Consider the following 72089-nt stretch of genomic DNA (forward strand, 5'->3'; position numbering starts at 1 on the left):
AATGCAACATCTCATTGATTGAGTCAGGAGTGATATAACAGGACAGTGCCATTTGGAGACATGACTGCTCTTTGAGTGGGCTCATAGTTAGCACAGCACAAGCGGATTATATCTAGAAATACATTAACTGATGGAAGATAATATATGGGCAGGTTGGACTCCCATATGCCATAGAGATCAGTCTTGTTTAGGTAGTTGTTTCTAATTTCACAAAATGTCTGCAGATGGTTTTTGATACCCATTAAGTCTTGTATTTGGAAGTCCCTATCAGCTAAGGGCAACCATTCCAGCTCCTTATGTGGTGCATTCAAGGGGGCAACATTGAGGGCCACTGGAGGTTCCATTTTCAATCTTCTGTGATTTTTTTTTATTTGGAATTTGGGCTTTCACAGCAACAGTAGGTAAAATATGAGTTTCTGGGGCTTTCTGCGCGAATTGCAGGTCGAATTGAGCTTGAACTTCAGCTAAATGGATGAGTTTGCAGAGGGAGACAAGTTCTGAGAAATTTCTCGGAAAAATGGGCCGAACAGAGGTTAAAATGCAGAGGTTCGGGGGCAGCACTGTGTTTTTAATTCGAAATTTGGTTCTACGGGCAACTTTTGGAGAAAAACTTGGAAAAACAGGGTTTGGGAGAATAATTTGGGTAAATACATGGTTTATGGATGCCTGGTGCACAATGTGGGTGGCAGACCGAGCTGAGGAACCGAGCAGCGGAGTTGATTTCCTTCGGTGGTGGACTGTGCAGCGAAAATGGTGTTTTGGACGTTGAAAATCATGCAAACACCGTGCAGAAGAAACAAAGTGAAATGGACAAAAATGACGTTTTAACAGCTTTTTGACAAAAATTTTGATTTTGGTGGGTTTTTGGCGTGCTTTGGTCGAGTGACATTAGCATGATGTCATGATTTTGTCGTATAGCGAGGGTACGGAGGCCGACTTGGCAGTGACATGGAGAACACGGCAGATGATACGGAGGCGGGGTGGCGGATGACATATCTGATGACGTGAGGGTGACGTTGGCGTGGAGGGGGCATATGCAGTAAGCGGTTTGGCTCCCGCACTGCCTTTGGTCCATAGTGGTATTTTCAGAGGGGGCAACGATCATGCCGGGCGACTGACACCTATCCTCTGTATGGCGGAAATATCGCCCATCCCCCGGACTCTATCATTTGACATATGATGGCTTGTGATATGCATGCGGGCTGTCCGATCTGGGGGATCGGATCCAACGGTTAGCGGCATAATAAACAGGCGGAGGGGTAATATATGGGGCCTGCCATAATATTTCATTGTTTTGTAAGGTTTTGTGGAGTATCACAATGTATTTCAATTTTGGGTTTGCGGGTTGGTTATTTAATCAACCAAGTGTTAATTAAATCCCAAGGTTATTCGTGCGTGGGAGGGTTATTATAAGGTTCCAAGTGAACCTATAATTCCCGAAATTCCATGTTTTATGGCTATAATTGCCGGGGCGGGGAATATTTAAGTATTTTGGGGTTTTTATGTAGTTTTACATAGTATGGGAAGGGAAATATACATAGGAGTTATATAAATAGAGTTAGGATGTTAATATGGTTTTATGAATGGGGAACGCTAAGTTTATAAGGTAAAAACTTAGGTTTTTTAGGGAAATGAAAGGATTTTTGTTTACACAAGAAATGTGGCTTGTTTTGGCTAAGTAAACATAGAGTTCCACTTAGTTTTTCTCATAAAATGAAATGAACTAGGACTATTGAGCAGATCCCAATGTCCTTGAGGGGATGTTAGTAGGTGTTCTTGGGGAAATGAGAGGGGAAGTTAGTCATGCTCCACCTAAACTACAACCACCTTGCTATGGTATTTGTGATATTCATTAGATAGATCATATTCAACAAGACAAAACTGATCACAAACCTGCTTCTGCAACATCCAACTGCCTACCCAGCCTAACACACCTAACATTTTTTTCTTCCTTTTGGTTGGGTGCATTTGAACTAGCAAACCCTTTCTCTTTAGTTTTCTTTCAGCTGTCCTCCTATCTAAGTCTGCCCTTATCTCTTCCAGGGGCTCAGATTTAGCTGTTGAGCTCCCTTTGCTTCTCTACCTAACTAATGATCTGCCATGCTTGAACTGTTGGAACAGATATTATTCTCTATCTCTACAACAAGAAATTTAAACATGGACTGGCCAAGATTGAGTTGTTTGGCCATCCATCAAGTGTGACAGAAGTCACTGATTGCACATTCTGAACTTGTTTGCAAAAAAATAGGATAGTAGTGGCATTTTGGACTAGCACACTTTCCTGGTCTTTTCTTTGGGGTTCATTTTCTTTCTTTCTTAACCAAATCATTCTTTTTGCCCTTTGATTTTTCTTTTTGGGCATACCCTCTTTACATTTTTTTTTTAATTGTTTGGTTTTCTGAAAATATAGAAGCTTTGCAGCATAGAAAGGATGATCATATTTGGAATTTCCACAGTCAATCATGAAATATGACACCTATTGGTATAGGAACCTAACAGGCCACATCATTATTGTGGATCATGTAATTACTTTTTTAAAATGTATTGTAAAGTGTAAGCCCTAAGGAAACATTCAAAATATGAATAGTCATGTAAAGTCGAAAATTCATAGGAAGTCAAACAGCCATGAGAGTAGTCAAAGAGTCACAAGGAAGGTGAAGCATCACCTCGTTGGTTATATATACACCCTCATTGTATGGGCAAAGGACTTTTCACCTTGGAAAATCCCCCAAGGCATTAGAGGGACAAACTAGTTCTTTTGGGGAGCAAGGAGTGGTTCTAATGCTCCATTATTGGATCTAGTGGTGTTAATTGTATACATGTGTCTTGGAAGTTTTACTTAATATCAGAAACCTCATCACCAACACGTTCTTTATGCATGGATTATGAATATTTGTAAGATTATTCCATGGATGTTTGTAATTCATATTAGCTTTCATTTGTGCTCAATTAGTTGAAATATATCAGTTATTTTAGTACTTATCATATTGAGAATGTGTTGTAATGGTTACTATTGTTGTCACATCCTTGTGGACTATTGCACTGCATATTAGATAGATCTTTCTTATTGATTGGTTGTAATGATCATCACATCTTTATGGACTATTCTATTGGATGTTAGGCAGACCCTTATTTGTTACGTGCATATCTACTAGGGTGGTACTATTACCTCTCTCTTAGATGCTCACATTCTCTTCTCCCTTCGTAGTAGAAAAGCCTTGACATACGTACAACCGAACACTCACTAAGCACACTCACTTGCTTTCTGAGGGAACACATGCATTCCTCTTTCTTGCTAACATTTAGATCAAAAGAAAATTTTTAAGAAGCTAGCAACCGGGCCATATTCTAGATGGGGCTCCTATCCCAAACAGTGTGAGGTCTAATTAGGACCACATATCAGAGAGACCCCCTGATGTTGGCGGGTCGAACACCTTCAACATTTATGGTGCTAGAAGGAATGCAGCTAGATTTTTATGGCTAATAACCTCACCCACCCAAATCCTACTTCTTCTCGTCAAAGCAGTAAAATTCTCAGCATCTCCCCTGCTCATATTCCTAAAGTTGGTGATTCTTCTCAACCTGGTCTCGGAAAGACTTACGGAATCTCTTACGACCAGATTTGGGCCATTTCCCTATCACTCGTAAATTTGCAAGACCTATCGGATTGATGCACATAGTACATAATCTTTCGTATTTCCCAAATAACATGACCACGCCTACTAGGATAGTGGTTTAAATAATTGAAGGTTTGGTTCTTGCCACCCTTGAAGAGTTGGTAGACACTGCAAAAAACACTAAGAAACTACAGCAGCCTCCATCCTTAACAGTGGTGACGATGACAATATTGTACTCTTAAACAATACTTTCCGCAGGTTAGGAAGTGAAGAAGAAGTAGAAGATCCATTAGATTCTGGAAAAGATGAGGAAAATGGTGATGAAGACATGGCATACCAAGATATAGATTGGATGACTCAAGGCACACTTTCATTATCGGGTGTGTTACACAATATGCTAAGGCACCCAGAGAAGTTGTTGACAAAATATGACCCTGAAAAAGCAGTGAAGGCGGAGGATCACTTGGACAACTTTTACATGCATCTGCAAATGCTTGAGGTAAGTTATGATGATGTTGCATGTAGAATTTTTTTGTGTACCTTAGATGGCAAAGCAGTAGTATGGTATCACAACCTTCCTCCAAACTCAATCTAGAATTGGGGCATTTTTATAAAACTATTTCTTAAGAAGTTTTCTGATGATAAAATCCCCGCCATGATTTTAAGAGAGTTGGGCAGGCATATGATGGAGAAGAAAGAGAAAGTGAAAGATTTCAATCAGAGGTTTAATCGTATATTGAATAGATTTCCCATAGACACAAAACCTCATGACTCCATCACCATTGATTACTACACATTTGCCTTACCAACAAGCATTGTGTAGTTCGTGAAAATAACTGTGAAGCCAACATTAGCTGAAAATTACGAAGAAGCAATCACAGTTGAAAAGGACTTGTGCGCAATTGGAGTCATCGCAAATGATGAACCAACAAAGGACTCCAAAGACATGGGTAAAAGGTCTCAGGCCTCCATAAGTAAGGCCAAGGAGAAAGAAGCAACCGATATTGAGAGCTTGAACTGCACCATCAAGTCTCTTTCCAATCAATTCGTAGAGTTAAAAAAATAAAATCAAGTGAGACAACCGTGAGAAGAAAACCCCCTAAATTCAGATTTCTGAGAAGGGTTGCCAACTCCGATAGTAATAGTAACTAGCCAGGCAAGTATGCACATAGATCGAACGTTGTGTTAAATGTTGAGAGTATGGGCATGGACCGATATTGTTCGTTTCATCAAGAGTATCATTCAGAAACAAAAAACAAAAAAACAAAAAAAAAACATCCCCACAATGGAAACATAATATGAATTCTCTTACTGGGCATTCTATTGATACAATACTTTCAGATTACTAGAATGATCCGGTGGAAGACAATGTTGCTGCCAAAGAAACTGTGAATGTCAGACATGTAGTGAATACATTCAGTTGTGTTTTCGCAGCTGAGAAGAAGAGTGTTGAAAAATAGCCACTACATGAGGCCCCAAATCAATAGTAGAACACTCGATAACAATTGAGAGGCCACGGGTTGGCCTCCACAAAATAGTTGACGAAGAAAATGTTGAAAGAGCATTTTCCAAGGAATATCACACCACCTATCAACTCGTCCCAGAACACTTAGAGCAAGTCTAACAATGCGGCTACAATGAAAATTACTTCCGTGAACAGCTTAAGTAAGCCCATCATTTCAGAAGTAGCAAATAAATGAACTTTTCTAGACACTTCAGCAATGACTCTCACACTGGATTACAACATAGTTGAATATATGAAGAAAGCGCACACGAATATCTCATTTTTTGAACTGACAAAGATCGTGAGCCAGCGAGAACTACTTGTCTGTGCACTCGAGAATTCTACCTCAGGTAATGGTGCTTCTTTGCAAAATGGGTCCGGTAAGTCCTTTAGTTCCCTGGAATTTGTACTTAATGCTTTAACATTGGATGCAAATACACTCTGGCTTCCATTTTCGTTAATGTTTGAAATTTTCAATTATAATGTGCACAATTTCTTGTCGATTATGGTGCATATGTAAATGCAATGCCTTTATCTATAGAAAATAAAATCAATGAAAAATGGGATACAACATATACATATATCATTCAGCTAGACAAGACTCTTGTCAGGGAACTCGGAAATGTGCTTATATGCTTATCATCCGACCAACGAGTTCACCAATGTATTAATATAGTAATTGTGGACATTCTAGAAGCATACGATGTATTATTGAGCACATATTGGTCCAACAAATTACAAGGGTATTTTTCTACGAACTAGTCACACTTATTTCATACAAGGGAAGAAACAACTAAATCTAGGTTAACTCAGAGCCTTACATGAAACATATTGTCACTCCCTTCGAAGGTAAAAATGAACTAGTTGCCTTTGCACATATTATCTTTGGAAATTTCTTCTTAGAAACTGACCCAAGGTGTTATCTCACTCAGCCATCCCCAGTACCACCTGACACACAGTTAGAACTCCTTCCTAGTCTAACTTGCAAAAATGAGGTCTGTACAATATGTAGTAATAATAGTAGTAGTGCTAGTGCAACACATGGTCCTTGTACATATGACGTTTGGACATTGTGTTTTGATGGTTCGAAGATGCAAGAGGGCTCTGGAGCTAGTTGTGTTTTAGTAGACCCGTGACAAAGAAAACATCTAATCTCTAGCCGCTTGGAATTAGAGTGCACGAACAACACCGCAGAATATGAAGCACTCATTTTGGGCTTACAAAGAGCCATTGACCTCAATGTTGGGATCCTCAAAGCAATAGGTGACTCAAAAATTGTTGTACAACAAGTACGCAAAACCATACACTGTGTGTCACCTTGTCTAAATAGTTATCAACAAGAGGTATGGAGTTTGATTTATCATTTCCAAGCTTTCAATATCATTTTTGTTCTTAGGATGCGTAATGCAACTGTGGATGCATTAGAAAATTTATTATGTGGAATTTTGCATCTACGGATAAATACAATTTCCCTAGGTGGGTAGCTACACCTACAACAACAGATTTAAAGAGTTTAACCTTTTTCTATAGAAGATAAATAAGACAAGGGACCTACTTGTTATCTTTCGCTTCCCTTTGTCTCCTTTGAATAGGTCTCGTCGCTCCTTCTCGAACTGAATTTGCTCAATAAGTATCTGCAATCATAAACAGAGGACAAAAACCAATCAAAGCAAGAGATCTATATACTATAATCAAATGGAATTGAAATCATTTACACATATAATCATCATACATAAAGACAAGAATATGGGAAAAGTTGTAAACAACATTATTAAGTAGAAGGAAGAGTTACAACCAAGAAGTCTGATCCCATGTCACTCATCCATCTTGAGTTCCATCCTTCATCACACCAAAATCACAACCCTCCGACAGTATAACAATACTTGCTTACAATCTCAAACCTCACACCAACAGTATCTCCTTACAAATTCTCAAAGTTCAGCCCCTGATCACTATGATGAGTGCTCAATTTATCAGGAAATGGAGGTGGTTTTGTCATAAATTTGGCATTGAATGGCTTTCTAATTTGGGATTTAGTTTCCATGGAGGAAGGGATGAGAGCATAGGAGGTTATTTGATTCATTCCCTATCCAATTTCGAGCTCATAGGAGAGGATAAGAGGTAGTAATCTTCTAGAATGGTCTAGAATGAAAGAATATTCCCAAAACCCTATGAAGATTTCGCTCAATCTCACCCAGTGCGGGTCAAAGTGGGCCCAGCTGCTCTACAGAGCAAGCTTGAATGGGCCTAAGTGCTCTGCAGTGCACTTACCCCTAACCAAGGCTATGCTGGTCCCTCAAGGAGTCATTTCAGGATGTCTTTAGGCCAGGAAACTCTCAGGAATGATGGCATTCAATGTGATGACTTATCTAGGGCATGTAGCAATAGAATTAGGGTTTGATGAGGCCTAAAATTATTGATCTGAATGATGGGAGAGATGTGCCCAAATAGACCTGTAACAGTTTCCCCCTAAAGCATGAAGTCAAAAATGATAATGTCGAGTGATATGCTTTACGATGTGATGAGGAGGTTCTGAAGCGGATGGTAACCTGCATCAATTACAATACATAATATCATGATATTTTGGATTTTTTCATGAATCGTTGAGGGAAGGCATACCCATGCTCAACATATAAACTTTCATTACATGTACATAGATAGTCATATACAAATATAGACCCATGATGGGATGACCATCAGTGTAAAGCCATCGTACAGATGATTTGGTACTTTCCTGAAATCGCAGCCTGGATGGATGAAACTAGATCCGGGGTCTTCTATCTCGTTCAATCATTCGCTCAAGTATGAGTCTAACCATGTGAATATGTGATATGAATTCGAACATGGGAAGACACTGTCTGATTACTAGCCAATGATGTGAGTCGTTAACAGATGCGACATAAATCACCGATAATGATAATGATCCTTAAGGTACTACAATACAGTCTGCATGGTGTGAATGGATGTTTTGACGTCGAACACCATACAAAGTCTTTCGGTCGAAGGCCAATGATGTCAACCTATCGCTGGAAGCGATAAACTTGCCATTGATGTATGCAAGCCCCAAGGTACTGAAATGGTGTTTCTAAGTCATCTTCTTGGATAATGAGATGATGTCGACAAGAAGCAACTCATTGTAGAAGGGCCTTGATGTATCCCACATCAACGACACAAAATGAGTGTAATTATTTTTGGAGATGGAATGTGATTAACAACACAAGGTTGAGGAACGGCAGTCATGAAATTGAAGGTTTATGAGCATTGCAAAGGATGAATTTAACTGAGTGACTTCTCTTGAACATGTCGGCGACACTGAATGAATTGGTAGCATTGACCCAAAATAAAAGTAATGGATGGTATGATAGACCATAGGTATGATAACCATCAAGCAGATAACCCAACCCAAGTAGTCATAGAGATGAAGTGAAAGTGTCATGTTCAAGAGCGACCTGCTGCCATAAAGTGGTTTACCCCTTTTCCCATTTTCCCCAGTCATTGCTGACCAGTACCTCTTTATTTTTTATCAAGCTTGAGGAGGATAACATATGCTTGTTGTATAATTCCACCCTTCGGGTGAATCCATCGCTATGTGATGTTTTAACGAGTCTAGCGAAGGTGAAACTCGGTCTTGTCATGATGGACAAGTTTGTCGCTATTTGATGTTTTAACGAGTTTAACGACAATGATAACTCGGTCCTTTTCATGTTTAGAGAGTTTGAAAAGGGACAAAAATAAAACTCCACAAGTTCTTTTTCGTAGATTTGTCTCTCAAGTCTGAAAAAGCGTAAAATAATACAAGAGAGAACCTATTGACCATGTTCAATCAACGTATATATTTTTCGTAAATAATCTATCTTAGTCCGGAAAAGGGTTAAACTTATACTGAGTAGATGTTGTTTCCAATCCATTAACGAGCTGAAGAAGACAAGCACTCGGCAATCTTTTCATATTTCGAGAGTCTGAAAAGACCTTAAGGAGGACTCCACTTAGAGGAACGAGTGGTGTCTAGGATAGCAATTGGTTCTGGTGATGTTGGAACTTCTCAAAACATCTTGATTTATGTGAAGGGGCTGGCTAATAAGACCACTCATTGCAACTATTCCTCAAAAATGGTAAAACAACCAAGTGAAAGCACATGATCAGCCAAGCAGATAATGACGATGGAAGGAGAAAAACCAAGGCTCATCTGACGGAAGAGGCGGATAGAATGGCAATCACAAGGGTTAAAATGGAGATGGTTTCATTTTTACACAAGCTTGAACCATAGGGAACTATGCTTGGATTCAGTTTCATGTTTACACAAGCTTGAAACGAAAAACTATGCTTGGATTCAGTTTCACGTTTACACAAGCTTGAAACGAAAAACTATGTTTGAGATTGGTTTACATGCCCCCAGCATGATGACTCGATTCTAGGTGCATGCCCCCAAAGCTTCATTGCATTCACCTAAGTAGACTACTCGTGGATATCAGGTAGATGGAACGAAGGTTCATTTACGAGATCAAGTGAAAGACTCGACTGGGAGTTTATGAGATCTACTCAAAGACTCGAATTGGAACTTTGATCCAGGGGACCTTGTTTCATTTTTTAATGAGCCTAACATAAGACAAGGAACTCTGCTCAGATTCCTTGTTTCATTTTTTAATGAGCTTGACACAAGACAAGGAACTCTGCTCTGGGACCTGTTTCATTTTTTAATGATGCTGACATAGTAAAATAACTATCCTCATATTCCTTGTTTCAATTTTTAATGATCTTGACACAAGACAAGGAAATGTGCTCATATTCCTTGTTTCATTTTTTAACGAGCTTGACACAAGACAAGGAACTATGCTTCTATTCCTTGATCACGACCCATAGGAGGTCATGACTTCCAATAGGTTCTCATCAGATGGGAGAACAATGCGCTGGAAGGGATACGTAGCAAGAAATTCATTAGAGAGATCGGGTTCCAATGCCCCCAATACATAATGCACAACATCACGGAATTGATCATTTGTTGATGTAGGCATGGAATAGGTTGCCACATAATTGACCCGTGGCAGGGAAGATACCATTGGGATAAAAGGACAATTTAGGGAAGATGGTTAACTAGAACCCATATTTGGACCGGGAAATGAAAGCTGGTCAACGGTGACAATTATACCTTCATGCAGGAAACACATCACTCCAAAGAGTTTTGAAACAATAGCTCCTACGTCATAAACATAGTCGTGCCTAAGAAGTAAATTATAATCTAAAGGGCTTGAGACTACCATCACATTGAGATAAACAATTTTTCCTCCCAAAGTTATAGGCAACTAAGGAAGGATCCCTAATGGTTGATTGGTTCCTCTATTAAAATCCAACAAATTATGGGTAACAAGCACAAGTGGTGGCGAACCTAGCACTTGCCAAGCAGTAGAAGAAAGGATACTCACAGATGCACCTTCATATTACAAAACTGTATTATGATCTGGAAAGGCACATAAGAAGGAAGACGGCATCTTGCCAGTCGATTCCAATCAAAGGAAGTGCCCAGACTACTTGGAGGGGGTACCATAAGAACAGGAGAATTACCCCCTTGAGTTACGAGAATGGGAGGATTTTCCTCCTCTATTGATAGAACAGGAGGGTTGCCTCCAAGCTCATTGGAATCTGAAGAAACAAAAAGAACCTGAGTGGTATCATACTCACTCTCTATGGGAAAGTTACGATTAACTGAAGGTGAAATCGGATCAACTGTTTCCTTGACCTGTGATTGGTTAGGTATAGACTCATGGAATTCACATTCAGAAGAGTGGGTTTGACCGACGGTTGATTTTGGTCAGTCACTTCATCAACTAGTGAAGGATTAAGGGAGAGTCTCCTATAACCAGATGGAGGTTGTTGCGGAGAAACAGGACGGTAATCCAACACTTGTTTGGCTTCATCCAGATAGGTACAAAGGTGAATGGGGTGATTCCCTTCACATAACGTACAAGGAAACTTAACTTTACCCTTCTTTCCATGAAGTTTACTACCATTAGTTGATGGTGTGTCACTAGCATGATCTCTAGAATTTGGTGACACAGGATGATGTGAACGAGAAGACCATTCTTCTAATATTTGAGGAATACTAGAACAATTTTGAAGAATATGGTCTCCCGTACAAAGTCTGCAAGGATATCGAAGTTTGTGAGGCTTATTGGACAGTTTCTCATCAAAAGTTGCATTCAAAGCCTGGTTTCTTGGTTGCCCCCCTGCTAAATTTCCTTCTTCTTCTTCTTCTTCCCTTTCTTCTTCTTCTTAGCCACCTAGTTACTAGTTTCAATACTTTCCCCAGGTGAAGAGGAAGAAGGGGAGGAAGAAACAACCAAGGAAGAAGGCAAAGGGTCAACTTTAGGATCAACTAGACATTGATTTTGTCCAGTTGGAGGAGTACTCGATTGCGGAGAAATCACAACATTTTGAACCAAGGAGGTTGAAAACAACCATACTGGCAAGCCAATGGTAAATCCTGGAAGGGACAATGTAGCCATATAAGGAGCACCAATATTTCTGAAAGGAGCAAAAGGACTAGGATTCCCATCAAAAGGAATTCCCTAATCGGTGGACTCCGGAGTTGTTGCCATATGTCTCAACCTAAGATCAACTAAGGAGTGAGTGTTGAGGATGTTATCCGCGGTCAATTAATTTTATTTTAATCAAAATAACATAACAAAAGAAAATAGGGATAGTCTAGGAAAAAGGATTACCAAGCAACTGTGAACTGCAGAATACCTCCCGGCGAACCGAGAAGTACGAGCAGGAAATCTCCCTAAATGTTGTGTTCAGTGTATCACAGTATACAAGGCGGCTGACTCAGTTACCTAAGGATGGATAGCAACCTAATGTAGTCCTCCTATATATACCCAAAAGTATGTGGAGGCCCAATCCATGTTAGCATTGTCTAATGTGAAACCGCATAATGAGAGCATTCCTTTATACTTTACGTACTGTAACACCACCCTATATACCCGAAGGTACGTGGACGAGCTACGATATACTCACATACGTGGAATGAGGTATCACACTCGGAATGTATTGCAGACAAGTTAGTGACAGTTGCTATGTTTTACGATGCCGGAACACGTCTCTAGCCTATAACCTCTAAATGTTTTGTGTTAGGTGACAATGCTCCATTAGGTTAATTGAGGTTAATTTTAAGCTGATCATGATTAAGAATTTGCCTTTCAAGGTTCACCACGTGATGTCTTTGAAATTCCTAAAATGCAACTAATATGATAAGCATTCTTTTCATTCAATTTGAACAATGAAAACCTTAGCTAGTAGGGATAGAGCAATCAGATTCTTTTAATCAAAGAACAAAGATCACATCTAATGCAATTTCCCTAAACTATTCCTATGAGCACACACAAAAAAATTTCAATGCACAATGCAAGTTTTTCTTTTCAATTCCCTTAATGTTGAAATGAAAAGGAAACTAATTCACATACAATCAATCAATCTTTTTTCAAGAACGAAGACTTTACGATAGTTCCTTTCGAAAGAAATGAAGACTTTTATGATACTTTATTTTGAAAAAGATTAATCATCTATAAACTAACTTTGACAATGAATTGATAGTGATAAAGAAATCATTTAAGAAACACTAAACAATCAAGGACAAAGTAGGGCTAGGAAAGGAACACTACAAGAAAAAAAGACATTGGTGAGGGGCGAAAAATGTCACCATAATCTCATTGGTGACAGTCAAAAGAACATTCGTCATCAAAAATTGAACGTCACCAAAGGTGGCATCGCTAAAAGTATAGGTGTTGTAGTGACATACAAATTCCATCACCAATAATGATTTATAATGACCGATAGTGACCGTCACCATTTCATATAGCAATGGTGACGGACCATAGCCTCTGTCACCAAAAACTGAGCGTCACCAAAGATGGCGCTGCCAAAAGTATAGGTGTTGTAGTGACATTCAAATTTCATCACCAATAATGATTTATAATGATGGATAGGGACCGTCACCATTACATATGTGCAATGGTGATGGACCATAACTTCAGTCACCAGAAATTGAACGTCACCAAAGGTGGCGTTCCTAAAAGTATAGCTGTTATGGTGACATTCAAGGTCCATCACAAATATTGATTATAATGACGGATAATTACCTTCACCATTTCATATGGACAATAATGATTTATTGTGATGGATCTTTAATGGTCGTCACTATTGGTGCATATATATGGTGATGTTCATTGATCGTCACCAAAAGTAGCATTGCCATAAGTATAGGTGTTGTGGTGACATTCAAGGTCCGTCGCGAATAATGACTATAATGACGAACAATGACCGTCACCATTTCATATCAACAACAACGATTTATGGTTACGGACCTTTGAGGGTAGTCACTATTGATGCGTATATATGGTGGGGTTCGTTGACCATCACCATTTCATATTTTGGGTGAGGGTCAAAAAATGTCACCAAAGCTCATTGGTGAGGGTCAAAAAATGTCACCAAAGCTCATTGGTGATGGTCAAAAGAGCCTCTGTCACCAAAAAATGATGTTGCCATTCCATATGGATGTCAGGGCATGATGGAATCAAACCACCAACCTCCTGCATGTAAAGCAAGTGCTCTTCCATTGAGCTAGCACCCTTTAAAGAAATATACTTTTAAAAATTAGAGCTTGAAACTTCATAAATTGTAAATTCTACAACCTTTCAATAAATTAAATTCTCGGCAATATTTTACTAAACAAGAAAAGCAGCATTGAAGTTGCAGGTCCCTACCTAATGGTTATTGAAGTTATGAAAATTGGGTGGAGGGAAAAATAATTATGTATAATAAAATCAATATGTTTAGTTGAATACTCAATTAAAAGTGAAACTCTGAAGACATTTATAACCTATAAATGAATTATAATTGGCAAATGCACCAAATATTGCAAAGGAAATGTCATAAGTGGATAACATATGGAAGAAGAGGAGGCAGGGACTTGGAACCCTTGTACATCTTGGCATGCCTTAGCACTTAGCACATCTCAGATTGTTTGACATGTCTTCGTACTATTTGGCACATGTTAGCATGCCCTAACATTCCCTAACACACCTTGGTAGTCATGACCTCACAACTAGCATTACATTTTTCCATGACTTGGGAACCTTACATTCACTAGAGCACCTTGGCACTCCCTAGATGTCGTGCCCTCTGTTATCCTCCACAATTTCCCAGGTTAATGAAGAGATCGACGGAGGTAACCACAAACCAAGCTTTTAGTTTGGTAGCTAGCCCTACCAAACCAGAGAGGGCTCTCTCTATGAAATCATAGCCAAGAGATGACTGGAATGTAAAGGATTTTAGGCTAGATAGCTAGGCTCAGGTGGGTTTTTGGAAAATTTAGGGACTTGGAACTCTGTCCACCAATGTCTTGTCTGGCAGGGACTTTGTCAAGGAGGTAGGGACTTGGAACTCTGTCTAGGATAAAGCACCTAACATGCATGACAAAAGCTCCCTAGAATAGAGTACCTCCTACCTAGAAGAGTGTCCCCTACTCAAAATATAGAACCCTTCTCTATTGTGCACTTTTCTTAAAGATAAATCTGTGCATAAAATAGTACTAAGAAAAACACCTAAATTAAGAAAAGTGAGCATCTAATTCAAAATATAAAAGTATACTAAATATGGCTCTATAAAAGTTTGAGAAACACTAAACAAGCATGCTTCCATACAACAACCATAAGATGCCTAAAATCGATGTGCTTCTTTCATCATTTCTATACCCTCACAACAAAATTGGAATCTGTAGCATGTACCCCAAGGTTGTATGCATGTGCTGAAGATGTAGATTGAAAGGATATGTTGAGATGAAGTACTATTGAAGGAGAAACACCTTCAAAACAACAGATGAATTCTATTGTGAATTCAACCCATTTGCACACAGACCAAGGCTGCTACTGGGTACACTTCTCCGCTAAATGGACACTGCAATGTATTGTAGTGTTGCTAAAAAAAAAACACATTTAGTGCAACACTGATAAAACTCTAATAGATATTTTCACTGTGGCCTCGGTTGTAGATGATCTCATCAATATAAGTAACAACTTCGATAACTGAAAAACCAAAAGGTGAGTTGCATAGATCATTTGAAATGATAGATTTGGGCATACTTTATTACTGTTTAAGAGTATTAGTATAGAAAATGCAAGGTAGCCTGTTGCATCTTTATGTCACAAGCCAAGGATGTGAAGAAATACATAAAATATTAAATAACATGGTATAAGTCGATTGCAGGTTCTTTTGAAACGAGAATGGAATTCTCCTTGTGTGGGTTCTAATCTAGTGGGTATAACTTTAAATAAGAAACTGATAGTTTTGGGGCTGGAATTGTCTCAAAATTCATGAAAAGTCCCAAATTTGTTCACTATAAAGAAGCAGAATGAGTCATCGGGTTTATGGAAGGGAACACCCTATTCGTAGGAAGCTAACTTGAAATTAGTCGGGCATATTATTTCTCATCTTATTGTACGTGTGTGCTTTGAAAAGATAACCACATCCACAGACTCAATAACAGCTCTGGTAAAGTTTATAGATGTGAAGAATTTTTGAGAAAACCCATCACTTAATGACAATTAAGCGAGGAATATGTCGAAGGATTCAATCTTTCACTCAGTCATAAAAAGGAAGTTGGGGTATCCAACATCTTGCCAACAAACCGACTCCAACCATAATGTGAAAGGTAGGTTAACTGCAAAACCTCTTTCCCACTTTGTAGTATTGTTGCCTCTTGAATTCCAACAGGTATCTAGTTGCTTAGATCCACAAAACTCGTGCCAGGTAAACTCTGCATGATACAATTGTGACGTGCAAGCTTGACACATGCTCTAGTTTCCCTCTAAAAGAGGGTAAGTCAAAATATTATGAAAATATTAACTGTAATTTGATCATACACTATTGAGGTATTGCATGGAATAAACAATATATTATCAATGCACTAATGAAGAACTCAAAATAAATGAATTTCTTATTGCTACAATAGCACCACTCTTGGGATTCTTGGATAAAGCACCTAACCTGCATGGCAAAAGCTTCCTAGAATAGAGTACCTCCTACCTAGAAGTGTGTCCCCTACTCAAAATATAGAACCCATCTCTACTGTGCACTTTGCTTAAAGATAAATCTGTGCATAAAACAAAACTAAGAAGAACACCTAAATTAAGAAAAGTGAGCATCTAAGTCAAACTATAAAAGCATCCTAAATATGGATCTATCTAAGTTTGGGAAACACTAAACAAGAATTCTTGCATACAACAACCACAAGATGCCTAAAATCGATGCACTTCTTTCATCGCTGCTACACCCTCATAGGAAAACTATAATCTACAGCACGTATCCCAAGGCTGCATGCATCTACTAAAGGTGCATATCGAAAGGATCTACTGAGATGAAGTATTGTTGAAGGAGAAACACCTTCGAAACAACAAATAGAGTTTGATGTGAATTCAACCCATCTTCACACAGTCCAAGGTTGCTACTCGGTACACTTCTCCCCTAAATGGAAACTATAGTGTATTGTTGCTCTACTGAAGGAGAAAAACCTTCAGAGAAACACGGATAAAACTCTAACATTTATTGTCATTGTGGTATCAGTTGTAGAATATTTCATCAACATAGGTAACAACTTTGATAATTGAAAAACGAAAGGTGAGCTACATAGATCATTTGAAATGATAGATTTGGGCATCCTTTATTATTTTTTAGGAGTGTTAGTATAGAAAATGCAAGGTAGCTTGTTGCATCTTTATGTCACAGACCAAGGATGCAAGTAAATACATAAAATATTAAATAGCATGGGACAAGTCGATTGTAGGTTCTTTCGAAACAAGAATGGAGTTCTCCTTATGCAGATTATAATCTAGTGGGTATAGATTTAAATAATAAATTTATAGTTATGGGGTTGGAATTGTCTCACGATTCATGGCAAGTCCCAAAGTTGTTCACTAGAAATAAGTAGAGCGAGTCATCAAGTTTATGAATGGGAATACCATATTCATAGGGAGATAACTTCAAATTAGTTGGGCATATTATTTCTCGTCTTCTTGTACGTGTGTGCTTTGAAAAGCTAACCACCTCCAAAGGCTCAAGAACAACTCTAGTAAAGTTTATAGGTGTGAATCACTTCTGAGAAAACCCATCACTTTATGACAATTGAGCAAGGAACATGTCAAAGGATTCAATTTTGCACTCAGTCATAAAATGGAAGTTGGGGTATCCAGCATCTTACCAAAAAACCGACTCCAACCATAATGTGAAAGCCATGTTAACTGTGAAACCTCTTTCCCACTTTGTATTATTGCTTCCTCTTGAATTCCAACAAGTAACTTGCTACTTAGATCCACAAAATTGTCCCAGGGAAACTTTGCATGATACAATTGTGACGTGCAAGCTTGACACACACTCTAGTTTCCCTCTAAAAGAGGGTAAGTCAAAATATTATGACAGGATTAACTGTAATTTGATCATACATTGTTGAGGTATTGTATGGATTAAACAATATACTATCAATGCACTAATGAAGAACTCAAAATAAACAAATTTCTTGTTGCTATAATAGCGCCACTCTTGGGATTCTCCAAGGAGCAACTAATTTATACACATTTGGAATCTTTGCTTGGTCTGCAGAAATATTAAGCAATGGTAGTGATCACTCTTTGCCCTCCCATGGAAGGTCTATATAGAGTCAACAATAAATTGATTTAAAAGTGAAGTATATGCCTGACAAATAGGAGTCTGACTCTGCAACTCTAATTTAGTGGCAAGGAAATATTCAACTGTAAATGCCTGATCTCCTACAATGTAAATTTCTAGATAAATGGCTAGCCTAAATCTGTCCATTGTCCACATATCCCAAAAAAACATGTATGTTTGGACTTTGGTTGTGTGAGAGAGGGGAGATCACATAAATAATCCATTATCAAAAGAAAAAGTTAAAGCACAACATTCTATGGAGATTTTTTTTTAAATTTTATTACATACCTTAGAAAGTTTGAAAGGACAGAACTGAAGCTTCCCTCTCCTTCCACACTTCATTAAATATGTCCATTTTCCAATGTAGATGTGGCCTACAAAATCACAATCAACAAACAGAAAATGAAAAGTAAGTTTAATGAATTAAAGTATCTTTGTTATACCTCAAGCAAATGGACTCTGAGAAATTGTATTCATTCTCTATAAAATATTAGTAAGATTTAATCACATTTTAACTGAAACAAAGGTAAATTGGATTCATGCTCTGCCATAGACAATATAATGAGATCTAATGACATTTTGAACTCAAACAAAGGTAAGTTGAGTAAGCTCAAGCTCCAAAATGATGGCATCCAACTTCTAAGTGGTAGTTATTGTATATATCTAGCTAGAGGCTATAAAATAAAGATATTTGTTATATGTGAAGATAAAAAATGAAAGGAATGTGAAATTTTGACCATAAACTATAAGTTCATTTCAAGGACTGGATCAAACCATAACATTGTTATCAAGATAATCAACTCACCCATGCTAGTACGCTTCTAGTAGTTTCATGATAAAACTCAAACTCAATAAACTTCAAACAACATAAATTTATAACAAACGATATGGCTGAGGTTGGTTACCTATGGATTATATCATACTAAATTTAGGGCAACTTTAGTGGAACCATTGTCGACCTGTTGAGGCTTTTGAATGTTTTGAGGGTGGTATCTACTAATTTTAGTCATCCCAACTCAATGGCCTATAAAAATTACTAGATCTATGTAAATTTTAAGATATATTGAACCAGAGAACTGGGAAAGAAAAAATACAAAATAAATAAATCTGAATGATCATGATCCTATTTTAAGGCTTTTAAGTAAAATATTTATTATTTCAGGGTTTTAAGCTAATTGGTATTTTCATTTTCCCAATGTCTATGCATGAAAGAAAGGAATGTTGTTTACAATGTGGATCAAATTTTGATATTTAGTTAGTCTTTGTCTACTTGATAAAGTTCCATAGCCTTTTTGGGAACACAATTCTTCAAATTTTGTCACAAACATGAGTCCTAGTAGATCCTAGTCTAGAATATTTGAATCCATTTCCAATATTTCCTTGCAAATTGAAAATAATTATGGATATGCATGTTTTGTATCTTCCTAGGAGATATAGAGACCAACCAATTGCTTGAAATAAATGTTTGAGCTATGACCATGTCAATTTGCACCCTATGTATCAATACAACTAAGAAATACATTCTACCACAGAACATTATAATTGGAGGAATCAAGAGAGATTTAACACCTAATTCTAGCAGATAAATGAACATCAATACACAACCTGTGGGATCATAAACACAATATCTTTATTTATTAGCTCCTCCTCTAATCTTTAATGCAGCACACATGTCCAAACCATGGTTTCCAACCAATGATTGATGCCACATGCAAACTAAGGCTCCTCTGAGCACATTATCTCTCTGTCTCTGTTACATAGAGGTAGGCTTGTCCCCTTATACACAGAGATTACAATCATTATATCCTAAATTTCTTGAAAGAAATACATCTAAACCCCCAAATACCAATGCTGCCACATTTTTTGGGTGTTAGATACCCACTACACAGTGCATAGGAATCTTTCTTCATGGTTTTATTGTAATTTCTCTTCTTGTGATTTGTCTCCAAAACCCATCCCTAGCTCCTCATGATTAAGAGACCCAACAACTCCGATAAATGGGTCAATAAGTTAGAGGTTTGTCATGCTCTACTACCCCTGCATTAAGCACAAATCTATATAGACCTGTGTCTATATAGACCTGTGTGTGAAGCTAGAAGTTGCATATCTCCTATTTCTATATTTCAGAACTTAGTAAATTATGTGCATTTGATGGATCCGCAACCTTAGGAACCCCTAGGTCAATATCATACTTGAATCTAGATAGTTGTGTGTGAACTTCGTATTCACGCACTCAATGCATTGTCTATATTTAACGTCCCATCACCTGGACATACAAACACTACAATGCCCACCCATGTCCAAGATATTAGCATGGACCTCAGCTCTTTCTCAGTGCAACTAAGGTGGATGTGATCCAATTTCCATCTCTCCAAAAGTACACAGTAAGCATTACATCAAATAATCTTTACCACTATCCCTGAAAGGAAAGACTACTAGGGACGTTGTGGCATAAAAATATATATGTAAAAAGGTTGGAGCTTCAACAAAAAGGATCCAACTCGATTTCACAACTTCAGCAAAAGAAGATGTGGCAGGATCGATTTCATAACTTCTGGAGGTTGAATTGCACTAGATGATTTAGATATCTCACACATTAGTCCAAGAGATGGGAAAAAAATACTACACAGTGTGCCTTAATTCTATTTCATTCAACTGAATGTACAGGGTCCAACTGACCTCCAACTAGAAGAAAGATTCAGAAAGCCTGCCATAGGTCACAACTTGAGTAGAAGTGCCTTGGAACTTTGATGTATGTGGTGCTAAGTCTCATGATCAGGGTGGTGTTGATATGAAAGGTTGGGTTTTCAGCCTTAGGATATTAGGAATTTCCAAAAGTCACAACAACTTGGCTTCTAGAACCTCCAACAAACCCATCCTAAGGCTGCGTGTTATTTTTAGTATTTCAGGTACTCCCCTATGCTAAGCACCCTGAAGTCCTCTGTGATGTTCCCTAAAATTTTTGGGGTGTCTCTACACGTCCCTCAGATGGATCCCTGCATTCCTATATCCCCATGTCTTGGAAACTTGGAAAAACATTGGAGTAAGAATTCCTCCATCAAACAACCATAGGAGACCACCATGATGCATGTCCCTCACTCGTAAAGTGGCATTTTTTTGAATTGAAGTCAATTCCTTGTTTTCTTAACTTCCTTGTTTTCTTCTTACCATGAACTCTAGGCATGTCTGGTATATCCCTCTCATAAGAATTTTTGTGGTGATTTGTACTCCAATTAACCTGTTACATTATAGTCATTGTTGTAAAGAATCAAGTGCTTAGAAAACATGGCACTTCAACTTGTAATACCAATTATTTTCATGTCTCTTACATGCACAAAGTAACACAAGATAGACATGAGCATATGCACAAATGCGATAGAAGGGGTACTAAAATACACTTCAAAACATCACAGGAGGATTATACTAGATGCTATGCAGTAAAATAAAACAATATTTTTAAAAACACTACATATGCCTCGTTCATTTACCAAATCCACTCAATTTTATACAAGACGTTGTAAGTCAGAAAAAATTGAAGGGGAAAAAGCACTGGGATGGGTAGGTTTAGTAGGGAGCAACAAAGAAGAATTGGAAAGGGAAAAGGTACTAGGAGGGGTAGTTTTAGGGAGAAGCGAAGAAGAATTGGGAAGGGCAAAGGCATTGGGAGGGGAAGGTTTAAAGAACAGTGAACCAACAACAACACTAGCACCACCAACACCACCACCACCATTATCACTATTAAGACAAGCCCATTTAGTCTCAGTCCTAATGGCTTTTGCAGATATTTTCCTCTCTTCCATGTCTTTCTATAACTGAACCACACATTTTTCAAGATCTTTGGTAGGCATCTATGATTCAAGTTTGTGCACTTCAATGCACTTTATTACATTGTTCAATGAATGAATTTCTTTTGAGGTTGTTGAATTCTGCAATAAGACATGGAAGTGTTCAGAGAATATGTCTAATGACAAGTTAATATTTTGATAGTTTATACTGACAAGGGAGCATGAACCACACCAATAATAATAAACATACCAGTGACCCAACATGATCTCTTCTTTTTTTCTATTTCTTCTCATGCTTTCCTTTGATGCTTGAGATACACCTTCAACAAAGGCACAAGTGGAAAATTTTCTACAAGTCCAAATGCAAAAATAAACCGTAAAGCATCAATTTTCCTTTGACTTCGTGATGTATTTCCCACATTAACATGGAAACCTACCATTACAATGTCTGGATTGGAATTAAATGCAGTTATCTGCAAATATGCAATCATAGATATATCAACACAGGTATCCATAACTCTTTATCAAAATCTGCTCATGTGTTTAATTTCACAACTACTTTCATTCATCCTACAATAACATTAAAGAACTTGCTCTTCAATGGAAAAACATGAGCTACACTAGAAGAAGGAAAACTATGATGTAATTATTAAATATATATATATATATATATATATATGATTGAAGAAAAAGTGCATAAACCTTAAATCCAGTAGGGTTGGGGCTCTCTAAGAAGCCTTCTTCTTACGCTAAATTCATCTTAACACATAAATCATTGTTTCGAATAACATCACCTCCAAGCTTAATATTTGTAATAATGCACGTTGTATTTCCAAAGAAATCCAGTGTAAATTCTGGGTTGATCCTAGCATTTGATGTATTGTTGAGGATAGCAGGACCTAGCTTTTTCACCTTCTCTAAATTAATACTGCAATCATGTATTAGTAAATCCAATTCTCCTCAAGTTACACTACCCATTCTAAATGAGAATATATTCAAACTAACATCATCATGTAAAAGAATAGGAATATTGTTATCCTTAGAGAGACCTGTAATTTGTAGTGCCCAATCCATGGAAAAGATGAATTTCTAGACAATCACAAAAGTTGTGCAAATAGATCCATAGGACCAAGAGACACTATGAGTGGAGAGTTTGACTTTAAAATAAATAGGAAGACAAAAAAAACCATTGCCATCAAGTAACTCCTTCCAATGATGTAGCCCAACAGACCTTAATAGACCATCTTGATGGCCCTCAAGAACACTTGATACTTCACTGATACATGTGCCTTCCGGATTCAATTTTCCAATCAAAGTTGAACCATCATGATAAGAGAGGAAAAGTAATCTGCAAGTTGTTGTGAAACATAGAGATATATATTTTGATTACACATCTTTACCCAACATATTTACCCCACCCTTGGATAGTCACCGTCAAAACTTGAGCTCCAGTGTATAATTTTTTTGGACTGAAGTCAGTAGTTACTAGTGATAATGAAGCATGTATTGTATTTCCTATTATTGATGATTCTTCTAGTAAGACTTGGGTCTACTTATTAAATATCAAGGATGAGGTGTTTATCAAGTTTTAGGAGTTCAAAGCTCTAATTGAAAACCACACAAGTATGAATATTAAAGTCTTGAGATTGGACAATGTGAGAGAGTATACCTCTAAGGAGTTCAAGGGTTTTTGCAAGAAGGAAGGAATCAAGAGAGAGTTGTAGCTCTGTACAACCCAGGGAAAAATAGGGTGATCGAGCAAAAGTCCATCACAGGGGTTACTAAGGCCATGACACATGAAAAAGACTTGCGGATATTTCTTTGGAAAAATGCATGCAACACAACAAAGCAAAGATAAGATACAATTATTATATTAATGTCCAAAGAGACATACAAGGTGTGAAATCCCACTTTTTCATAAATATATATTTATAAAATATAACTTGATTCTTATATTGTAAAAAAATAAAATCAAATATGAATTAAAGAATGTCAACTATTTAGCTTTCATACTCATATTTACCATTCAATGCTCATATTTACTATTTGAGAATGACACAAAACCACCAAGTTCAAAAAATATTTGATAACTTCAATTTAGCTAATAACATCATCAGATAGCTCTAACATCAAATAATATAAACCAAGAGTAGAGAACCATAATGAGAAATAAAATCAATTCTTCTAACTAAATGAGAGATTAAAATTTACTAATAGTGGAAAATTGTGTAGTGTGAAAACTTTTGTTTTCATACTAATACATAAGTGACCATGTCTAAATACAAAAAGAAACATCACATGTGAACTTTAACCTTTCAAATAAGAAACACAATTCACTAGAAATAAACTATACTAAAGGCAACTAAGAGTACAAAACTACTAAAACACTATATTGATATATACCTAATGATCACAACTAATCTAACACTAAGTTTAAACCAATGCACTTGGGATGGAATCGTTCAAATTTTGAACAGGTTATCAAATAATTATTATGTAAATTGTGTGCTGATTGTTCTCAAAGATAAGATGAATGGTGAAAATTGTTCAAAACATGCTTTAGGGTATAAAATAGATTCTTTTCACTTAGGTGTTAGGTCTGAGGAAAACTATTCTGCCAAAATCACCAAGGATATACACTCAACATCATCCTTTTTTTTTTCTGAAACATGAAATGCAAAAATTCTTTACCACCCTCATAGGAGCATTGACAACCCCACCCTCATGGAAAAGGAGAAGCTCATTTGAAAAAAAAAAATATTGAAGATCCATAAGCTTCAACAGAATACCTTATTGTTGAATATCAAGCATTGCCTTGGCTTGGAACTGCTCCTCCAGAAGATCCTCACTCGTTTATTTACTAAGAAGCTCTTGTTTCTTCTTCTCCATAACCATGCGCTCAATCTCTTCCTCATCTGGTAGGGGCACATGGGCAACAAACTCTCGCTCTCTCTGTTGTTGGCTTCCCTTCTCCTGCTCTCCGATTTATTTCGCCACATCCTCCTCTTCCTTGAACAAAACCGGCTTAACGGCAGTGACCTCCCCACTCTTCACCATTAACCTAGCCTCCCTCTTGATAGACTCAATCCTCTGCCACTCTCTCAGTGCCCTAGCCCGCATCTCCTCCTCTACGAGTTGTTAGAATTTCTCCAAGATCCCATCCTATCATCCTTGTAGCCATAATAACTTGCATCGTTTCACTTGTAAATCTCATAGGTAGACCTCCTCTTTTTCGCCTCAGGGTTTTATCGAATAGCTCTTTGAGGACGGCTATTAATTTCGCAGCATCAAAGTATCTCTAACCTAGTCTATCCTAATTGGCATTCAACTACACGACAAGGGATCCCCTAATTCGTATCTAACTACACAAAAAGAGATCCTTCACATTCCCGTCCCTCAGATGGCAGAAATAAACCGCGATGACCAGAAATTTAAGTAGAGGAGAGGTATTGCTCAGCCTAGATAGTAGTAGTACCCAGTCCCCACCATAGATTCATTTATACTTTCGCTGTTACCATGGGTCACAGGCTTTGATCGTACTATTGAACCCGCATTTAATATGTTGTACATTGCCTTGGATCTTTTGCCCATAAAATATAAAGAAAGTGGCAGCAGCAAATATAGTGGATAAAACGGGATTCACAGGGATATAGTGAAGCCTGAGTTAAACCCGTCTCACGGCTACTGCAAAATGGTAGCACCGACAGTACTGTGCACATCCACCTAGTTTCCTTCCAAGTCTGTCATCTTGGCTCCTACTTTGGCATAATTTCTAAAGTGATGTTTGTCAACCTGGAAGAAATTGTCATGAAAGTAAGGTATTAAACCTTGGCATCGACGTTTTTCTAGTTAAGAATGTGATGTGAAAACCCTACGATCAAAAGGCATCAAATTCAGTTATGGAATTGTAATATCATGTTTCAGGGATATCCCTCAAACCCAAGCAAACTCCAACCCAATACGTGCAAATGATACAGTAACCGAGAATCTCAAAGAAAATAATAGTGATGCAACATATAATAATATAAACACGGAATACAAGCAGATACTCAAGAAATGCAGAGAGAAATGCTAAGCCATTTTATTATACTGAGCAATGGAATGAGTACAGGAGGTGATCAGAAAGATGACACCTCGACTTGCTCAAGGCAAGTGAAGAAAAACACTCAAAATAGCAAGGAAATGGCTTCTCTCTGAACTGCCTCCAAGCTGCCAGAGAACTATTGTGTTGCTGCTGGAACCAAATGAGGATTTGGGGCTATTCCCCTCCTCAGAAAACGCTGAAACTCTAGAATCCGCCTCTACTCAATAAACCCAGAAAAGCCCAGAAATCTTTTCCAAAATGGCTGACCCCCGAAAATCATCCCCTTGAGGACCCACGTAATCCCTCAAGGCTCTACGCTTCCACATAATGGAACCCTCCAAAACTCCACCCAAAACTCAGCCAAAATCCTCCAATATGCAAGGGCTGATCCCTTGCTCAATCTCCCAGCTCAAATCCTCCGCAAAACCCTCAATCTAGAACTCCCACCAAAAGAACTGTGTCCCTCTCTCAAGACTATGCGGTTATCCAAAATTCTCAATTCCTCCTCACTCCAAAGATCAATCCTCTTGCAAAAGACTGTTGCAAACTACCTTGCCCGAGCAGGAACTCGAAGTCCCTCGGGGCTAATGGTGAGATATCCGAACAGAGACACTCGTTGCACTAAACAGTGCTGCAGACAGGCTAAACAGCCAGCGTGCTCTAAGTCGAAGTGACTAACTCAAATGAACATAATTGAATGACAAAATGAGGAGGCTCCCCTCTCCTTTATAGCGTTGGCCTCTCTCCATCCCAAGGCCCACCTCCTCCAACACAGTTCCTTTCTTGCCACGTGTTCCTTTCCATCTGCGCAGTCCCTCCAAGTGTCTGTGTGGGCTCCATCTCTGCGTGGTCCTTTGGCCCCCTTGGCTCCCCTTTAAGTCACAACGTTGTGCTACTAGGAAGTGACTTTATTCTAAAGGTGAGTTATGTCCCCCTTTTCCTCACCTTTTTATTTATAAATAACTATAGAAGGAAAAATTGAGCAAAATCGAATATTCAAATTAGCCATGGCTAATTAGGAATATTATAGTCTCCCCCGACAAAATGTTGCTTGTCCTCAAGCAACTGAAGTGATGGATGCTGCAAAATTTTCTCACTCTCCCAAGTGGCATACTCATCCTGTAAATTCTTCCACCTCACCAAGAATTCCCTGACCATCCTGCTCCATAGCTGTCTCTCCCTGGTATCAATAATAGCCTCTGGCTGCAACACCAGATGCCCCTCATCATCCGTGGGTGGTAGCTCATATGTCACTGTCACATGCTGTCCCAATGCCTTCTTCAGGCATGATACATGAAAGACGTTATGAATCTTGCTGTCTTGGGGCAGCTCCAACTCATATGCAACCTGTCCAATCCTACGTATCACCCTATATGGCCCATAAAACGAGGCTTGAGCTTGTCATCCCCCTTCTGCTTCAGTGATGACTGTTGGTATGGCTGTAGTCGTAGGTAGACCAAGTCCCCTACCTCAAACTGTCTCTCCACCCAACCCCTATCAGTATACAGCTTCTGCTGGTTCTGCGCTGTAGCCATATTATCCTTGAGAGCTCAGAGAATATCCTGACTCTCTTGGATCCAAATCTTGGCTCTCAGAGCCTTGCTAGCACCAAACATCATGTCAACAAAAGATAAAGGATGATATCCATACAAAGCATAGAATGGTGACATACCGATGGACATGTGATGTGTAGTGTTGTAGCAGTACTCCCCCAGATGCAGCCACTTCAGCCATGCTCGCTGCTGCCCACTGACATAGTTACACAAGTAGCCCTCTAGCCACTTGTTAACTATTTCTATCTGCCCGTCTGTCTGTGAGTGATAACTGGTACTCGGTGTCAACTTCGTCCCCACCAACTGGAAAAGCTCCTGCCAAAATCCGCCCATGAAACGGCTGTCCCTGTCACTAGTGATGGTCTTGGGAAGACAATGTAACTTGAAGATCTCTCTGAAAAACAGCTCAGCCACCTGTGCTGCTGTGTAGTGTGCAGATATGGCGAAAAAGTGTGAGTACTTCGTCAGTCGATCAACGACGACAAAGATGCAATCCTTTCCCTGTACCATGGGCAACCCTGTGATGAGTCCATCGAAATACATTCCCATTTCCCCTCCGGAATGGGAAGAGGCTGCAATAACCCTGCGGGATGGCTCATCTCCCCCTTGTTCCTCTGGCAAACATCGCACTCCCGGATATGCTGGAGTACGTCCTCCTTAAGGCCCTTCCATTAGAACCTCTCTCTAATGGCCCTGTAGGTTTTGGTAAACCCCTGATGGCCTGCCAATGGTGAATCATGTGACACTTGAAGTATCTTGTTCTTGAGCTGAGATCTCTCAGTCAAGAAGATCTGGTCCCTGTAGTAGATGATCTCATCGACCACCCTGTACCTGTCATCTGCCACCTGCCCATCTAGAACCTCACATGCAAATTTGTCCTTGGAGTACTCTACTAAGAGTCGAGCCCTCCAGTCTGCGTCCAAACTCATAAGAGACAACGTGGTTGGTCTACATGAAAGGGCATCTGCTACCACGTTGTTCTTACCCTTGACATACTCGATATAAAATTCATATGCTTGGATCTTGCTAATCCACTTCTGCTGCCTCTCTTGTAGCTGCTTCTGCTCTAAAAAGAACTTGAGGCTGTTGTGATCAATCCTCACCCTGAACCTGTTACCCACCAAATACTGCCGGTACTTAGCCAATGCATGCATGATGGCCAGCATCTCCTTGTCGTATATAGAATACAACCTCTCATGCGGAAGGAGCTTCCGGCTCTCAAAGGCTATAGGGTGACCTCCCTGCATCAATACTGCATCGATCCCCTCTCCCAACGCATCACACTCCAAAACAATTGGCTGCGAAAAATCTGGCAATACAGGCACTGGGCAGCTACTCATCACCTCCTTGAGCCTGTCAAAGGCTCGCTGCACTGTATCCAACCAACTGAATGCCCCCTTCCTCATCAAACCTGTCAAGTGTGCAGCAAGCTGTGAGAAACCCTTGACGAACTTCTAGTAGTAGGTACAAATACCAATGAATCCCCGAAGTTCCATCACGTTCCTTGGTTCCGGCAAATCTCTGATGGCCCTAATCTTCTCCTCGTGGACTCTCACTCCATCCACCCCTATGATGTGTCCCAAGTACAACATCTCCGTCAATCCAAACTCACACTTGGAGAGCTTGGCATAGAACTGTTGCTCCTCCAAGATGCGCAACACTGTCTCAATGTGTTGGAGATGCTCCTCCCAAGTCCTGCTATAAATGAGTATATCATCAAAGAATACCAACACAAACTTCCTCAAGTGACTGCGGAAGATGTGATTCATGCAAGACTAGAATGTAGCTGGGGCGTTGGTTAGCCCGAAGGGCATCACCAAAAACTCAAAGTGCCCATAGTGACACCTGAAGGCAGTCTTGGGAATGTCCTGCTCCCTCATGCGAATCTGATGGTACCCAGATCTCAAATCAATCTTTGAGAAGAACCGTGCTCCTCTCAACTCATCCATCAACTCATCGATCCTGGGTATGGGGTACCTATTCTTCAGTGTCTTCTTTTTCAGGGCCCTGTAGTAAATGCAGATCCTCAATGTGTTGTCCTTCTTCTTCACCAACACCATGGAAGAAGCAAAAGTACTCGTGCTCGGCTGAATGTGCCCAAAAGCCCGCAACTCCTGAATGGCCCACTCAATCTCATCCCGATAGGCCTTGGGATGCCTATAAGGGGTAGTAATCATTGCCTGTATGCCCTGCTCAAGCTTAATGGTGTGCTCAAACCCTCGGTCTGGTGGCCATCCCGGCAGAATCTCCCCAAATATTATGGCATACCAGTTAAGGATGGACTGTATCTCTGGGTGCACTGTCTGCCCTATAGTCCCTGTATTTGATGCACGCAGCTCCACTACCCACTCTACGTCTCCCTTCCGGAAGACTACCTCCATCTGATGAGCCGAAACAGTTTGAGGCGGATATGTGTGTTGTCCACGTATCTTCTCATGCTTCCCTTTCTTCCCATCATCCCACTCCATCTCTATGGTCTTCCAATCTGTCGTGACCTTCCCCAGAGTGATAAGCCATTGAACACCCAGTATCATGTTGGTGTCCAGAATATCGACCATGAAAAAGTGGTTAGTCAGTGTGTAGGTGCCCATCGTCACTGATAACTCTAGAACATAACGAGCACACACCATGGTTTGATCTCCTGGGACCAAAACTGAAAATCCATCGAAGCTCTCTATCTGTATACCTCTTCACTCAACCATCTGTGCATCGATGAAGTTGTGGGTTGCCCCACTGTCAACCAAGACTGATACACGCTGGCCACGTACTATCCCCCGTACGCGCAATGTCAAATACTTGGGAACTCCTCGCAATGCTGCAAGGGCCCCTCCAGTAGGTGCAAAAGCTGCACTGCCTGCTGGTGGTGGTGGAGGTGGCAAACGATCCTACACGGCATGACTACCTCCTATCTCTACATCATTCTCTTCATCCTCTTCCCCGCTGCTCTCGAAGAAGACCTCAATAAAATGTGCTTTGCCAGCAGCACATCTATGTCCTGGTGCCCACGACTCCTGACAGGTAAAGCACAACCGCTTCTTCTTCAACTCCCTCCTGGCATCATCATCAATCTATGCACGTCCTGGATTCCCCTTTGGAGGCGGAATCCTCACATCCTTCCCCTTAGGCTGGAAAGCCTGTCTCTAGGGGTAAGGTATCCAGGTCCTGGGTAAGGCATCCTGTAAGTCTCGGGTCCTACTAATAGCATCCTGGAGTGTGGCTGGTCTAGTGGACCTGACTAGACCCCGAAGTGGCTCTGCTAACACCTCAACATACATGTAGATCCTCCGTGTTGTGGATAGATCTGGCACCATCACTTAAACCCTCAAGAAATCTGCAATGTAGATCTTTGTGTTTCCAGTCTGTTTGAGCCTCGACAGCTCAACAAAATGTTGTTCTGGATCCCTCCGGTCGAACCTCTCTATCAGTCTCCTGGTGAACTCGGCATATGTCATCACTGTGGAGTGTCCGAGTGTAACCAACCCATGGAACCACCAGTCCTGGGCCTCACCATCCAAATGTAATGTCGCCACCTTGATGGCCTCCGCCTCCGACATCTGGTTAAGATAGAAATAGATGTCCAGCTTCTCCACCCAAGACTTTGTCAAACAGTTTGATGAGCCATCAAATGTAGGCAAGTGAAATCTACTAACTGTGCGGTGGGTGTCTCCATCATGATAATGCCGGTATCCTCTGTGATGGTCGCGGGGTCTACTATCCCGCTGGAGGTGAACAAAGTCTCTGAATGAGATAGCATCCCTGAACTCCTGCCCATAGGCCTGGTACTCCGCAAAATAATCGCCCATATGACCGGGCTCTGCCTCCTGCTGTGCTCCGGCCCCCGTATATGCTCCTAGGAAAGTGGGCATGGTAGAGTGTATAGGGGCATGTGAGGCCACCTGCTGAGTAGTATCACATTGAGTGGCACCCTGCTCTCGAAAATGGTGAGATGCACCTGATCCCTCTCCAACCTAGAAAACTCGTGGGCTCTCACGCTGTCTAGCCTCCACCACCGTGAATCTCTGCCCCATCACCTCAATCTGCCTTGACAGATCCTGCATTGATTTGAGGAGCATGTCCGCAAATTTCTTCCCGTCATCATTTTCCATCGGATCCTCCTGCTCTATGTCCACCATAGGCTCCTCGCGTTCTGCGTTCACCACAGGCTCCTCCTGTTCTATGTCCACCACCCAAACACAGTCTCCCTCTCCATAGGTGTTTTCCAACCTACACCCAGTGTCTCTGTATCTCCTACCTCTGTAACAGATGTAGGGATTTTCCCCCGGTGTCATAGATTGCTAGCTTCACAGGCTGAGCTAGATCTATGCTCTGATACCATTGTAATATCCTATTTCAGGGATATCCCTCAAACCCAAGAAAACTCCAACCCAATATGTGCAAATGATACAGTAACCGGGAATCTCAAAGAAAATAACAGTGATGCAACATATAATAATATAAACACGGAATACAAGCAGATACTAAAGAAATGCAGAGAGAAATGCTAAGCCATTTTATTATACTAAGCAATGGAATGAGTACAAGAGGTGATCAAAAAGATGGCACCTTGACTTGCTCAAGGAAAGTGAAGAAATACACTTAGAATAGCAAGGAAATGGCTTCTCTTTGAACTGCATCCAAGCTGCCGGAGAACTGTTGTGTTGTTGCTGGAACCAAATGAGGATTTGGGGTTGTTCCCCTCCTCGGAAAATGCTGAAACTCTAGAATCCTCCTCTACTCAATAAACCCAGAAATTCCCAGAAAGCCTTTCCACAATGGCTGACCCCCGAAAATCTTCCCCTTGAAGACCCACACAATCCCTCAAGGCTCTGCGCTGCCACAGAATGGAACCCTCCAAAACTCCGCCCGAAACTCTGCCAAAATCCTCCAATGTGCAAGGGCTAATCCCTTGCTCAATCTCCTAGCTCAAATCCTCCGCAAAACCCTCAATCCGAAACTCCCACCAAAAGAATTACATCCCTCTCTCAATACTGCGCAATTATCCAAAATGCTCAGTTCCTCCTCACTCCAAATATCAATCCTCCTGCAAAATACTGTTGAAAACTACCTTGCCCGATCTGGCACTCGAAGTCCCCCAGGGCTAAGGGTGATTTCTCCGAACGGAGACACTTGTTGCACTAAACAGTGTTGCAAACAAGCTAAACAGCCAGCGTGCTCTAAGTCAAAGTGACTAGCTCAAATGCACGTAATCGAATGACAAAATGAGGCGGCTCCCCTCTCCTTTATAGTGTTGGCCTCTCTCCATCCCAAGGCCCACCTCCTCCAACGTGGTTCCTTCTTGCCACGTGTTCCTTTCCATCTGCGCAGTCCCTCCAAGTGTCTGTGTGGGCTCCATCTCTGCGTGGTCCTTTGGCCCCCTTGGCTCCCCTTTAAGTCACAAGATTGTGCTACTAGGAAGTGACTTTATTATATAGGTGAGTTATGTCCCCCCTTTTCCTCACCTTTTTATTTATAAATAACTATATAAGGCAAAATTGAGCAAAATAGAATATTCCAATTAGCCATGGCTAATTAGGAATAGTACAGGAATCATAACCATTATAGTATAATTCTAACAAAATCCGAATTTTTTTGTTGTGATGTATCTTAGTAAATTTGCAAACTAGGTATAGTATCCCATATTCTCTGTGCAGTGATTAATATTTATCCATAGATCTACTAATGACCACGCTGCATGGTGAAATGTTTGATGGCCTTATCGAAATTGAGGTCCATGGAGGAGCTTCAAGAATATTGGTGCCAGATCTCACCGCCAAGATATCCTACAATAACCCAAACAAGATCACAAAATATGTGCCAAACAAAAACAAAATGATTAGATAAACCAATTATGATCCAACTATGAAATCTAGAAAAGATTTGAATTACCTGGAATAGTTAAACCCGTCTTGCGGCTAGTCCAAATGGTAGCACCGACAGCACTGTGCACATCCACCTAGTTTTCTGTCATCTTGGCCCCTAATTTGGCATAATTTCTAAAGTGATGTTTGTCAACCGGGAAGAAATTATCGTGAAAGTAAGGTATTAAACCTCGGCATCGACGTTTTTCTAATTGAGCATGTGATGTGAAAACCCTTTGAGCAAAAGGCATCAAATTCAGTTATGGAATCATAAGCATTATAGTGTAATTCTGACAAAATCCGAATTTTTTTGGTGCAATGTATCTTAGTCTTTTAGATATAAAAAAACTTTTAATATTGGTTTTAGTTTTATGTCGTTGTTTTATAGATTTTTAATATGTGATAGTTATTTATAAAGATTAATTATTTGATATTAATTTATAAAGATTAATTAATTGATAGTAATTTATAAAGATTAATTAATTTATATTAATTTAATATAGAGTTTAGGTTTTTATAGGTTTATGATATTAATATTAATTTATATGTTAGTCTTTTAGATATAAAAATTTTTAATATTGGTTTTAGTTTTATGTCTTTGTTTTATAGATTTTTAATATGTGATAGGAATTTATAAAGATTAATTAATTGATATAAATTTATTAAGATTAATTAATTGATAGTAATTTATAAAGATTAATTAATTTATATTAATTTAATATAGAGTTTAGGTTTTTATAGGTTTATGATATTAATATTAATTTATATGTTAGTCTTTTAGATATAAAAATTTTTAATATTGGTTTTAGTTTTATGTCTTTGTCTTATAGATTTTTAATATGTGATAGTAATTTATAAAGATTAATTAATTAATATTAATTTATAAAGATAGCCCACGGGGCTTTGGATTGACGGTGAATGGGTGCGCTGTTAAGGCACTCCTTGCGATAGGTCACCGGTTCAAATCCCTCGTGGGTACTTAGGTTAGTCTTAACTAGAAAAAAAAAAAAAAAAAAAAATATATATATATATATATATATATATATATATATATTAATTTATAAAGATTAATTAATTTATAGTAATTTATAAAGATTAATTAATTTATATTAATTTATATAAATAAATATAATAATATTAATTCATAATGATATAAATAAAAATAATGAATATCAATTCATAATTATTAAAATCAATTTTAGGTTTCTTTTAGAATCTCTCTTGCCGACCTGTGCTGTTCCTTTATTATTATTTTTCCCTCATTAGTATTTATTTCTTCCATCTGGCTCTTCTTTTTATCATATTCGATCATCTTTCTCTTGCCCTGATGATGGATCCCATTTGGGATTCGAAACGTTGGTGTATAAATTCCATTACTGTGGGTTCTCCGGTCAAAAATTCAAAAATCCCATATTCTCTTCGCAGTGATTAATATTTAACCATATATCGACTAATGACCAAGATGCATGGTGAAATGTTCTATGGCCTTATCGTAATTGAGGTCCATGGAGGAGCTTCAAGAATATTGGTGTCAGATCTCACCGTCGACATATCCTACAATATCCCAAATAAGATCCCAATATATGTGCCAAACAAAAAAAAATGATTAGATAAACCAATTATGATCCAACGATGAAATCTGGAAAAGACTTGAATTATCTGGTATAGTTAAACCCGTCTTGTGGCTAGTGCAAAATGGTAGCACCAACAGCACTGTGCACATCCACCTAGTTTCCTTCCAAGCCTATCATATTGGCCCCTACTTTGGCATAATTAGGGCCGCTAAGCTCTATGATCTGAGCTTCCCAGTGCTCCTTTTCCCTAATCAGCTTGTTGATCTAGTCGTTGAGGTCTGGGAGGCAGTGTTTGCCAATGTCCGGGTTCTGAATCTCCATGACCTTCCGATCAATCTCTAGTATTATCGGCTTTCTGAGGCCAGGAATGAGCGCCTCTCCTTGGGTTTATTCTTCTCTTAATTCTTGAATGTCAAGAACCTATTCAGCATAGAGTACACCTTCTCTTAGTTATGATCCATTCTTCCCCAAAATGCGAGACTCTCTTAGTTATGAGCCATTCTTCCCCAAAATCCGAGAGCCTACAGTCTGACCCGCTATGTTTAAAGCCCTGAGCCCTCCTTGCCCAAAACTTCACAAAATAACTAGAAGGTATGAGCAGATTTCATTGAATATGTAAATCTTATGCTTAAAAAGGTGGGAGCAGGGGTTGGAATTTGGAATTACTTGAAGAAATTAAAAAATTATTTTTTATTTACATTAAAATTCCATTTTAGATAAAAGAAAAAAATAAAAATAAAAATAGAAATTAATACATAATATTCCATATTATATTGATTCATAATTTTGACCATTACTAATAGAATGATTTCATTCAAGTTAATTTGATCGATGTAGAGAATAATTAGTTTTTTGGGAAGAATCATAATCTTAGATTGGAGACAATTGCTTATAAATAGAATAAATAAAATAATAAAACATTTTAAATACATTTCTTTTTAAATTGAATTCTGCATTTTTTACAATATCAAAATTCTAATTTGAATAAACAACCACTTAAAGAGATAAAAACCTGGAGTTTTGGGGGCAATCGTGAGTCTGTCCTTCGAACCTCTACATTTTTTACAATATCAAAATTCTAATTTGAATAAACAACCACTTAAAGAGATAAAAACCTGGAGTTTTTGGGGCAATCGTGAGTTTGTCCTTTGAACTTCCACCACCTGCAATATTTGACACTATTCCAGAAAAAACCAACTTGATGAACAGAGGATGAAAACACTGTTAGAGCCACTTCCTTGAGAATAAAAGAATAAATTTACACAAAATCAAAGATCTTTAATATATTAATAATTATCACACTAATTTTTACATTTTAATCTTTTAGGTAAATTTTACATGCAAACTATACAATTAACACATTATATACAAACTACATTAAAAATGAAAGTAATTAACACATTCTGCATTAATCATCTCATTCCATCTTAGTTATTTTTGAGAGTATAAATCAAATTTATTTTATAATTCTCTTGAATTGAAATAAGATAAATGTGCCTTATGCCACTCCCTCAATTAAAACCCAAAATCATGTTTGAATTAATTGTATTGCTTGTTGTGCATATGTGGCTAGTAAATGATACATAAATTTATTGTTTTCACTGAGATATCAAGATTTGTTAGAATTCATCTCCAAACTTTGTTCGAAAGATACAGTTTGCACTAAAATTTGAAACTTTTGGAAAGTTCAATAACATATTTCCAATTAAATTCACAAGACTAAACAATTAAATGGACCATGGCCAATCCATTGAAGCAAGAGTTGAGGATTTGCTTTCTCGGATGACTATGGCTGAGAAAATTGAGCAGATTACTTAGACTGAGTGTGGGGCAGCCAGCCGTGATGATGTAATTGAGAAGTTCGGAAATGGCACATCCATCCCTGATAATGTAATCGAGAAGTTTGGAAATGGCACATCCATGGGTCCCTATTCGCTCTTTGTTTGAATTTTCTTTACATTTTACAAGAACCTCCAGGTCATTTCTTTCATATTGTCTTTCAAAGAAGCTTCATACCTATGTCCATGTTTTGAAATGTCTTCAATACCCAGAAATAAAAGAGCTTCCTTTCGGGGAGCACTTTCTATCATTAGAACTCCAAACTATAGAGCCAGGTTATCTAGAAAAGAGGAAATTAAAGGACGCATATAATTTAGAATGTGCATTTCTAAGGATCCAAAATTGTTTGGGTAGAAGCACACTCCACATTTTGTAGAAATGGCCTGAGTGGAATTCCACCTTAGATGAAAGCTAGATAGAAGTCATGAAGTAAGGCCTGACAAAGAGGCTGACCATTATAGGGCCCTCCCGGAACTGTGAAAACCTATGTTGGTTTGACCATTTCTAGAATCCTCCTATATAACATACAATGCGATCCTATTTTGGTCATTTGTTATACCAACCATGCACTAAATCAGTTCCTGGAATCCATTTATTTTGTAGATAAAAATATTGTTCGAATCAGTGGCGATTCAAAAATTCAATGTTGAAGCCAAGGTTGAATGTTCTTTCTAGAAGACTTCATGATAGAGACAATGAATTAATGTGTACCAATGTGCAAGAGAAAATCAACAGGTGTTCAACCTATCTGAGAGGTATGGTAGAAAGGGACGAGAGATGAACTAGTGGTCGATAAAGGCAACGAGAAATTTAAAGGGAAGCAGAAAGTGTCGAATAAATCTTCTTTAGTAGAGATATCTCTAGACAACATACTTAGTTCCCAGTATTTATGGTTGTTTCCCTAAAAATCAAGGATCAAGCTGCATAATCATTAGTTGCAGAAAGCCAATGAAAAGGTCGAGGAGGAACTGCACAATCTATCTGAGAGATACAAAGAAATATGTGATGGGTTACTTCAACATGATCATAAGCCCAACCTCAAAATTTTAAGAAAAGCAAAAGTTGTGGGAATGACAACCACTGGGGCTGCTCAAAATTATGTCCTCCTCTAGGCATTGCAAGCAGAAATAGTGGTGATAGAAGAGGTTGTCAAGGTTTTGGAGGCCCATGTTCTTCCTTGCATCAACTCCTTCACTCAACATCTCATTCTCCTCGGCAATCACTTACAGTTGCATCCTTTTGTTGCGGAATATGAATTACGCACGAAATACAAATTGGAAATCTCCCTCTTTGAGAGATTGATAAGCAAAGGGATCGAGCATGTGACCCTAAGATGCCAAAGAAGAATGAGGCCTGCAATTTCAAGATTAATATCTAATATCTATCCTTCATTATAGGGATTGATAAGCAGAGAGATTGAGCATGAAACCCTAAGATGCCAAAGAAGAATGAGGCCTGCAATTTCAAGATTAATATATGATCTCTATCCTTCATTGCAAGACCACAACAAAGTGAAAAGGAATGAAAACATCAAAGGAATTAGAAGTGATGTGCTTTTCTTAAATCATAAAGCCATGAGATCCTAGGTATCAGACAACAACAACAAGATTAACATAAGCGAAGCGCGACTTGCAGTAACATGGACATAGGCTTTCATTTAATGTTTAATGGGCTATATAGAAACTGCAGAAGCTACCACACCTATTGCGGAAGCTAGGGCTTAATGGAGCAACCTTGCTCCTAAAAGAATCAATAAAGAACAACCATGGAAGGAAGGAACCAAGAACATGGAAAGGTAATAGCTTTGTGGATTTTAACCATAAATCATAAACCAAGCATGAATCGTGGAAAGCCAAAAGCTTTTTGACTTCCGAAGGAACCATGGAGAGGAAATACGACCATAGTAACAACCACATTGTTATGTGAATATAGGAAGCCATGGAGGCTTTTACCTTTACCTTTTGTACATAGGAATCAATAATTCCATATGTATGTGGGCTAGTACTAAAGAAAATCATGGAGCTACACTCTCTATGTATGGCTTTGCACTATGTAGTTTTTTACCTAAATTTATGGCCTAGATCTCGGGTAGTGTATCTCCTAGTTTTCCCTTGGTTGTTAGAGTGAGCACTTAACTACTTATCGAAACCGAAAATTTTCCTCCACTAGACTCAGATGTTTCCACAGCAACTAGACCTTACAAAATTAGCCCTAAGTGCACAACTTGAATTTCAAAGTAATTTCACCATTTTCATTTGTTTATTGGACCACATATTCAAAACCTTACCTGTTCAAGAGGGGTATGTGATCTCTTAGGCACCCACCCATTCCCCAAGACCTCATGTGGCCTGGTATTGGTCAAGACTTGTTCCATATGAGTTTCTACAACCACTGATAGGTGCTCCACTACCACAACGCTTCATCTAGAGTGTAACCCACTAGAGACAGTATCCATGTCCTCCCCATGTTACATTTGGTTGGGACAAACAGATCCCCAAATCTTTCTTAGTACTTGGGATCTCTTACATGAGTAGGTTTTCCACAATGAGTGTCCAGGCAGACCTAAGATTTGGTGCTTCTCATAAGGGAACACTAATACGTATGGTAAGTTTTCGAGACCCCCTCCTCCCATACTACAAGTAGGCCAATTTTTAGCACCCTGATCCAAGTTAACTAATACAAATTAGTTTAGTTGGGTTAGTCCATCCATCTCCAAAGCCCCATCCTGAACTCTAGCTTCTGCCATTTTCACTAGGTCTATGGTCTAGATCTCATCACCATTCTATCTAATCGAAATGGAATAATGGGAAATTTATATCCAAATATTTTTCTTTATATTTTTCTCCTATTCTCATGGTTACTAACGAAGGGAGACTAAACTATGTCAATTTGATTGTTCTGAGGAAATTCCCACATCATCGAGAAGAGTTATTCAGGATTTAGGTTCTTACCAAGTAAGGCTGAATGAACTTGTGGTAAATTGATTGGGCGTTACCAACAACATGAGAGTCTGTGTGGGTAAGTGGCCATATCCCCATTGTGAGCACTATGATGAGGTAAGCCCAAATTCTGCAGGGTCAGATGAATCACATTCTTCATAGGATGATATAAAGTAGAGATTATTTTCTATGAACATGTTAATTCCTTCCATGATTCCTTTAATTAGAGACGAAGTTCAACCAATAGGTGATGAGTTTCAATTGACCAAATAGGATGAGGTGGTAGGTACTGACCAAGATAGATTCAAAACATCAACACCTCAAACGGTATATCCATTGGCAATTGATTGTACCATAAGGAAGGTCGTGTCTCTAGATGAGGTTCCACAACCGCTGATAAGAGAGGTTCCACTAAGAAAGCAATAGAGCTATTAAGGATTCAGGTCCCCACGTGCCTAGGTGTAAGGCTGTTGTATGATCCTGTGGATATCCCCATGGGGGACCTAATTTTCACCTATATTGTCGTGGACGGACTGGGGAGGTTCAACCAAATAGGTGTTTGTTTTCTCTGTCAGTTAGGACTATAAGGTAGTTGTGTTAGGTCAATAAGTGTTATGTCGTAAGTGAGCCATATCCCCTTGGATTTCTTTGAGGTCGAGCAAGCCAGAGCTTTTTCGTATGGTTGTTTGGATAGCCAAATGTGTTGTTCCCCATGAAGTTAGTGAGTTTCAACAAAACAAATAGGAGAGGCTTTTAGTAACCGCATAGTTGATGAGGTGGTTAAAATGAACTATCCACCATGAAAGGGCACCACCATGAGAGCAATTATGTTTGAGAGCTATGGTTGAGAGCTATGCAAACACCAATTCCTTCCTTCCTATTGTTATGGTCCATTATGTGAACCCCTCCTTCCTTGTAAATTGTTAGCATGATAGTTACTCCAACAGATCCCTCTCATTTCACATTTTTTCATAGCGTCAAAGCCTAATTTTGAGTGGTTCAATGAGGAAATCCCACAATGGCGATATCAAATGGGAAAACTGGCATTTCTAGGGGTTTCCATAATAGTGGCAAGATACCTTCGATTGAGAGGCTTGATGAAACTTGCATCAAGATGTTGAACTTTCCCCATCCAACTATAATGGTCTACAAACAAAATGCGAACCCATCCTTCCTTCCTTACTTCCAGCTATAGGGTTTCAACCCGTCAAGTGTTATATGGAGGGAGGTCAGAGGCTTTTCAGATCCATTAAGGGTGTCCTATTGATTTATGATAGTTTCACCCCATGTTAAGGTGTGTATCTATGTAAGAGGAGGGTTTCAAACCTGTTCATTGTGTCTAATGTGCCATATGATATTATTCTTTTTCATAGTCTCCACATCAAAGACAATTTACATCATTGATAAGTATCTCCTTGGCCTAGGCATAAGAAACCCATACCATATATGTTAGGGATGAGTGTACTCCTCCTATGTGTGTGTGGATGTTTCTCTAACCTTTTGTGATAGGCAGAGATAGAGCTTGCCTGATATCTACGTTTTACTCGTATTCCATTAAGGGACAACAATAAGTTGCTATGGCATAAAAGAAGCTAAGCACCAACAAGGGGTGAAAACAAGTTCATACAACATATAGCATTAGCCAATTGGGATGATGTTACCACTACTAGTTGATTAGATTCAACCAAGAATTCCTTCCTGCTAGCTAAGGTTTGCAGTGCAAACCTCTTCTCATCCTTACAACTATGATGAAAAGAATCCATCAGTGGGACTAGATAATCTTATCTTAAATCAAAACCCTTATCATTTGGCATGATAGCTAAGGAGTTCCAGGGCATGCCAAGGAATGAAAAGGTGTGCTAACACATGGCAGACAGTGTCAATGGATGGTGAGGAGTGTTAGGGAGAGTCAGGGGAACACAAGGGAGAACTAGGTCAAAATTCTTGGAAATGAACAAATAAGAGTGTGTGCCAATGAGTGTTAGTGAATTATAGGTGTCCCAAGGATGAAGTGTTTTAGGATAATTTTAGAATAGGACTTGCAGGAGGCAATCCTATGGTTGTGATAAGGCGTGGACAAAGCAATTTCAGAGAAAGGGAAACTTTGGGTTGGGCACAATATTGTTTTTCTAATGAATTGGTTGGGTTATTTGTGAGGGTGTTAGTGTCAGTCGGTTCAGCCTGTCACCAGTGAGGGTGGTGTTAGGGTGTCAAGTCAATTTTTTTTTTATTTCAGTGAGTCTTCAAATAAAAATTTGGTCACTGGCTAGTGTGTCTAAGGCTATTTCCACTCTCTTAAGAATTTCATATGCCAGTCACTTTCATTGCTCAGTTGAGTCTACCATCTTGAAAAAATCATTAATATCACTTCAGTCACATCATCATGGTCTCCATTCATATTAGTGTCACCATTAGGTCATTAGGGTTAAGGTCACAAAATTAGTCATTTCATGTATAAATTCGGCAAATGAGGAGTAGCAATAGGCAAAATTTGTTCAATAACACTTGATTTCAAATGTAATTTATGATTTTAGATGCAATAGTGTTCCGATGGTTCTAAAGTTACAAGAAGAGGTCCTAAGGCTACAAAACACAAAAAGAAAGTGAATTGGTGAAGTGGGCCATCCTACCTCGTTAATCACTTAGACACCAAAAGAAAATTATAAAAGCACATGGAGGAGCTCATTCACACTCATTTGCACTTGTCTACCATCCTAGCATTGAGCCCTCCCCCTCTCCTTTGCAAAAAATTGTGATTCCATAGCCCTCACTGGAAAAAATTGACTATCGTTGCACACAAAGAGCCTTTGTTGTGCACCTGGACAACACGCTGCGCACAGGAAGAATTCATTGCGCATGAGGCAAAGTTGTCCAAAATTGTTGTTTGACCACCAAAATTCATTTTTCAAAGCTCCTCTTTAGTCATTTCATCCTCCAAGCTCTATAACAAGTAAGTTTAATCATTTTCATGCCCTCCTTTTCCTCATATGTCAAGAAAATGATCAAATACTTCTTCTTCTAGGGTTTACATGATTTTCATTGTTTTGATCCTAAAATGATGATTTGCTGCCCTAAACCCTAGATTATGCGTCCCAACACCTCTGTTTGAGGCTAATACACCATTTCCATCCATCACAAAGCCTTATCCCCTCGTTTTCTATCATTTTCCTCTAAACCCTAATCTACCTATCTCTTTCTAGGATAGACCTATGTTTTGGCCTTTTCCACCCCTTCCCCTCACTCATTTCCCAAAATTCCTTTTTCCTCTACTCACTGACATCATCCACTACCCTCCTAAATTTCCTTACAAATTTAGGCAACTCCTAAGTCCATCATACCACCTTAGTCCCTCACAACAACAAGTTTCATGGTTTTTGCTTGCCTTTCACCTAGGGTTTGAAGTATGGAGCATGACTCATCACCATCAGAGAAGAGGAAGTACAACAAGGGGGAAAGATACTTAGGTTTGAGCCCTCTCATTGCAATGAAATTGCCTCCTCCCCATTTTTCATGAAATTCTTTGAATATGTCAATTGTTTAGGGTTTTGTCAAAGAGTGCAGGAAGTAGGTTACCATGAGCATCACATAGGTATATTTTCCCTCACCTTGAAGGAAGACAAGATCACCATTGTAGGTACTGATTTCATGTTTTCAGTGGATGCCATCTCTCAAGCTACATGCATACCAAACCATGGTGAAAACTAGTTCAAAGGCATGAACCTAGACCTAAAAGAGTACAAACCCTACTTGAAATCACAATACAAATGAGCTCACTCACATGTTTTCCCATTCAAATACTTGTTGGAGAGATATGCACCATTGATGAAGGTTGTCATGAATTTCTTCACATGTGAGGGTAGATTTTCTAGGCTATATCAATACCACATAAGACTGCTCATGCACTTTGTTAGTTTCAGTCTTTCCAGCCTTCCTCCAGTGATCAAATATGCTCTTACAAAATGGTCTCAGAGTGTCCAGGTCAAATTTTGTCATTTCAAAGAGTTTTCAAGCAAAATTTGGTCACTAGACATTAGGTCTAGGGTTTGCTTTCACTCCTTCTAAAGTTGTCCAAATGTCAGTCTATGTCACTATTCAGCTGAGTCTATCATCATTCATAGGGTTTTCCTCATCATGACAAGTTCCATTGGGTCATTTTACAGCTTATTCATGCTTCAGTTGTGCCTTGGTAAGGTCCATTTCCCTCTCTTAGGGTTTTGAAAGCTAATTTCTCTTGGACAGTCAAATCATCGGAAAAACTTGTATCCTGATGTTCATACACGTTCCCCTATCCTTAAAGTACCTTATCAAATGCTTCCCATCACTGAGATCCCCCAAATTTCTCATTTTTTCACAAACCCTAGTTTCTTGCCACAACTTGGCAATTTTCTAGGCTAGGCCTGTGTTTTGCCCTTTTGGACCCCTTCCCCTCGCTCAATCTCTGAGATTCCACTTTCCCCTATTTCCTAACATCCCTCCCTACTTCCAAAAATTTCCCCAAGAATTTAGAAGCCCCTTATCCCCTTCATTTCGCTTCATTTCGACAAAATCCCTTGTTCCACACATCGGGATAAGTTTCACTCAAAAGATGTTTCAGAGCAATAAAAGATGAATTTTGGAAAACTGAGAGATTTTTTTTTCCAAAATATGCCAAAGAAGAAAAACCTCCTTCACTTTTTACACAGGTGTCATGGTTTTAGAGAAATGTGAAAAATATCGTTGCCTCAGGAGAATTGAAGGCACCTCTAAAGTGACCTTGGTAAAATCAATTTTTCTCCTAGTTTGGTTGGCCAAATGACTTTATTGATGATTCAAATGATAACTAGACACAAATATCTTTCCAATGAGCTATCATGAGCTCAATTTGGCATTGAGGAAGGCATTCAAAAGTTGACTGCAACAGCACTCTGCTTTGAGGCAGCCTCATTTGGCACATTTTGACCAGTCTTAGGAGATTTGATTTTTTACAGAGCAAATCAACTCCAAATTAAAAAATTCCAGTTGGGTTGGAAAGTAGACTCAAAGACCTTTCCAACGAGCTATCCTGCGCCCAATTTGGACACCGGGAAGGCCTTCAAAAAGCATCTGAAAGTCGCACTACGCGTCAGGGAGGGCGCGCTACGCTTCAGGGAGCCTTTCTCAGTGTTATTTTGCACGTGCGCTATGCATCAAAGGGGCGCTACGCGTTGGGTTTTTCGCCCAACAAACTGTCAGAAAGCTACTAAATCCACTTTTCTCTCAAGCAAATTGCAGGTAGGCCTCTCCTCCATGGCTAGATTTGGTTTTGCAAGATGAATGAGAAATTAATATGCTAAAATGCCATGAAAATGAAAAGTCAAAACCCTACTTTGCTGTGGAAGATTTAAAAACTTAATGGTGCTAGGGTTTCAAAATATTTTGTTGTCCAAGGTTGCCCATTTTTTATCCCTCTTTTCCCTCATCTCCATCCACATTCTCTTTCAAATTTTCCCATAAAATTTCGTAATTTTCCTCTCTTAATCCCAAAACCTACTTCACCCCAAAACCCTACAATATCAAGATTTCCATATCCCTTCCCTTCCCTAAATTCCTTGTTTTATTTCCATTATTCCCTAATTCCCTGATATTCTCCCCTTCCTAATATTCCCTTGTTACATTTGTTTTCCCCTTGGTCACAGCATTGTTTAGATCAGAAGAGCAGTTCACATTCAGTTGTATACAGCAGTTTCACATATCAGCATTCATCCAAGGCAGTCGTGCAACAACAGTTATGTCATCCGGTCATTCATCCAATTATGAAGTGGAAACCCAAAGTGACTCACCCTTGGAAGGACATGCACTCATGAGGCTTCATAGAGGTGGCAGAAATATCATTACTTGTCCCGGAACTTGGTGTACAAAGCGAGAATCGGAAGTTTGAAAGCAAAGGTAAAGAGAGCTTCAAGGAGGCAAAAAGTGGATGAAGGACTCTAAATATTGGCTGAGGCATCCTTGGCTCATCATTGCCCTTGATGAAGAACCTACAGTCCAAATTTCAAGAAATTTGGAGAAATTTTTGACATTTTGGAATTTTTGCACTAAAAAACAGGTTTTTGTCCTCAACGCGTAGCGTGCCGTGCGCTACCCTTAAGTTGGGGAGGTCCATTTCAGGAAAACTCAGAATTTTTGGATTTTTCATGAAAAATTACACTTGCTCAGCCACTGCCAAGCAATTTCATGAAGATTTGAGCCCCCAAAAGGTCAAAAAACATGCAAAAAATGACCTTCTGCCACTTTTTGGACACACAGGAAGAAGTCTTGGGAGATTGCAATTTTGGAGGGGAAAATGGCCACCAAATTCCACTTGGGTTGGAGAGTAGACATCCAGACCTTTCCAACAAGCCCACTTGTGCCTCGTTTGGATGTCGGGAAGTGCCTCAAAAGTGGCCTGAAAGGCGCACTACGCATTGGGAAAATTTGCCAGTTTTGCACTTTCAGCTCAGGAAAACGCAGCATTGACTAGTTTTGACTTTTTGGTTGGATTTTTCATCCTCTTTGATGTAATTGATGTAATTTCATGTTGATATGATATTTTTTTACCTATTCTAGAAGATTCATTCATAAAATGGCAAAAAATTAATGAATGAATTGGTTTCCTAACTTATAGAGGTAAGTTGTTTTGATTGCCTAGATTGTAGTGCTCAGTTTAGAATTGGTTGAAACAGCTCCTAGGATGATGAGCTCGACCCCTAGAGGCAAGGGAAGAGGTTGGCTTGCCTATATTATGTATTTTCTTAGTCATTTTCATGGTTGGAATCTTGAGGGATAAGCTTAGACTGTATTACTCTTTGTATCTCTGCAATTTTGGCAAAGGAAAGACCAGGGTTTTGCAGCACTATTTGGGATTCCTGTGGTTATTTGTGTTGATGGTGTGCTTCTCTCATGTACTTGTAAGTTTGTTATGTGTATCATTTTCCTACTTCTCTTTTCTGCACATTAAGTAAATGAAGTTTTAAGGTAGAATTCATGGTTTCTATGCTCTGCCTTTAAGTTTGCTTAATATCTATGTTTTCATCTGTCTAAAGAGAACTCTCGAAAGTTTCTTGCTCTCTTTAGCTCCTCACCGGTAATTTCTATCCATTCACTTAATTCAAAGGCATCAAGACAATCTCCTACCTTGCCCCAAAAAGACCTCTGCAAAAACTGTGTCTCATCCCCGCACCCAAAATTGTTGTGCTCAGTTTTCCAACAAAACCCTAGAAATTTAAAATCAAATTTTCCCCATCAGTTTACTAGCCTAAAATCAGTGTGCTTTATTGGTCATCTCAGCCCTTTGAAGACCTTTTGCCGAGATAGACCCGGAGAGAGCCCTCTCATGTCCCCGTAGGGCTAGCTACGAGGCTAAGTGGTTTGATGTTGCCTTGGATTTTGTCTTCTTCAGCCTGAGGCATATTCAAGTGCTAACACACTTTACAGCTGCCAAGTCTCTAAATTTGTCCAGCTACTTGTATAGGAGCCTAACCAAAATGTCTGAAAGGGTGTTATTGAAAGAAAAAGTGCATTATCCAAACCTCTTTCACCATAGACTAATAAAGGTTATAATACTCAGAGAGAACATGACATGGGAAACCTTCATTGAGGCAGCCTTGAAAACGCATATAACCACTTCACCAAGCCAGAACCAAACCATGTCAGTACATCCCATAGAGGTGGGGTCATCAAGAAAACATGATGAGGTTTCCAAGATACCTAGGCTTGAGGTGATCAAGACATATCAGAGAGGTATAAGGCTTGTGTTTTCTCCTCAAATTGAGGAAGGGGCCAAGCCTACTGCATCAGCAGAACAAGGATCACCATCACATCATGAGGCTTTTTTGCATGATGAGGAGCCCATTGAGCATGAATTTGACCTAGTTGAATTGGAGGCACATGATGAGAATAAAACCCTGCAAAAAGTCATCAAAGAGAAGGATTCTCAAATCATGGAGCTCAAGGACAATTTGGAAAGGGCCAAATTCATCATTTGATTCCTCGAGCAAGAAAACAATCAACTTAAGGCAAAACAGCTAGTCATGGAGAAAGAGAAATTCAAAGTCAAGAAACAAGAGATGAAAGGAAAGAAATTGGTGGACCATGAGGAAAATGAGCAGCACAAAGGACATGTGGCAAGGAAGGGACCAAGGACAATGGGTCTTAGGAAAGCACTTCAGAGGGAAAGAGAACAAAAGTCACCAATGGAAGAATTAACCTTTTAAGATAGGATTGCCATGAAAATACATGAGGACATGGATTTTTCGCTTGACAAAGTCAATTTCCACCTTGAGAAGCTCCTTGATAAGGCCAACAGGTATAACAAGTTGCAAAATAAAATGGCCATCCATTATTACACAAGGAATAAGGTTGCCAAGGTCAAAATCAAGCAGTTGAAGGAAAAACTTAAGGAAACTTTAATCAGCCAAGAGGAGAAGGGTAAGTTATATTTTCTTGCTGATGAATCCATGATTGAATAAAATACCTCATCAGGAATCTCTAGACAAATTTTGGGAGGATTTGGAGAAAATTTTGTGTTTTGGTGCAGATTGGTGCAGACTTGCAATTTTTTGGCAATTTCCTGTCTAAGAGCGCAGCAAGCTCACGATGCGCTTATTCCTAGGGCTCAAAATGATGAAAAAAAAGCCTTTTTTGAAATCTTATGGCCCCCTCTCAAAACCCATCTTCCCACTTTCCTGTTCTGGGGCTCATTTTTTGAGAAATTTGCAAAAAAGAATCCAAAATCACCTTTCTTCCCCTTTTTCCATTTCGTTGCGCACCTGGAGACACCTTGGGAGAATGGCCATATCTCAGCCAAAAATGGGTCCTTTTGAGTGAAAAAATACTCTAAAGACATCTACACTCTCCCATATTTCCAGAACAAGCTTCGTATTTGTATTTGGACTTCATAAAGGCACTCAAAAATGGCCTCCAATAGCTCACTGCACACGTGGAAATTTCTGAGATTTTTGTAAAATTTCCACTGTGTAATTTTTGGTAATTCCTAGTTTGACTTTGGTAAAAGTCAAAAGGGTGAAGTAGATGAATGTGAGGGGTAAAATTAAATGTAAATAATGAGTGTTTAGTCTTTGTAATCTGTTTTGACGTAACTTTGACCTCATTTATGAGAGAGGTTGGAGTCAAAGTTAATTGTAGAAGTTGTTTTTAACTTCCCTAGACATTAGGGTTTGGTTAGAACACCTCATGGAACAGTTCCTAGGGTCATGGATTTGACCCCTGAGAGTGGGGAGATATTGTTTTAGCCTTTATGTATCAGTTTCTCAGTGATAGAATGGGTTTGATTTTATAGGAGAGAATTATTGTAGATTGTACTTGGACATTTTCTAGAATTCAAAGGACACAGTGTGCAGTTATTATCTAGGAATTCATGTGCAGTAAGTTTTTGATGTTTTTTTTCTTTGTTGTAGCTTTATATGAAAGATATTCATCTTCTATTTCCATTCATCAATTCTTCAATGGTTTTCCTTACAATTTATAAACATAATTATTTGCATAAAGCTCTATTTTGATGGAAAAATCATTATGTGTTGCTTTCTTTCTTGCTTAACGAATTCATGTTTCATGCTCATTAAGACCTTTTGCTTCTTCTAAACTCTACACTACACTGAAAAACCCTAATATCCATCACAAAAGTAATGCTACCTTTCTCCTTTATATATTTGATGTTGTAACCCTTTGATCCTCTGACCTAGCTACCCGATTTTTCTCCCTTATCCAACAACAAAACCCTAAATTTTCCAAAACCACCTGAGCCTAGCTATATATCCTAAAACACTTTACGTATCAGTCATCTCTTGGCAGTGATTTCATAAAGAGATCCCTCTCTAGTTTGGTAGGGATAGCTACAAAACTAAAAGCTTGGTCTGTGGTTACCTTTGTCGATCTCCTCATCAGCCTCAGACATTGTGAAGGATAACAAAGGGCATGACAACTAGGAAGTGCCAAGGTGTTATAGTGAATGTAAGGTTCCCAAGTCATGGAAAAATGTAATTTTAGTTTTCAGGTCATGATTTCCAAGGTGTGTTAGGGAATGCTAGGGCATGCTAACATGTGCCAGATAGTACGAAGAGATGTCAAACAAGCTAAGTTGTGCCAAGTGCTAAGGCATGCCAAGATGTACAAGGGTGTGAAAATGCATGCTAGGGATTGTCAAGGCAACAAAAGGGAGGGAAATTTAAACTACAAGGAAATGAGCACATGATAGGGTTAATAAGTCATCAATTTACCTTTTCCATGAGGGGCATGCTAGGCACACCAACACTAGGTGCCAAGTGCCAAGTGTCAATGCATTCTAAGTGCCAAATCTTCCTTTGTTTCTTCTCATCTAGTTTCCAATAATTGATCTGAAATAACTTTAATATTAAACCATGCCAAAGAATACCAAGTCATCTCAACACATGCCAAACATGATAAAACTTTCCAAGTTCCAATAGGTGCCAAGTGCCAATGTGCGCCAAGGAGTGTGATGCATGCTATGAAGTGGCAGAGCATATCGAAGAGTGATAAGGTGTGCTAGAGAGTGACAATGCATGTTGAGGAGTGTTAGGGAGTACTAGGAAAACAAAACGAAGCATTAGGTAAAAATGCACGGAAGTGAATGAATATTAGGGTGTGTCGGGGAGTGTCAATGAATGCTAGTTGTCACACCAAGGAGGTAGTGATAAGGTATGCTAAGCACAGGTAAGGCATGCCATGGAATTTCAGGGCATGTCAAGAAGTGCTAGAGTGTGCTAGGTAGTTCCGGGGTGTGCTAACATATGCCAAATAGTGCTAAGGCATGTCAGGTGCTAAGACATGATAGGATGTGTAGGGTGCTAGAGTATGCCAATATGCGTCAAGGAGTTTCAAGGAAACAAAAGGAATAACCAAGCTAAAATGTAAGGAAATGAACACATAAGAGGGTTAATAAGTTGGGACTTTATATTTTTCAAAAGGGGCCTGCTAGCCACACTAATAATATGTTCCAATACATGCCAAGTGCCAATGTGTGCCAAGTGTTAATGTTTGTCAATGAAATATTATGCCAAGGTGTTCCAGGGCATGATAGGGACTATAGGGCATGCCAACACATGATAGGGGAGTGTTATTATATGCTAGAACATGCCAACATGTTCTTGGGCATCCTACTCATGGAAAGATGTTATAGGTACAAAGATGTTCCAGGTACAAAGATGTTCCAAGAAATGCGAGGTGCCAAGGAATGTTAGTGTACCATTCCAAAGCATGTTAAGGTGTGCCATGAGTGTTGAGGAGTGATAGGTATATATCATTAATAGAATTTACAGATCTTGATTATGTATTAAATAAGATAGTTCCTACACACACTAGTGGAACTTTATTTAAAGGAAATTTTCTAGATAATAAACCTAATAGAGATGAATCATGTGTTGGCTCATAGGAAAACTATATTCTTATGACTTGAGGGAAATGATACACACTAATTACTTCTTAAAAAATTCACAGATTATAACCACTATGACCTTGGACACATAATGAAAAAGACTCGACAAAAATGGTCTTAAATCATTATCTTTTGACAAAAAATATAGTAACAGGTATGTAGCGTCATCAAAAACTCATTGGAATGATCAATGATGACAAACATTTTTTGACCATCACCAAAAGTAACCAAAAAGAGCATTGGTGAGGGTCAATAAAATATCATCACTAGAAGTTTCACCAAAGAGAGAATTAGTGATGGGCCTTTAACGACCCTCACCAAAAGTGTCACCAAAGAGAGAATTAGTGACGGGCCTTTAACGACCCTCACCAAAAGTGTCATTGAAAATGGCTTTGGTGATAAACCTTAAAGGACCATCACTATATACACTTACAACAATACTTTTTTAAATACCGTCACCATATGTGACATTGGTGATGGACCTTAAAGGTCCATCACAGGCATGAAGCATCATCAAAAACTCATTGGAATGATCAATGATGACGAACATTTTTTGACCGTCACCAAAAGTAACCAAAAAGAGAATTGGTGAGGGTCAATAAAAGATCATCACTAGAAGTGTCACCAAAGAGAGAATTAGTGATGGGCCTTTAATGACCCTTACCAAAAGTGTCACCAAAGAGAGAATTAGTGGCGAGTCTTTAACGACCCTCACCAAAAGTGTCATTGAAAATGGCTTTGGTGACAAACCTTAAAGGAACATCACTATATACACTTACAAAAATGCTTTTTTAAAGACAGTCACCATATGCGACATTGGTGACTGACCTTAAAGGTTCGTCATAGGCATGACCCTCACCAATGACATTTTTTCTTATAGTGGAAACACAAATTGGTTTCAAAAGTACAACAATCATTGATCTTTCAGCAAGCAAAAACAAAAGGAAATTTGGGAAAATCAAGTCAAAGGTGGGATTTATGACCCGAGGATCAGCACAGCCCTGAATGGGAGATAGTGCGCTTCAGAGAACTGTCCTCAAGCCAAGGGTGCTCTGCAGTGCTCCGTGTTCTGACCAAGCCTGCGTTGGTGCCAGAGAGGCCATTCTAAGGGCTTTCAAGCACAATTTTTAACAAAAAACACTTGAAAAAGGTTCAAATAAGATCAATGCAAGAAAGTAAAGTCTACTAGGGTGTACTAGGATGAACGTAAACTACCCGGAATGATGATCATTACCTAGTATGGTCGCCAATTTGTTATGTGGAATTTTGCATCTATGGATAAATACAATTTCCCTAGGTGGGTAGCTACACCTAGAACAACAGATTTAAAGAGTTTAACCTTTTTCTATAGAAGATAAATAAGACAAGGGACCTACTTGTTATCTTTCACTTCCCTTTGTCTCCTTTGAATAGCTCTCGTCGCTCCTTCTCGAACTGAATCCGCTCGATAAGTACCTACAATCATAAACAGAGGACAAAAACCAATCAAAGCAAGAGATCTATCTACTATAAGAAAATGGAATCGAAATCATTTACACATATAATCATCATACATAAAGACAAGAATATGGGAAAAGGTGTAAACAACTTTATTAAGTAGAAGGAAGAGTTACAACCAAGAAGTCCGATCCCATGTCACTCATCCAGCTTGAGTTCCATCCTTCATCACACCAAAAGCACAACACTCCGGCAGCATAACAATACTTGCTTACAATCTCAAACCTCAAACCAACAGTATCTCCTTACAAATTCTCAAAGTCCAGCCCCTGATCACTATGATGAGTGCTCAATTTATAGGGAAATGGAGGTGGTTTTGTCATAAATTGGGCATTGAATGGCTTTCCAATTTGGGAGTTAGTTTCCATGGAGGAAGGGATGAGAGGATAAGAGGTTATTTGATTCATTCCCTATCCAATTTCGAGCTCATAGGAGAGGATAAGAGGTGGGAATCTTCTAGAATGGTCTAGAATGAAAGAATATTCCTAGAACCCTATGAAGATTTTGCTCAATCTCGCCCAGTGCAAGTCAAAGTGGGCCTAGGTGCTCTGCAGAGCAGGCTTGAATGGGCCTAAGTGCTCTGCAGTGCACTTACCCCTGACCAAGGCTGTGTTGGTCCCTCAAGGAGTCATTTCAGGATGTCTTTAGGCCAGGAAACTCTCAGGAATGATGGCATTCAATGTGATGACTTGTCTAGGTCATGTAGCAACATAATTAGGGTTTGATGAGCCCTAAAAGTATTGATCTGAATGATGGGATTGATGTGCCCAAATAGACCCGTAACAAAATGCTGCTTCTAGGTTATCATCGCGTAGGAACAGTTTTTCTATAAAATTTCTTTATAAACCATACATACCTGACAATATTACTAATTTACATGTTTTCAATGATGACCAATAGATACTGCACTTTATAGCAAATGCTGATGTATTCAAGGATGCAACTATCGATGAAGATGACCACAAGAAATCGTTGCAGGATGCAGCTCGCGTAAACAAAGAAAATTCCATGTCGAAAGGCATGATATCGTTGGAAAATCTGTATGACTTGCATAACCACTTCTGAGGACTGGTTAATGCAAAAACTCATAGTTCAATGTTGTTGCACGAATAAATAAATATTGGGACAAAAAAGATCTCAAGTTTGTCAAGCTCAATATTTGCTACACACCACAAGAGTAGCAAGCCTTCTTCCGCTTGTTTAAGCAGTACGAATATGTTTTCACGTGGACAAATGGTGATCTCAAAACTCATGTCACACGAATAATCTAGCACATCATTCCAATCAAAGGGGCCATGCCTTTCCAATAGAAACTACGAAAGGTACATCCAACACTGGAGCCTATGATTCAAAAGGAGTTAAGGAAGTTGTTGGATGCTCAAATCATCTACAAACTATAATATTTGACCTAGTTATCAAATCTAGTTCCAGTAAGAAGTAGTCTATGGAAATCTGCTTGTGTGTTGATTTCTGCAACTTAAATCACGCCTCATACAAATATAACTACCCTGTGTCCTCTATGGAATAGATATTGTAGATAATAATGGGGTCATAAATGTTTTCTTTGCTAGATGAATATTTAGGTTACAACCAGGTTCTAGACTAAGAGCATGACAAACTTAAAACAACTTTTTATACGAAGTGGGGCACGTTCACATTCAGAAGAATGCCATTTGGGTTTTTCAATATTGATGTGATATTTTAGCATGCCATGGACATCAAATTTCGTGGACTGATTAGTCAAAGCGTAGTGGTCTATCTTAACGATGTCACAATGTTTTCCAATAAGAGATCTAACCACTTGCACATTTGAAGAAATTTTTCGAGTGATGTTAGAAATATGGGATATCCCTTAATCCTAAGAAGAGCATTTTTGCAGTGTCTAAGGGTAATATATTGGGCCATATTATTGTGAAAAGTGGGATTAAAGTAGACTTGGAAAGGGCCAAAGCTATTAGGCAGATTTCCTTCCCAGTGAACACGAAATCTATGTAGTCCTTCCGCGAAAAGATCAATTTCCTTCGTAAGTTCATCTCCAATTACGCTCAGATCATTAAACCTATACAGGAGATGGTGAAGAAGGATTCCATATATAAATGGGATAAAAGGGAAAAGGATTCATTCTCCTGTATCAAGCAAGCTATTATAGACACACCTACTTTATACAACCCAGATTTCAACAAATATTTTCTGCTCTACACTTTTGCTCCTTATACTTCTCTCAATGTTATGCTCACACAAAAGGATGATTAGAATAATGAGCAGCCTATATCTTTCATGAGTGCTAGCCTTCAAGGACCTGAACTCAACTACCCTACCATTGATAAACAATCTTATGTAGTCTACAAGGAAGTGAACACATCCAATCCTATCTCTTGAAAAATCATCACATTATCTTTGTTTTGCACCCAACATTTAGATCATTTTGTTCAAAAAGAGTTAGGTTAAAGAAGAGTGAATTGGATGATTAGTTTGCAAGAGTATGACTTAGAGTTCAAGCCAGTTCACACGATCAAGGGTAATGGTCTTTGACAACTAGTAGTAGAATCAATAGATGCAAAATAAGAAGATTCATCTAGATGGGAGCACGAAATCGAAATGTATAATGTTGAGCAAGCTTCCCCCATTACCATCACAAACTCCTGGTATGTTGATGTGTGCCAGTGTCTTGAGCACAACACCTTGCCCTCTAATTTATCGACGTGACAAAATAGGGCACTTAATATCAAAGAATTATCTTACCAATTGGTGCATGGACTGCTTTTTAGAAATCACCATAACATAGTTCTACTCAGGTGCTTGGAAGCGCATGATTCAAAGAAAGTACTACATGATCTCCATGACGGACCTACCGGGAAACTTCGCGGGCAACACAACTACACACAAGATTAATGCGGTTCAATTTCTATTGGCCCATATTATTTAAAGATGCTCATGCCTATACCTGCAAGTGTCTAGTATGTCAAAGGTGTGCGCCAGAGGAAATAAGTCAATTGCCCCATTGCAGCCTATTGCAGTGGAAGAACCATTTCAACAATGGGGGTTAGATGTGATTGGTGAAATTTTTTGCACTCATCAAAGCAACACTGCTACATTCTCACTGCCACAGACTACTTCATGTGGTGGACAAAATCAGTTCCACTCAAACAGGTGAATGATCGGGAAGTCATCAACTTCCTCAAGCAAAATATCATCTCTAGGTTCGACATTCTAAATTCACTTGCTTTTGACAATGAAAAATATTTCTCATTGTTAAATTATATGATTTTATATTAGAAAATGGGATCATATTGAAAAATTCAAATAATTACTATCTACATGGAAATGATCTTGTTGAGTCTACAAATAAGAACGTCATCTGCATTATCAAAAATATTATTTTCTCTAAATAGAGGATCTGACACTCTGCTTTGGTGAATTCCTTATGGGTTGACCGAGTCATGCCAAAACCCTCTCTGAATGTGTCTCCTTACTTCTCGATGTACGAAAAAGAAGCCACCCTACCCCCAAACATCTACCTGCATGCCCTTCAACTTTCACAAGAATCCTAGGTCTAGCCTTGCTTATTGTTTCAACCTAGGATAAACACTATTCTCAAGCTACACAAAGAAAGGCAAAAAGCAAAATAAAATTTCTCACTTCACCAGAGTCATATCAAGAGGTGCTTCGACAAGAAGTCTACCAAGAATAATGAATTCAATGTGGGTGACTTAGTCCTGAAGTGGGACAAATCCCACAAGGAAAAAGGAAAATACACTAAGTTCCAATCCCTATGGATCAGACCATTCACCATAAACGAAAATCGTGTCCAACACACATATCATCTGCAATCACTAGATGGGAGGTTTGACTCTCTTCTTGTTAATGACCAAGACTTAAAAATTTATTTTCAATGACAATTTGGGGTTGTGCCCTGCCTTATGTACATAGTTTCTTTTCTTTCTTGTTTGTTTGATTGGTTTTGTTTTGTTTTTGTTTGTGTAAATAAGTGTCAAGTGTGAACGTGTTTTCTAACTTATTTGCGTGTGGATGGATTGAAAAGAGTCTTGTGACCACTTTTATCCTCCTTCTTTGTTTTGGGTCACATCTTTGGGTTGATGAAGTTCCAACGAAAAATATGATCCGTCCGTAAGGAGAGTTTTGGTCAAGCCATGATCCTTGTGTCTTTTCTAGAAACCTTAAGCCACACTTGGTTCTTAGTTTTGGTGCTTTCACACATATCCAACTAGTAGAAAAGGAAAAGGGGGAAAATCTAAATGACCAAACCTAAATCAGAGGTCTCTATATGCTTCTCTGAAGGAACAACCTCTCTTGCTCTTAATAAGTCAGGATCCCTCTTCCACGCATAAAATAAATAAGTTCTAATGCACAATCCTCTTTAAATATATAAATAAAGGCAAAAGAAGAGAAATGATTCCTGCACAGAGAGGTGAAGTAAGCAACTCTCTCGGGGTATTTTCTAGGATCGCTGGCAAAGGAGCAATGTTTCTGTTCCTATAGTGACTCCTTCGGGGTACTGTCAAGGCCCACTGGCAGTGGAGCAACACTAGAGATTAAAAACTATACTCTGAAAATATCAAGCTCACGAACTTCACTACCCTTTTCGATTCGAAACATTGCGATATTGTTGAATCCTATGCTTATTTTCAACCGAGAAAGGCATAAAGGGGACCATGCTTATTCATAGGGTAAGTGGGAAATCCAAAGTGATCTGCACGATGAATCAATACTCCTTGAAGAACTGAGACCCTGCACAAAAGAGTTAATCGAGACAGAGAAGACAAAATTCCACTAGCATGTCGCCAAGTTTTGTTGCTACTACAACATCCTCCAAAATTTTGGCCTACACCAAATTTTGGAGCCTACCTTGGTCTTATATATTTTTGTTGCAAACATTGAAATCCATTCCATATGTTTTCTTTGAGTGTTTTGGTCCCTTTTGCAAGAAAGAAAAAATGTCGTATTTTCACATGTCAGTTGTCGCACAATGTATTGGTGGTTTCAAGGGGTTATCTTTGTGCAAATGAGTTGATCTAACAATGTAAACATTTGTCGCACTCATTCCCAAAGTTTTAATCACTATCACACAAGTGTTGTCACAGTCGTTGCAAGTGTATCTTTGGTGTCACACTTTTCGTAAGTCATCACAAGGTTTTCGCACTGAGGGAAATGTGTGGTTCATGTATCATGGATGCTCTATGTTGTTGTGTCGTCAAGTATTCTAAGTGTGTGGTCATAATCAAGTCATGTCACTTATAAGTTCCAATGACCCCACACTTAGCCAAATTTCAGAAATTTCTCAGCAACTTAGCTTCATCCTACCTTCCCAAACTATGCATTGAAAAGTTCTAAACCTCAAGTTGCACCCTTGTCTCGTGACACTGTGCAGTGTGTAGTTCTTGCCTCCCAGGTGATCTAGGTGGCTCTAGAGACACTTAAAGGTCAAAGAAGACTCATAATAGATCAAAAATAAAAAGTGGTCATATTGCTCTCAAACCAGAACCAGAGCGAAGTGCCCGTCGCCCTGATTCCAACAATGCAAACGACACTCAAATCTGAGTTCGTATAAAGGAGATAAAGCTGGTCAAAGTGGTCATGTGGGCCAAGTTTAATGATCCTACAAATTTATCAAGACTCGAAGCATGGAATCCAGCCACCTGGTGGGCAAATTTGTCGAACACTTAAAACGTCCAATGAACCTTATTTTTTTTGGAAAATTTAAAAATTCCCAATATTGTTATCCAAAACAAAAATATAAATATATTAAAGGGGTGGTAGGTCGCCATCCCCAACTTGCCACCTCAATCAACCATTATATATATATATATATATATATATATATATATATATATATATATATATATATATATATATATATATATATATATATATATATATATCTATATATATATATATATATAAATTACGGTCAAACAATGTAATACCACCTAGCATTATATGTAAAAAAACCATGGGCCAACAGAGATCGAACCCGCCTGGCCACGTGCTCGGCCAACTCCACCCAAAGTTTATGGTAACTGTTTGCCATTTCAACAAATGTCATAGTTAAAGAAAATAAAATTCACCAAAAGAAGCTTAACCGCCGGATATTTTTGGTAGCCTCAGGGTTGGAACCTGGGTGGTGCCCAACCCAAATTGTTTGTCCACCAATGCGCAAACGGGCGCAACTTTAAGAACTCTGTCGAAACTATTATATAAAAAAATATTTTCCATTTGAACAGGGGAGCAGCGAACCTTGGGAGCGGACCCACGGAACCGTGAGCCAAGTGGAACCATGCAAAGGTGGAACCTTGCCCAGACAGAGGTTGTGGAACCCCGAACTTGAAGAATATTCCTCAAGAGGTAAAATTTCACATTGTCAGAATGCTATCAAGTTTATAGTCTTTTTTATTAGATTTTCATAGGAGCGCAATGGTGATGTCGAATTCACCATCTGAGTAGCAAAATTGAAAGTGCCAAACAACACAGAATCTTTAGAGAATCTTGAGGAATCTTTAGAGGCTAAATTTTTCCAGTGTCGGAATGTAGCCAACTTTGTACTCATTCTTCTTAGAATTTCACAAGGATCGTGATGGCGAGATCAAATATGAAATCCGAGTAGCAGATCTCCGATTAGCCAGTGGAGAGGAATCTTGGGGGAATCTTCAAGATTCCCAAAAGCCCAGAATTTGACGGTGTCAGAATTGGAAGAGTTGACAGTCGATTTTACACTGCTCATTGTCGGAAATTCAATGGCATGGTTAGTTTTAGCAGTTGATCCTTTCATTTTTTTGACATCTTCGAACGTTGGTACATGATGCAATTATGTTATGAGTCCTTTTGTTATTGCTGAGATGATGTTTTATTCTTGAGATCCATGTTTGACACTATGTTGAGGGATGCTTGTTGCCACATTATTATGAGAGTTTATTAGCTTGTCATGTTGAAGGAAGACCCATTTTGAGTGAGAGTTCCTATAGGGAGCGTTAGAGTCGGTCTGGTCATCCCTCCGTCAAGGATCATTTCTCTCACTGTGTACAACTTTTGAATAATAAACACTTATTCACAAAGATTATCCCGATTATACACTATTGCAGAATACATGCACAATACATAATCTCCTCTATATTGATCATCAATTTAGCAGCATTAAAAACAATGAAACATCAATCGCATGCGCACATTAACACAGTATGTAACCCGGGGAAATCATACAGCTGAAAACCCCACACTATCTGTATATTATAATGATTGAGAACATGTAAAAATACATAGTACAATACTCCTCACAAGTACTCAGTACTATCTCCACCTGTTACACACAAAACTAGCTCAGATCCGAACAAGTCATGGGTTCAAATCTCCTCCGCTGCTTTGCTTGCCTCCACTACACAATGCCAAGTGAAAATCACGTGATCACAGGCTACAATTGCCTAGATATTGGCCCACACTGTGCAGTCCTCATTGGCATAACTCAATCCCATGCATGTGCAAATCTCATGCACAACTGATAGTCACAACTCACCCTTTCACTTACCTCTAACACCTGTCTCTGTTGAACTGTCCATGCACTGAGTTAACTGATGTATTCTTCAGTTGCTTTATGAGTTAATAATTAGTGAATTAATTAACAATCAATTCACACAACTCATCACTAGTGTATTCTTTAGTTAGACTAAATACAACTAGTTCAACTAAGTCAAACTGAACACAACTCCATCAACTCCACATCCAACTCCACCAAACTCAACTGCTTGAGTTCTAACTAAAGTCCTCCATGCAATAGCTCAACTAACACATAAAAAACCGTGTGATTCATTCTGTCAGTTGCATGTGCCATATCCGTAGCTCGAACTGAAGTGCTCCAAGAGAATAAGATAATGTTTAGAGTCCAAATATTACTAAGGGCTAATAATATTTGACTGTTTCTATTTTTAGCCTGGTAGTCTAAAAATAAACTCTGATCACTCTGTTGTGAACCAAAAACAGAAGTCCATCTATTTTTCCCAACATGACCAATCATCCATAAACAGCATCCTGCAACTCATAGACCATGATCCATATGTCTAAAAATAGACTTTCCACCAAAAATAGCCTGCGGGCCCACTTAGTGAAGGTGACTCCTTTCCACTAAGCTCCATCATCTTGTTGAATTTTCAACACTCCCTCTCAACAAGATATGGATTATCTGCAACCACTATCCTGCCTCTGTAATGTTCTGCATGCAACACATTTGCCCGGTCCACTTGCTCCAACAACACTTGGAACAAAAACACTCCTAACTGACCACTCTGTTGGGCTAGAAACATACTCTGATGCTGAAGCTCTACCTGTTGCTGAAAAGTGCTCCCTCTCTGACATCTGCGCTACTGCAACTTCTCCATGCATCTCGCACCATTGTACACTTCTTTGTGCCACCTAGCACTGTGCAAAACACTTGTGCCTCTCGCATTGCTGCAGCCTACTAGCTATCCGTTGTCCTGGGATTCCCTGCATTGTCTCTCTCTCTGCCGCTCCATCCGCATCTATCTCTACCCAATCAGTCAGTTCCTGCTACTCCACATTGGGGCTCCCGTAGCAAGGTCTCATCCAAGAGGTTGGGTACCTCAAGGATCCTGCCCCTCCTCCTTGGGACAATCAATCCACATCACCCCACCTCCTACCTGGAGGTATGGCTGCATGTGATCCCTCTGCCCACCTGGCTCGAAGTTTCCCCCTACTGGAGGTCTCTAGATGAGTAGATGTCTCTACTCGATCTCCTCTCAGCTTCCCTTGTTGTGGCCTCTCCACAACCTCCTGAAGGTGCTGCACCAATCGTGGCTCCTCCACAATCGTCTGAGACTTCTTCTGGCTCTGCATGTTAAGAGGTAATATACGCTCCCTCTCAACCACCAAGTCTCCATCAGTTGCCTCGCTACTCAAGGATTTGCATGCATCTTGAACCTCAAGAGCATACAGGTTCTTGACCCATTAACCAATCTGGTTCACCTGTCTAGTGATGATGTGTCTAAGGAAAACCTTTCCCTTACTGAAGACTACATCATAGCCGCCATCTTCTAGCATCACGATTGACACCAAGTTTCTCTTCAGTCCTGGTACATACTTGACATCGGTCAAGGTAAGGCGAGCTCCATGCTCCCTCTGAAAAATAACCATGCCTACACTTGAGACACTATACTTCTCATCATTACCCAATGCTATGAGTATCTGGAGATATTTCTCCTCCAAAGAACTGAACAAACTCTTGTCACCGGTCATGTGGAAAGAAGCTCCACTGTCAAGAAACCAATCACTTCCCACCATGGATGAAACCATGCATGCGAAGAGTGTGAAATCCAACTCAAACTGTGAAGCAAGTGCCTCACCTTCAGATCCTTCCCCGGATCCCTTCTTGGATTTCTTCTTTAGGAAATTAGTAGCATAATGGCCCAACTCATGACAACGAAAGCATTACACCTTCGACTTGTCAACCTTCTTCCCATTATTGGAAGAACTGGATTCGGAAAGAGAACCCTTCTCCTTCCCCTTCTTCACCTTACTCGCTAAGGCATAGTTCTCCTCATCATGCATAGATGAAGAACTGTCTTTGGTGCTCCGTCTGATCTCCTCTTGCACAAGATCCGACCAAAGTCTCTCCCATCTTGGCAATATCTCCCGACCATTGACAGATTCCTGATAGGAATGCCAACTCTTCGGAAGACCAAGGAGAGCCAAGCTCACCAAGTCCTCATCATCGACAGTCACCCCCACACTTCCCAGCTCATCCCTGCACTGGGTGAACTTCGTGAGATACTAGGGCATATTGTCTCCATTCTCACACTTAGATGTTTCTGAGTTTATCCTTGAGCGCCATTCTACCAGCTCAAAACTCAACCACTTCTGATCTAAAATTCGTGAGAAAAAAGTATTTCTTGTACAGAGATTGACTGTATGGGCATTCACCAGATATCTCACCTTCCAAAAGAAGGCTGAATTCAGAGGCTACCTGGCCCGATGACAGACTCTGCCTGAAGAAATAAAATGTAAACACTTTCTGAATAATATATCTGATGATCAATCCTCGCTTTGATATCCTGAAGAACTTTTTCTACAAATCAACCAGCTTCGATACCATGTAGAAATTTTGAATAATAAACACTTATTCACAGAGATTATCCCGATTATACACTATTGCGGAATACATGCACAATACATAATCTCCTCTACGTTGATCATCAATTTAGCAGCATTAAAAACGATGAAACATCAATCGCATGCACACATTAACACAGTATGTAACCCGGGGAAAGCATACAGCTAAAAACCCCACACTATCTGTATATTATAATGATTGAGAACATGTAAAAATACATAGTACAATACTCCTCACAAGTACTCGGTACTATCTCCACCTGTTACACACAAAACTAGCTCAGATCCGAACAAGTCACTGGTTCAAATCTCCTCCGCTGCTTTGCTTGCCTCCACTGCACAATGCCAAGTGAAAATCACGTGAGCACAGGCTACAATTGCCTAGATATTGGCCCACACTGTGCAGTCCTCATTGGCATAACTCAATCTCATGCATGTGCAAATCTCATGCACAACTGATAGTCACAACTCACCCTTTCACTTACCTCTAACACCTGACTCTGTTGAACTGTCCATGCACTGAGTTAACTGATGTATTCTTCAGTTGCTTTATGAGTTAATAATTAGTGAATTAATCAACAATCAATTCACACAACTCATCACCATTGTATTCTTTAGTTAGACTAAATACAACTAGTTCAACTAAGTCAAACTGAACACAACTCCATCAACTCCACACCAACTCCACCAAACTCAACTGCTTGAGTTCTAACTGAAGTCCTCCATGCAATAGCTCAACTAACACATAAAAAACCACGTGATTCCTTCTGTCGGCTGCATGTACCACATCTGCAGCTCGAACTGAAGTGCTCCAAGAGAATAAGATAATGTTTAGAGTCCAAATATTACTAAGGGCTAATAATATTTGACTGTTTCTATTTTTAGCCTGGCAGTCTAAAAATAGACTCTGATCACTCCGCTGTGAACCAAAAACAGAAGTCCATCTATTTTTCCCAACATGACCAATCATTCATAAACAGCATCCTGCAACTCATAGACCATGATCCATATGTCTAAAAATATACTTTGCGCCAAAAATAGCCTGCGGGCCCACTTAGTGAAGGCGACTCCTTTCCACTAGGCTCCATCATCTTGTTGCATTGTCAACACAATGCATTTCATTTTTAGGTGTCTCGCTCCATTCACTCAGCTGCATTCCGCTAGGGGCATGCCATAATCTGACAGAATGGTCGTGTCATTCATTATCCCTCATGCCTTATACATGTTGGCTCAAGTCTATTCATCAAAATCAAGTTTTAAAGTCACTTACAGTCCTGTTTTAGTCTCTTGATCAACAAAAGTCATTTTAGTCACTAGGTCTAGGGTTAGTTGATTTGGTCTTCAACAATGTCCAACAATGCCAGTAGACCCATGAGGGAGGTCCTTAATAAGTTTTCATTTCCAATATTTTCATCGTCATATGCTCGACTATGACTTTTCTTCAAAACTATGTTTTGAAGAAAATTCGTCATTTCGTTTTGTAATAAATTGCCATGTAATTGTCAAAAGTTTTTCAGATGTTGAATTCTCCAGGCGCAGCCCTAGTCTTCCTTTGTCAAGGCATTCCACTATCCCTGCAAAAATAGCCAAAATATTCATCATTCAAGCCAAAAAATCAAAGAGGAACTAAAAAGACAGAGTTGTATTAATTGTAAAAAAAAAGAGCCAAGTCAAAACATTACAAAGTGGGTTTGTGAGGAACAAAAATCAAATCCATCACTATAAGATGTTCTCATTGTTTTAAAACATTCATTTGCATCCAAGAGATCAAAAACGGTCGAAGTTTAGTGGTGAGAGGGCGAAATTGTAAATTTCCAAGCCAAAGCTGTGTTCAAAGCCGGCACGGCGCACTGGGGAGGCGTGGCACACTGGGCGTTATTTTATACGGGTGTGGTGCACCGAGAAGGCGCGGCGCGTTGGGTAAGCTATGCGGCGCATACAGCTGAGCAGCCAGAAAAGTTCCAGAACGACCTCTAAACGCCAAAAACGTGCAAATTTCCTTTGTTTCAAGTAGGTTGAGCTCCAATTCTCTTGTTCATCAAAGTTTGGTAGTTATGCTATGATGGTTGATGTGTTAAGTGTCTAAACAAATGATCAAACCCTATCATCTTAAATTCCTCAAATAAAAGCTGCTGCCTAGGGTTTCAAAAACTGTTTTCCACCAAGCTTATTCTCTTTCCATCTTTTTCTTTTCCCCCTGATTCCATTTTTCCCCTGATTTCATTGTTCCCTATCCCCTAAAATTACTAAACCCCTATCCCAAATTCCCTCTCCCAAACTTTTAAATGTAAAACCCTAAACCATATTCCCACACATAAATCCCAAACCCTCTCCCATATTTCCCTAACAAATCTATCCCAATAGTTCCTAATCCCTTACTATTTTTTCCCCTTCCTAACAGTCCCTTGTTTCATTTGTTTTCCCCTTGGTGGCAGAAATTAAACACTTCACAAAAGAGCAGTCCAACACAGTTTTTATACATCAGCAATCAGCTTTCTCCAAGGCATTTTGTACAGTAGTCATGTCATCCGGTCATTCATCTGATTATGGAATGGAGACCCAAAGTGACTCACCCATGGAGGAACATGCACCCCGGAGGCCTCATAGAGGAGGCAGACATATCAGAGAAGAACCAATCACCCTAACTGAATTACAGGCCTACCCTCTAGCTATCTTGTATTTTCAGCATCAGTCATGTTATGAGTTTTGTGAGAAGGTGGCTAATGTTCAATTTCATCATGAGTTGGCTCGTCTATTTGTACTGCATTTACATGGAGATCAGGTTACTTTGGCTGGTGTCACCTTCACACTTACACCAGAATCTATCTCACTGGCAATCGGCATACCCAACATTGGAGAACCATGGAACAAGAGGAAGAAAATTGACCGGCAGCATTATGAGCCATACATTAAAACCGGTTTCTTGAGGCAGCTCAAAAGAGTGTTTCCATTCCGATATCTTAAAGATGAATATGCTCCACTAATGAAATTAATCATGTAGTATTTCAGCTGTGAAGGACGGTTCTCTCGTTTATATGCTTATCACATCAGGTTGCTCATGCATTTCACCTGGGTACGGATGATGAACATTCCATATTTCATTTACCGGAACATAGAGAGGATGACCACCCTTGTGCAGCACAAAACCCCTCAGCAACAACTTAACAATGTTTATCATTTTGCTCTCATCAAGATTTTGGTGGTTCATCAGCTTGGATTACAGGGCATCACTTGGGATGATTTCATCTCCTATGATTTCTTCAGAGCTTCACAGGGGCTTTCAGAGGTTGGGCATGAGACAGGTGGACCTTCTCATCAGTATGAGCGCCATGAGACCGTTAGTGTGCTGGTATTCATCACATATCAGAGGGGCACTAGACATTTGTTTGCAGCAGCAAAGCGAGTGTTATCTCCAACAGGGGTGGAAGGGGCCTCGCTTCCTCCATCAGCATCATAGGTACAGGACAAAGGAAAGAGGCCAATGCAGGACGAGGGGCCTTCAAGTGAACGAGAGACCGACTTCATTCTCATTCATGATGATGATACAGATATGGGCCCGGAAAGTGCCAAACTTAGAGAGATCATCCAGGAGCAGCAGACAGAGATCAAAGCCTTGTCCCTTGACTTGGAGAGTGCTAAGTGGAATATAAAATATTTGGAGCAAAGGAATAAGCAGCTTGAAGATCAGCATGCGATTATGGAATTACAAAACATCAGGGAGAATCATCAAGCTGCCCAAAGGAGGAGGATTGAACTCACTTCATTGGAGCAAGAGATTAATGATGATCGGGAGTCTTGGCTCGAAAGAGTCAACATCCACTTAGAGGGACTGCTGGACAAGGCCGACAAAGACAAAGCATTGCTGAGACACATGGCTTTCCACTACATGGCACAGAACAAGGTTTGCAAGGCACGAATAAGGAATCTAAAGGCAAAATTAAAGAAGGCAATAAGGAAACAAAAGAGGCAAAAGGAGCTTGATCATCTTCAGATATTGGCCGAAGCCTCTTTATCCCAGAATGATACTTGATAAAGAAGGTCCAGCCCAAATTTCAAGAAATTTGGAGCAATTTTTGACATTTTGAAATTTTTTGCACTAAAAAACAGGGTTTTCCTCCCTATGCGCCGCACCACGTGGCACGCACTTTTGCTAGGGAGCTCCAAATTACAAAAACTTTGCATTTCTATATTTTGCATGAAAAATCATGGTTTCTAGTGCATGACCAAGAAATTTGGGTAGGTTTTGAGTCCTCAAGAGGCCAAAAACACTCAAAAAATGACCTCACTGCCCCTATTTTGACACACAGGAATCAGTCTTGGGAGATTGAAGTTTTGGAGGGGCAAATGACATCAAAATTCATAAATTCCACTTGGGTTGGAAAGTAGACAGGTAGGGATTTCCAACAAGCCATCTTGGGCTCAATTTGGACCTTGGTAAGTGCCTCAAATTCAGCTCCAAATTGGCGCGACGCATAGAGAATCAGGTTCGGCGCATAGAGGATTTTTGCCTATTTTTCACTATTCAGCTCAGAAATTCGCCCAATTTTGACCAGTCTTGCTTTTTGATGTTACTCTTGACCTTTAATGATGTAATTTGATAACAATGATGTAATATTGGCACATTTTTACTTGTTCTAGAGGATTCATTCACTAAAAGGATAAAATTAAATGAATGAATCAGTTTCCTAGCATATAGGGGTAAGTTGTTTGACTACCTAGATTTCAGTTCCTTGTTTAGAATTAGTTCAAACAGCTCCTAGAATGATGAGCTCGACCCATAGAGGCAAGGGAATAGGTTTGGCTTGTCTATATTATGTAATTTCTAAGTCATTTTCAGGGTTGGATACTTGGGATTGCTTAGCACTCTATTGTACATTTCATTTCTACAATTTTGGCAAAGGAAAGACTAGGGTTTTGCAGCACTTGTTGGGATCCATGTGGCTCTATGTTTTGATCGTGTTTTTCTCTATGTATTTGTACTCACTGATGTTTATGTGTATCACTTTCCCTTCTCTTTTCTTCTGCAATTAAACAAATGAGTGATTAAGGTAGAATTCATTGCACTGCTTTGCTCTGCCTTGAAATTTTGTTTAATTCTACATGTTTTCATCTGTTTGAGGAGGAATCTTGAGATCCTCTTGCCCTCCTTAGCTCCTCACTGGTCTGATCCGTACATTCATTCAATCCAAATCATCAAAACGATTGCCTTCCTTGCCCCAATCAGAACTCTACAAAAACTAGGCCTCATCCCCGGACCCAAAATTTACATGTCCCTTTTTTCCAACAAAACCCTTAAAAACTCAAATCAAATCCATGCACTTCATACCTAGCCTAATATCAGTTGTTACATCAGTCATCTCAAGCCCTATTGATTATCTTTCACTGAGATTGACCCGGAGAGAGCCCTCTCCTGTCCTCGTAGGGCTAGCTACGAGGCTGAGCGTGGTTTGATGTGGACCTAGAACCTTGCCTTTTCAGCCTGAGGCAAATCTAGGCTCTAACATAGTGGCGACCATACTGGGGAAGAAAATGGTTTGCTTGTTGATGTCATTTGTTTTATAAGCTACAGACGGAGCCTGAAGTTATGCCAGGTAGCCTTCGAAATGCTTTTGCTTTGCATTAGCGCAAGTAGATAAACGCTGCTTCAGTCAATCTCTGGTCTAGCTTGTAATCGTGACACTTGATTTGTAAATCACCCCAGTACATCTGAGAATTCTAAGCTTTTGGATGATAAGTTTAGAATTTGAAAGGCTGAACAAGTTGTTTATGTCCCTTTGATTTCTTGAAATAATATCACACTGGCTTCCAGAAGACATACCAGAGCAAATCTGGATCCTGATCCCCCTCCTGTTTACGAAAATCCCAATCTGATTCCAAGAATTGTTCGCCAAGGAAGTTCTATCATTCCCATGTTCAAAGCTCAGTCGTGTCCTGTCAATTTTGAGTATCTTGAGGATCAAGAATTTGATGAGCAGTTTGAGTTGTCTCTGTTTGAAACCAAATCTGAAAGTGTTGTCGCTTCCACTGCCTTAAATCCTGAGTTTGTTCGAAATATTGAAACTGAAAGGGCTAATAAATCCATTGATGATTACATTTTGAAACAGCTCCAAACTTCAATTACGGCTTCTAATATTGCTGATTTCTTAGAGACTACTTCTGCAACCCTTGGGTCATCCGCAATTGCGTCTAGTTCAAGAATTCCCACCGAACCTCCCTTCATTCCCACCCTTCCCCCGCAGCCTACTATTTCTGATCAAAAATCTGCAGTCGTATCGCCTCCGTCTACTCCTTCTACTCCTAAAATACCCAAAATTGCTTCACCTCCGCATACACCTCACACATCAGTTGCACCCACTCCCCCAACTTCACCAAGACCGATTGCAAATCCACCAAGAGCAATGGCTGCTCAGTTTGCACCTCTCGCGCTGCCTCAAGTTTTGGATGACATGCCCGTAGATTATCAGAGTAAAATTCCTTTGTTTGATGGCACTCCTCAAGGTACCACAGCTCAGCAACATGTAGACAAGATGATGGATTTCTTCGAGCTTCATGAGATTGATGCAGAAAACGTAAGCATGAGATTATTCGTGTAGACTTTCGCAGGTGAGGTAAGAAAATGGTTCAGAGCTTTGGCAGCTAGAAGTATTCCCACATTAGAAGATCTTCAAAGACAATTCTTGGATCGTTGGGAAGTAAAGAAAGATCCTCTTCAGATCACTTCTGAATATACCAAGATCAAGCAGAATGCTGGTGAGTCTGTGCAAGACTATTGTATTAGATTTAATGTGGTTTATAATGCAATTCCTGATTATTTGAGGCCATCTAGAAAGTCAGCTTTGCTTAAGTTCCCGGATGGTTTTGATCCGAACATGGCTTATCAATTAAGAGAGAGAGATCCAGCTACCTTAGAAGAAATGCAGAAAATTTCCGTTAGTGTTGAGGCAAATTTGAATGACAAGAGAGCTAGATTGAAAGCTGAGAAGAGAGTCTCAATAAAGGAAGAAGCTTCTACCTCAGATCAAGTGCTCCGTAAGGTAGAGAAGATGATTGAAAGGTTAACACTTGATAAGCCTGAACCACAGATTCGGAATCCTAATTTCCGTGGCCAGCAGCAACCTCAATTCAGGATCAAACAGCGTGAGCAGTGAGCACAAGAACCGACATCACAATAGCAGCAAGTAAAGACACCTCTTCAGCAGAATTTTGTTGGTCCCGAATCTGATGATGAAGACAATGTAATAGGAGAAGAAAATCACTTCTTTACTCCTGATGATATGCCCACCTTTATCACTGAAGATGATGAGTATGCAGAAAGTTTAGCTGTACAGCAGGATGCAGATTTTATCTTGGCAAATGACACAGCTCTTGAAGAGGAGTCGGATGAGTATCAGAGAGGTTATATGCATGCCTTGTCTGCCCAGCAGCGTCAGTATTCACTAAGAAATAGAAATGTCCCCATCAATCCAATCCAGAAGAGAAAGGAAGTTCCAGCATCTAAGAATGAGCCACCTGTTGTACCAAATAAAGGAAAAGAAGTTGTTGATCCTACTCCTAGAAAATCTCCACCAACAAATGAAAGAGTCAATCAGCCAATTGTATCAAAAGATAAAGCTGAAAAGAAAGATGTTCCAGCCAAAGAGGTAGAAAAGACTTCTGCTTTTAGTTTAGAAAATGAAATTTCTAAATTAAAGGTATCCATTCCCTTGACTGAACTGATGAGGAACAGTAGTTATAGAGGTCAAGTCTCTAAAATTTTGAATTTTGATCCAATGTCTGATATGGTGAGTGTGGAAGATGATCAACCTGAACTGATTTTTGGACTAGCATTGAATGGTGAATCTCCATACAGTGATGTTCCTCCTTTTTATATCAGTTTGAGAGTGCATGAGTTTGTGTTGCATAATGCTATGTTTGATTCTGACACTTCCACAATCTTATGCCGAAGGCTATCATGGAGAAGTTGGGTTTGGACATTACTAGGAAATACCATGATCTTTATTCATTTGATTCTAGCAGGGTGAGATGTATTGGGCTCATTAAAGACTTGATGGTCAGTTTGGATCAGATTCCGGCTAAAAATGTGTTGATGGATGTGGTGGTGGCGAATATACCTCCTAGATTTGGCATACTTCTTTCCAGATCTTGGGGAGCAAAGATTAAAGGAACAATGCAACTTGATTTCTCCTATGCAACGATTCCTATGTTTGGCCAAATGAGAAAACTTTATCGGGAGCAAAAAATGAAATACATGATTACAAGCAAGAAGAAACCAATTAATCATCCGACTAATTATGTACATACAGATTTAGAGTCTTTTGTTTTGTATTCAAATAGTTTCAATTAGATTGATAGTCAATTAGTTGCAGCAGATGATATTCCAGAAATAACAGAGAATTTCAGAGAAGTTTTGAAGAAAGAAAGTCAAGAACAAGATAATACCATTCAACGACCAGGAAAAGATAATGGACAACAAGCAGAAAAAATACAGCAAAAAGAGTTTCAGCACTTGGAAGAAGAGGAAGATGGTCTGTGGACCATGGACTTCGATGGAGCAGTGGGAAATGATGGTGTTGGAATTGGTATTTGGGTATGCAGTCCTTTTTCTGCTCCGAACAAAGTGCCTAGCAATGTGTGGGTATGTTCTTACAAGCTTGCTTTTGATTGCTCAAACAATGAGGCTGAGTACGAAGCTTTGATTGCTGGCATAAAAATCCTAAGAAAGATGAATGCTAATAGGATTGCTGTATATGGCGACTCTGAATTGGTGATTAAGCAAGTTAAAGGCGAATATCAAGCAAAGCATCCTCGGATGCGGGCATACCGGAATGTTGTTCTAGACATCTTGAAGTTGTTTTCAGATTATACCTTAACGTGTGTGCCTCGTATTCAAAATAGTATTGCAGATGCACTTGCTAAGGCAGTGAGTAATTTGAAGATTCCTATGAACTCAAGTAATAAATTTGAAATCCATGTGAAACATCATCTGACTGTCCCGGACAATCAGAGATATTGGCAAGTTTTCCAAGATGATGAGGAGATTGATGATTTTCTGCAAAACAAAGGTAAGTTCAAAGATACCTCAATTGATGTAGAATATGATGATGGTAAAGATGATGTGCAGATCAATCAAATGGAAGTGTTGCAGCTCAAGGATAATGTGATTCCTAAAGGCTTGATACCTTTAGAAGAACTCTTTGATCATGATGACATAGCCCGCAAACCAACATTGCAGCCAACAGAGAAAGGAGTCGAAGAGGTGAATATTGGAACAGTTGAACATCCAAAGATGGTAAAGCTGTCCAAAACCTTGCCACAAAAGGTAAAGGCCAAATATATCAGTTTATTGTCATCCTTTGCAGATGTGTTTGCTTGGGACTATTCCGACTTGAAGACATATGATACCAATGTAATTCAGCACACAATTCCTATTAAGACTAATCAGAAACCTTTCAGATAGAAGTTAAGAAGGCTTAATCCAAAATTGTTGCCATCAATTGAGAAAGAGGTAAACAGGTTGTACAAATCAGGAATCATCGTCCCCATCAGATTTTCCGATTGGATATCTAATTTGGTGCCCGTACGAAAGAAGA

General features: G+C 39.3%; 1 pseudogene; it reads right to left on the reverse strand.

The window, feature by feature from the left end:
* Nucleotides 1–24407: 24407 nt before the first annotated feature.
* On the reverse strand, nt 24408–35147 carry LOC149198721 (uncharacterized; annotated as a pseudogene).
* Nucleotides 35148–72089: the final 36942 nt, after the last annotated feature.

The sequence above is a fragment of the Pinus tabuliformis genome, chromosome 2_1 (genome assembly GCF_031772625.1).
Source record: "Pinus tabuliformis cultivar Carrire ecotype Pingquan chromosome 2_1, CPIR1, whole genome shotgun sequence".
Taxonomy (NCBI): Eukaryota; Viridiplantae; Streptophyta; class Pinopsida; order Pinales; family Pinaceae; genus Pinus; species Pinus tabuliformis.